The following is a 64,937-nucleotide window of genomic DNA, read 5'->3' on the forward strand; positions in this document are numbered from 1 at the left end:
CCATTGAAACGAACGATCATGCCAGCGGCGACAGTCCGCCGCTGCCGCGGTTGGTTCGACACGCTATCTCGTCGCCGCGATGACGTCGCCAAATCGCCATGCCTCGGTTATCATCCGCGCCGCCATTTCAAGCATCAAATTACTCGCGTGGCATCTCTCCGTCCATCCCGATAACGCGTCTATCATCGCGTCTGTCGCGCGTAAACAACTGCAATTTCGAAATGTTGTACGGTTAATCGAACACGCTCCTTTCTTTCTGTTTACAGAATGCAGCTTCGACTAAGGCGAAGGAACCTCCGTCGTCTCCAACGACGACGAGCGCCACGAATGGCAGTACCACCAACGGCAACAACGTCGGCAACGGGCACGCGCCTCTGAAACGCAGCTACACCTCCTTGATGACCACATTAATCGAGCAGCATCGAAAACTGGATCGTAGCGTGAGCGAACCGACGTCGCGCTACAAAACGGAGCTCTGCCGGCCGTATGAGGAGAGTGGCTCGTGTAAGTACGGCGATAAATGCCAATTCGCGCATGGCTACGGCGAGTTGCGCAACTTGGCGCGTCATCCAAAGTACAAGACCGAGTTGTGCCGCACCTTCCACACGATTGGCTTTTGCCCGTACGGACCACGCTGCCACTTCATCCACAATTTCGAGGAGGCGCGTATACACAATCAAAAGGTGAGCGCCCAGCTGGGCTCGACACAGCCCAACATCGTGGGCCTGAATCCGCTGATGAGCGCGGCCGCCGCCGCCGCGGTAGTGTCCGGCAATGGCACCGCCGCGAACAACAGTGCCACTGCGAATAACGTCAGCGTCAACGTCAGCTTGCTCGAGCAACTCGCCGCGTCGTCGCACGTGGCCGCGGCTGCGGTGGCCACCGCCACTACTACATCGAACCTCTTGCGAGCGAACTCGTTGAGCCTCGGCAGTACCACTGCAACCAGCGCGAACAACTTCAATCAGACGTTGCTGCGAGCGTCGTCGCTGAACCTGGGCACGAATCATCCCGCGATACATCATCATCAGATGAACACCGTGAATTTGGTAATCGGGGCGACGAAGCCGAAACCGCTCAATCTCAGCCCGACATTCTCGCTCGGCAGTTCTGCCGATTCAGTGTCGCCGTCGTCTAGCCTCAGTCAGTCGCCGACGAACTCGATGGCGAGCTTCTTCAGCGACGACCAGCAAACGGTTTCGTGCGCGAATCTGCAGACGACGCCGTTCAGTTTTGGTCAGGACTTCAGCCTGCTCGCCTGCTCAAGACAGAGCCCAAGCCCGCGCAATAATGGCGTATGCAGTCCCCTCGCCTCCGACGAGGTAACACCCCGAACCCCCTCCCCGTTGTCACCTAACACGGAATCCAGGTTGCCGGTCTTTAATAGGATCAGCAGCACCCTGGGCGACTTCGATAACCTCAAGATCTAGATCGGTCGCCGCGCGAACCGTAAAGAAGGGAGACGCGAATTCTCGACGAGTCTCGCGCTCGGAATTGAAAAAGAAGGAGTTTTCACGTGGACTGACTCGAGATTTGAGCGATAGCTTCTCCGCAGTGGATTCTGCCGGTGGAGAATTAACGTCTTTTTTCTTTTTTACGCATGCGGTAAAAAAAGTTTGCCGGTTACGTTACGCGGTTCTCCCTTATCCGTCATCGGCCGTATTCCTGAGAAGCATTTTAGGCACACGTCAGGTTTCATTACCCTTGAACTAGCATTTTCCTCTTCTTTTTTTTATATATTATGATAATCATAATCTTCATATATATCATCGTACTATTGTAATATATTATTATATTACTATATTATATTATCATATTATTATCGATACATATTTATCATCTTATATTCTTTCTTTTTCTTCTTTCTCATATTCTTAGAATTCGACGCATATCGTTAGACGCGAGTGACTTTTTTTTTAGCAGAAAAGTGAGATCAGCCCGGAAGTCTCAGTCCGCTCGTTTATGCCCGAATATGAAAATGGTTGGAGAATGGTATGAGAAAAGAGGGAGAGGGATCTGTAGATAGATCAGTAGGTGATTGAGGCTACCAAGCGCAAATTTATTCCGAAACGTGACTTTCCTCCGAGCAAGTTGTTCATTGATCTCACTTGGTAGATCCTCATTATCCGCCTTCCGGTCCCTACGAATCCACATTTATCGTCTTCTTCTGTTGGATTTTCGAGCTACAAACGCAGCGGCGTCGCTAAATCCGGGGCAGGTAAAATGTTGCAATATCCAAATAACATAGACGATTACGTTTTTTTTCTTCTCCAGAGGAGGAAGGGTGGGGAAAGTTGTCTCGAGAGTGAAAGGAGAGGTGAGAATAAGCACTCCAGCGAGCAAGTGAAAGAACGAATGGAAGAGGGTGTATCGCAGAGTGAATGGGTGAGTGAGAGTCAGTGGATGAGTGAATGAATGAACGAGAGAGAGAGAGAGACGCGTGAAGCCAATTAATGCACTGCAAACGGCGCCGTTCGCCGCAAAAGCGGTTATCATAAAATTACATTTCTGGATTAAACATTTTATCGTGACTATCGTTTTTATTGCAGTCGATCTCGTTGATCCCAGGACATATTTAGCGCATCGCGGATAAACGAGACCGATCGACAGCGTAAATTCATGACAATATGTTTCCAATTTCGCTTGTTTTATTATGTTTGCATAACGTGAGAATGCTTCCGTACTACGATTGTTACCCTGTTTTAAAACCAACATCTATACTCTTGCTAGAACAAAAGATTTTGTTTCTGACAATTTTCATAAATGGACTGTAAAGCAGAGACTGTAGAATAGTTTTAGGATTTTTTTTCTCTTTTATTTTATCAATCGTATGCGAAGCGACCAGATAATAGTTAGATTTTTTCTCTTTAGAAAACGCTTGAAAAAAATCACACAACGACGCTGTTTTCAGTGCAATAGCGACCGTCTGATCGCACAAGTGAGTGCCTTTTGTAAATTTTGATTGTCTTCCATAATTCACTAATAGGCTACACGGTATGAAAGATAAGAGAGAATGACAAGATGATGATACTGAGGAAAAGAGAGAATGAATGAATGAGTGAGAGAGAAAGTTGAAAAGAATCAACTGAACAATAATGAGAGAAAATAAGTGTGATTGAGTATGTGTTGCGTTTGGGCAAAATAAGTGTATGATAAAATAAGTATAGATATATTTTATATGTATATATTTTATAAAATATATACATAATACACGGGAGATCACACACATACACACACACACACACACACACACACACACCGAGAAGAAAAATATACATTTCGTGTGTTCGAATTGTCCGGAACTTACGTCGGTTTCTGACTGGCAGTTCCCTTTCTTCTTGAATAGAAGAAAACACTTCTTTCTCGTCGCGAGGCTCGTTGACTTCTGCCTTTCATTTTTTTTACACGTGTATATGTTACATATTTAATGATATATATGTTACACCCATGATCGCGACGAGGAGAGAGAGACAGACTCACTTCGGCGCGAACGACAGAGCTATAGTGATGCCGATTTATTTCGTATGTATTGCCCTTTCCCAACAAAAAAAATGTGATAACTGTAATACTACGTTAAAAAGTGTGGTAATTATTGCATATAGAAATATTTACTATTATTAAAAAATATGCTATAATAATAAAAATGCAAAGAATAAAAACGCGTGAGAGAGAAGAATGAATTGAATGATTAAATGAATGAACGAATGGAGAGAAAGAGAAAGAAAATAGCGTGAGAGGCGGAAGTCGAAACGCTCGCGCGGGCCGCGTGATTTCTCGGAGAGACATTTTTGACATTTTGTTTGTGACATTTCGTTCGAGAACACACGCCTGAAAATGGTTTAAACAATTGTAGAAGTCCGCGAATCTCGACGGGAAAACACCGACCCCGCGTCGCTTCGACGTAGATGTCGTAAATGAATAATTACAAAAAAGAATGCAAACGCCTACAAACTGACGTGGTTTTCGAAAATCGATATCATTCTGTATATAAGCGCTAAAAACTCTTTCTTATGCTTACACAAGAAATGTTTTCGTTTAATTTATACTTGGATGCAACTTTGTTATTATAGATTTACTTTATTATATTATTATTATTAATATAATTATTTTTATTATTATTAATTATTAATTATTATAATTATTGCTCTATCATCATTATTATTATTATTATTATTATTCACAAATAATGTCATTTCATAATCAATGCCCCCCGAGCAACGAACTATGAAAAGTAGGTTCTGCCGGTTGCCTCTTTACTTCTCCTCTTCTTTTCTTTTCTCCATACAAATAAACGCGAGTGCTTCCTGTCCCGCTACAAAATGCAGTATCAGACGATCGTCATCAACGCGTAAACGGTATCTCGACGACGTTCTAATGTATATTGCTACTACTGTAGCGTCACATTACTATATTATTATTATGATATATATCATTATCATTTTCATAGGTATATCTATTCTATTTAGCAGCAATAATTTCTCTTTACCAGTCGACTCCCATATACCTCTCATTGCCGTCGTCGCGAAACCAAGGAAACCCCGTGCTGTTTGTAATCAATTGTATATATGTAGTTCGCACTATATATAGAACGTCAAAATTATTAGCAGTACGTTTTATGACGCAAACATTCATTTAACGCTTTAACCATCAACTATGGAATTTAGTGGTGACTTTTGACTTGATCTTCAAACTGACATCCATTATCACATCTTGCCGCTTGCTTTTTGGCCGCGCGTAATTAAGGTTTAGTCTATTTTATAGAAACCGATTATATTGTGAATATGATGGGTTGGAACATACTATGAAATGTATATTTATACCTTCCTGATTCTATTATATTGAAATTTTTCTTAGTATTTTTTTTAGTTCTACCAAGATTTTTATTGCAATTTTTTTTCAAATGATTTTATTTATAACTATAATTTAAAAAAATTTAAAGAGAATCATATCAATCGATTCAGAGGAGTATGATTCTCTCTTTCTATCGTTTTTGTACAACGCTTCAGTAACAAAATATTACGCACCTAAGTTGCGCGCGTCTAGATGGCTCATCTTTAAGAGCGGCGAGAGATAGTGCAAGTCAATGAGAGTCAAAACTAAATCCTACTATTACTCTTAGGAACGAAACATGAGGACTGAATTTAATTGAAGGCATTATGAATAGTAGTTGCATTTTATCTTGTTTAGAAATATTAAAACACAAAAAAAAATTAGGGAAATACGCGTAATTCGATTTATTACAAGAGCTTGCAACGCATGCAAATGTGTCTTTGCAAATACAATAAATGCAATACCTCTGATATACATGACATAATGTCTAAAGTAAGACTTTTTTAAAATTCGAACTTTTAAGGAGATGTCTAAATATATATAATATAAAATCGAAAAGAAACAGAAAAGATAAAAAGCGATTAATTTTCAAGTAATAATTCTACAATCAGACAATTACACTTTGCACCAATTGCGCGCGACATACTTAATTGCGACGTGTGCAAGTTTTTTTTAACTCAAATGAGGGAAAATGCAATTGAAACGCTGCTAAAGTAACGCCTTCAATCCTCACCGTTGTGCCAGTCGTACAATTAGAAATCGAGGACGGAAACAGAGAGAGAAAGAGAAAGAGTGAGTGAGAGTGAGATGAGGACAGACAGAGACAGACGCGGAGAGTGAAAGTCTCTCCTTACGCAGAGACGAGTTACAAGACGCCCAGGCCTCGTAAGAGGACCAATGGGACCGGGAAAAAGTGCAGAGTAACTTCTTGCCGGTTAGTCTTTTATAGAGAAAAAAAAACGAAAAAAAAAAATTACGAATATTCGACGTTGTCCGTCGCGAGGTGGAGACGTATGCTTCGCGATCGACATCGTCGCCGGGCGCGTATGGAAGCGACGACGGCGTCCCAATCGAAGCACCGTGGCTGGATGATTGGAGTCCCGAAAATGCATCCCCCGAGATGCCGCGTTCGATTCTAATTGCTGAAACGAAACAGGGAATCGCCGATCTCTCGAGTCTTTTTGCTTATCTTTAATTTTAGCTGGACCTGCGAGATTCTTTTTTACAATGTTGAAATGAACTGAATGCATGCAAATATTTTGTTTATCCCCTTTTTTTTCTTTTTCGCAAAAAGCGGAAGCTTTTCTGTTTTCATCATTGAGAGAGATCGGCATAACCGAACTTAAAAAATTTTTTTTGTTTTAACAAATATCATTTTCAACATTTTCTTTTAATTAAATTATTTAAGTTAAATGTATATCGTTATTATCGAATTAAAATTATTTTCTAAGTTCGAGTGCTTCTTATTCTCATACGCTCTTGTGGAATAAGATTCGTTACGTCACTTAACGCGGAAGATAACGCCAAATTTTCAGCTTATTTTCGTTCGAAAAAAAAAATTACACAGTAAATTTCATTAAGTTAAAAATATTTCTATGTTTGATTTATTGGTATGTAATTCAATTTTTTCTTTAAAATTAAATCAATTATTAAATGCAACATATATACTCATCTTCCGTGAACTTTTGTTAAGTGGATTAACGTATTAATCCCTTAGTTGCCGTATACATAAGTATGCGTTCAGAATTAGAAAACTCCAACAAAAGCAAATCTATTTTTAAGATAAAGTAATCAGTTGAAGTTTTTCTCATTGTTAATTTATGAGATTATTATTTAATTTTAGCTAGAAACATAGTAAATTTGAGTAGAATGTCGTACCGGTGCATTTCTATTTCGTTTATTGCAAACAATTGAAAAGTGCCGTCTCATGTATCGCAACTAAAGGGTTAATACTCGAACTCGCATTCGTTGGACTCCTCCATATGTATCCAGCCAGCCTCGCGTTTATCCTCCTATAGACTTTGACCTGCATATCAAATATCTAATATTTTTCTGCGTATGAATATCTAAGAATAAAATAATTAAAATAACAAATAATCTATCTTACGTGTATGTCTCTTTTTTTAATTTAATATATTTATTTTTTCAATCAAGTATTTATATATTTATACAATATTTTATACTGCGCTCTTCACAGATTAGATACACGCTATATGTAATACGCGTTACGATGTAATGTGAAACAGGTCGATCTCTTGGCTCTCAGAGGAAACCGATATATCCCGCCTGTGCACACATATACACACACATACATACACACACACATGCATACATACGACACATACACATATATGTTACACATGAAACATATACACGTAGTGTGTGTATGTGTATGTATATATTGTAAATATGTGTACACACATATACGCATGCACACATACAATTATATGCGCGACAGACATCCCGCGTACGTTTTCGCGACCCGTTTTCTTCCTTTGTAACGCTTCCGAGTCCCTTTTCCGATTTCCTTTCGTCGGCCAGCGCAATTCGTTTTTTTCCCCCCCGGCCGAAGAAGATATTCGCCGGGAGGTATGGCGAGAGCGAAAAACAGAGAGGAAAGCGAAAGCTTTTCGCGTATACTTAACGCCTCAAATGTGATACACGGCCAATTATCCTCGCGCGCGGGAGAAAGGTATTCTCTCGCGCGCAAGATATTCAGCTGTGAAAAGAAAAGTGTCTTCGGTGATACATACTAAATATATATTATAGATTTGTGCGACAATCGAAATGAAACAACGGGAGCCAATTGATAGGCTGGCGGAAGTCGTTTGGGACCCACTCGTGGGGAGAGTTCCGCTTTTGTGGTGTCTCCGTTCTATATCTTATATACTAAATATGTATAACTATATATGTATTTATATTTATCGCGATCGCCATTTGTTTCTTCCTTATTTTAAACTTCATTTGAGTTTGATTTGTTTGAGTCGTGAATTCGTTTGACTTTATGTATTCTTCCGTGACAGGAAATTAATTTTATATGGACAAACGAAATTTTTGACAGTCAAGAATGATTGGCGATCGTCGAAACTTCTGCGAAAGATAGGATGGAGTCTCTAAACGGGTATTCTCGAACGGCTTCGGTCTAATCCACAATGGGACCATATAACCAATGATAACCGTGAAATGCGTTTAGATTTTCGTTGTCAGAGGACTCGCGGGCTTATAAAAAGAATTGTAACGGGAAGAGGAATCGGAGTGCCGTTTGTCTCGAACAGGGATCTCGAAAAAAGGAGAGGGTAGAACGTGTGTGTCGATTTTTTATTTGGATTTTTTTTTTCATTTTGTACTATTTCGGCTTTTCCACTTCGAGACCTTCAGCCGACGTTTCCTCTCCCCGATAATCTTTTTTCTTTTGTTTTGTTATGCAAAGTAACACGCTCGGTATACACGGAGTATACGGAGTCAAAGTCTCATGTAACACGAAAACGTAAAATGTAGTTTGATAAGTATTGCCAACACTATCTATTTAATACATTTTATTATTACAAAATAATGGGATCGGCGTTGTTATTTCGACTTCCTCCCCATTCTCCAAAAATAATAAGTATTCAGAATGATATGAATATACGTTTTTCATATTTCATCAAGACAATGACATTGTATTAATCATATATTAATAATATCAATATTTTATTTATATGTATCTTCATTTTTAGTTTAATTTGACATCTCAAAAATTTAAATTAGACAATATTTCAATATTTTTTATTTTATACATTTATTTCTTTTAAGATTAAATTTGATATTTTTTTGTATTTGATATTTATGATATTTTTTATATCAAATATGAAAGCTTTTTTTTATCGGATTACATTAGTTACAGAATAATTTCCAGTTACAGATATAACATAGTCTTCAGTTTTTCTCTGAGCTATTTATATGTTTATACTGCAGTGTACTATGTAAGTTCTTTTAGTTCGTAGCAATCTATAATTGCTAATGAATCTTCTACGATTGACAAACGACTATGGAAATTAATGATATTACTCGTCGCAGAACTTTTTTTGTTGTCGCATCGGACTGCGCTTCAAATTTACAACCAAGTTGGAACACGAGGTAAGTTAAATGACAGCCGCTAAGTAGCGTATTCCATATTTTCTACTTTTTTACATCCTAGTTTTTCTTTAGCGCGAGATTAATTGAGCACCATCTTTTATCACAATTTCTTAACAATTAATTTTAAATAAAATCCGCTTTTAAACAAATCAATGATAAGATTTTGCTACTTGCATTTCTGCAATCCTTGTGAAAATAAAGTATATATAAACTTTGAATTTTACTCATACATTATACTCATAGAATTTATATATTTATTGCAAAGAAAATTCTTATTTTCATATGAATATGTTAGATGAATTATTTTAGATTTACTTCTTTTTATATTTTGCGATCATAATAGTTATGTATAATATACGTTCAACCAATATATTCGCTCGAAAAATGACATGGTTGTCTGTATATAATTCCTGTGACAGACAGTAGTAATAGGAGTCAACAATGGAATATTGGCCCGATTATTAACTATCATATCGAAGAGAGAACGATTCGTCATTTTAGTACCCCATGGCGTGTTGATCACTTTGACATTGATTGGCTTCCGATTGATTTATCTGTTATCCCATGTACTATAGGCCTCGACGTCATTGGCGTAAGCTACGTCAGCTCATTTTCTCATTCCCCAGTAGAACGACGTCACAAGGTCAATCAGCGTAGCTTCCTAGTTCGCGACTCGCTAAACGGCCCTGACGTAAGTCCGCGACTGCGAAACGTCTAGGAATATTTTACATGCCGACAATATGCGCATCCAAATGATTCGATCGGACACGCGAGCGTGATGATACGCAAATCGTAGTTAAAATTGGCCGGTAAATCAGCCGTTGGCGGGATCGCTTTTATATTCGTACCGTCTCGTTGATCATTCATTAGCGTATTTATTGCTACGCGCCGCCCATTTGTGACAATAATGTCGGAATTAATTTAATGAGATTGTTGAACCTTGTTTAGAATAAGTTGATTGCGAGCTGCACAAACTGAAGTGGAATTTCTTTCATACTTGCAACGTATCTCTTCTATATTATATGTTTTCTGAGAGTATTCTAGCGACATGCATTTTGTATCCTTTTTACGAAAAATATAATACATTCCTTATTATTCTTTTCTACTTAAGTTTTAATATAACGATGAGAAATAATACTGTTAATTTTCGGGTCACTCCCATCGAGACCGAAGTAGCTCGTGCGGGTCCTGCGATAAGATTGCAAGTGAAATGGAAGTCGGAGGAAAGCGACGCGACTGGTCGCGTTCACCAGAGTCATGCACGGGGCTTTTGTAATGAACGGCATTCCGCGCGCACGCGTTTTTACGTTTGACAGCGCGAATGTGGTTGATGTAAAGCCGAGAAACGTCATGTCTTACGTCAAGACACTTTTACGAATCTTTATGTGTAACGTAGTAACATTTACCTAACTGAATTCGATCAGCAGCGAGTAGACAAGGCTGCGCGCTCGCAATCAAACGCATTCGTTTATTCGCATTCCACCTCTTCCCCCCTTTCCGCCTCTTGCGCGCACCTTTCTCTCTTCGGAGAGAAACGCGAGCGGCGTAAATTTATTATAATTAAAACCACGTGCAAATACATTGCGCGCGCGCTCTGTTACTTTTATTTTTATCATATTGCATTTTATAAATAATATGTGACTTGGAAAAAAAGATGCGTTTGAAGTGTTTATCCTCAGAATGCAGACTCATTCTTAACACGACACTTTATCGCGAAATTTAGAATTTAATCTTTCCAAAAAGGATTTGCACAGCATTGCTTAATGACTTTAATGATATGCCGAATTACATTCGTTTACGTGTATTTACACTGACGCTTTCCTAATGGCATAATTAAGCGAACAGCGATGGAACACAAAGGATATTTGTAATATATTCGTATCGCATTATTTTATATAATTGTTTTCATAATTTATACGTGTTGTGCTTTAGAAACATTCTTATAATTTCGTTTCGTTTTTTCTTCGTGTCTTTAACGATAATTATATTGATTAACATAGTTAATGAGTACTAGCGATATTTATGTGTTTGTAAATTTGGTTTTACTTACAAAAGCGTAATACCACGCGATGCGTCATTCGCCGGTGAATTAAGCATCATTATATACAACTGACCGAAACATAAACCACGTCGCGACTTATCACGTCAGTGATTATAAAGCAACGACGAGTTATCCTCGATCATATCAGGTCCTTGCTCGCCGGCCCTGACCGTTCCGGTCTCGTTGCTTCTACCGCCGACGATTATGCAGAAAAAGACCTAATTTGCGAGTTTATCACCTGGTGGTACTTAACTAATTTAAGACTGTCTTAATCAAATACTGTGCGTATACTTGTTTCCGCGGGTAATTATAATAAAACGCAGCGAACGCGAAAACTAGATGAAATCTACGCAGAACTGTCGTATAAAAAATTCTTGGTAGAGTACACTGCTTAGCTTTGTAAACACACTCACGCAACAATTTCATACAGTTGATATTTTAATTTAAAAATCAACGTCAGCGTATATAAATTTAAATTTTGTTAAAAAGAGAACAGATTCTCTTAGGTCTTAAAAATAATATAAATTAAATGTCAGGTGATTAAATATAATTTAGGAACAAAAAATCGAACGGACAATGCGAGGCAAGATTCCGAGTGCGAACGGTGAGTGACACGTGTGTTATTTTATTTAGGTATGCCAATACCAGCTGGAAGGATATATCTTTCGAAACGGTACTCGCGAAATTTCTGACATGTCGCGCGCGAGAGTCACGTTCCAAGGCTTGCTGGTACGGTTTGCACATCCGGTTACACTTAACGTGGGCGCAGTGCTCGGCCACGCCATGCGGTGCATTTAGCGTATAACGAATCTGAATCGTGTTAGGTTGATTTCTATTAGCGGATCCGTCTCTAAACGGTATCTAATTAGCGACGGTTACGACGCTACGTCGCTTCGAAATTGATTCGCGGATTTAACGATCTAGAAATCAACCCGGAGTTTCTCGAGAATCTTTAATTAAACATCGTACTTTCAAAGTAAAAAGGAAAGATAAAGATTGAGGCAAATTGGGACAAAGTATACGATGCCTGGTCTTTTTTATGACTTGATAGGGTACCGTGAAGATGCGTGATAAATAATTTTAAAACATGCCAGAAAAGCATATCTAATACATAATGGATGGTGTCCTTAATTACATTAGACAATCATTTTTGCTGGATAATGTTTTATTCAGCACGCTTATATTTTTCTGCTACTTTTAATTTTTAACTATCGTTAGATTAAAATTCCGGTAAAAATTAGTAGAGTAAAGAGCAAGATATATTCTTCGTGCCTTTAAAGTTTAATTATTGAAAAATATCCCTTTGCTTTCATCCCGCGTCCCTTCTTTCGTGTCTCCTGCGCAGGTTATCGACCTTTCCGATGTCCAATTGTCGACATTCAAGGAGTGGACAGCGAGCGAGATTGGTGAGGACGAGTGTGCGACCGACGAAAAAGAAAAAGATAACTCATCTCGCGTCTCTTCCTTTCCTTCGCGCCTCATCCCGCGAATAGGTGTCTTTGGAACAGGTACCTAAAATTATAGGCGGGGCATACCGCAATAAAATTTGGCATCTCTCACAATCTCGCGAGTTTTCGTACAATTCGCTTAATTTTTTTCCACTCAAATTTGCGGTTTGAAATGCTAATTTTTGGGTCTTTCGATTTTTTTTAAACATTTCTGAAAAAGTCCCTTGGACTTTTTTTATAAATGCAGTGATTTTTTCTGCCACGAAAGGGTGCGACATCTCGGTTGCATGGTGGATTACGTTGGTTCAAATTCCCTGCGGTTTCCGTTACTGCGTTACTCCCGTCTCTTTATCACGGCTGTGTTCCCGAGGCCATTAACCTCCTCCATCGCTCTTTTTCCTCGTGCTCCTCTTCTCGGGCTTCTGCCCGGCCCGTCCGCCGTCGCTGTTTCTTCTTCTTCTTCTTCTGCCCATGTCTCTTCTTATCCTTTGTAAGCCCTTCGTCTAAGGCTGGCGCTGTTTTCTTCCACGTTTCTCTCTATGCTCAACCGTCTCCTCTCTTATCTCTCGTTCTTCCCCTCGTCCATCCCGCGAGTCCGTAGTGCGTGGCCACTTGGTCGCTTGGTTACTTGGTTACTCGGTTACAGACCGTGGCGGTACCGCCGAGAAAAAAAGAATAGAAAGAATCTCAGACCCCGCTCAAGGTGTATTCGCGTAAGGTGCTAGGATATTTTGGTCCCGGAGAATATTAGAAATCAGGAAAAGAAGACAAATTGAGTGATAAATCAATATAATCTCTCATCAGTGTCAGTATCGTACGATGTTAAATAATAATTCTTGTCATCGGCGTAAAACGTAGATATAATCTCGTAATATCTGTTGCAAAATCTATTATATAAACCTGCGCCTCCGTAGAGCATAAACGGCACGGTGTATATTAACTTTTGAAGTGAGATGCCAATGATTTACGAGACCATCTTCATTTTTTCGCACTTACGCGAATGGTGCGTTTTTCTTAAAAATGACCTCGTTAAAGGATCTCCCGGTTTCTTCGGTTCTTTTTCCTCACATTTCTGACTGCTCAAAGTTAATGGAAGACGCACACGTACGCGCGTTTTTACGGCATAAAGTTAATAAGAATTTATAATTACGCCGCCGGAGCTGGCGAAGTCGGCGTAAGAAAACCGATTGCCGTCACCGTAGGAATTGCCCGTGGAGTAATAGTATCTTGTTTTTACTGTCCGTAAAAAAGTCGGGAACAGGTAATAAATTTACTCCCGTTTTCGGTATGTCCGGTTTCCGAAATGGAGCCGGCCCACCACGGACGGCTTTTAATCGATATTGCAAATTTTTGCGGACGCGTAACTCTTAAGCTCGCGTCAAAAGGATTACGAGCATCCTTCGGTTAAAAGGGTATAATCAGAAGGACAGCTATATTATTGCAGAAGCTTTAATTTGGGAGTCCGAAATTAACGTTTCGTTATTAAAAGCCGTTTCTCATTTCATACTATACGTGCGCTATAATTTTTTAGTTCCTGCAGCATGGCGAGTTGGGAGCGAGTTTCTGAGCTTATAAAGTGCGAATCTTACGAAGTCCTGCTAGGAAACCTCGTTGTTAAATTAGGATTACCGTTTACGGTGTACAATTGCACTCTCGAGAATTGCACGCTGCATTTACGCGCGCGGCGCGGTGAGCGATGTGCGCGGCGAGCGACGGTTACGTGTCGTAAACTACCGTTAATTTAAAAGGACTGGCGAGTTCGAATTCGAGTAATTTCCACGAAAGGCTAATTTCATACGGCGAACGAAACGTCCGCGCGTAAACAGCACGACGTGAAGCGAATTTTGCGGCGCCGCGCGCCGTCTATGCGCGGCCTTTTAACGTCCGGGTGTGCGCGCCTCGCCTTAACGGCAGAATTACATAAACCGCGCGTATCTTGATTGTCTGGACACGATTCGAATTACCCGAGATAATGATAACGGTCGTATCGGTACCAGAAATTGCAGCGATTCTTTTTTCTAAACGCGCCGGTGTTTTTACAGTCTCACTTACGCGTCAGTTTAATCGCCGCTCGATAGCGAGCTTTTCTCTACGCCACGCAGTAAAAGATTATATAGGGCTTCTCCTTATCACGCTACATGTAAAATTCTCCAGCTTGTTCAAGGAGAACTCTAAACTCGGTCTCGTGACCGCGGTATAGATAAAGGAGAATTCGACATTTTAGTTAATTAACCAATATAAGGAAATCAAGAAGGTTGCAAAATCTTGTTGTAACAGTAATGACACGTATCGATGAAATATATCATTATATGGTCGTGTAATTTATAACATTCAAGATAACTAACTCAACGTCGACATTTGAACAATGACTAGTAATTTCGAATACGTGTTTACGAGTGGGTGGAATTACTAGTATTATTTCATGCTTCAATGAATTAAAGCATTAGCCGCATGCCCCTTCGGTGTGTTGCTTCTAATACCTCTTTCAATCTCACGTTTAAGGCTGTGTTCTTTGTAAAATGAAGATTAATAATCGTACAGCGCACGCCGTATACTTGCCAGTGTCACTCATACAGACTCATACTTAACAGTATTTATAACGAGACGCGAATATTCCGTTCTTACTCATGATAAATAATTACATGTAAATCCCAATCATTTCAGTTATTTGCTTAGATTTTTCAATATGTGGAAAATTACTGATGTATGATTAAGGCATCAGAGATTAAATACGGAAATAAAATAAATATACGGAATTACGACCACATTTAAATCATTTTTCTACATACATGGGTATTTAACCAAGCACACGATTGTTTAAATTCTGAAAAAAGATATATCTACGAGACAATTATTTTTTTATGTAACATTTATTTATTTATTTTTATTATGTCTTTTCATATTTTTTTGTATTTAAAATTATAATAATGTAAATAAATGTAAATTTTATGCAAATATATATGATATTCTAAATAAATATTCTAAATAAATATAAATTTTATGCAAAAATATATGATATTCTAAATACAAAATATATGTATGGTGGAATATTATAGAGTGATACGCGCGCGCGGAATGCAGAGAAATTTTTTTCTGATAGGTAACTTTACGTAATGAAAAAATTGTCTTGAAAAACAAATTCTTTTTTCTCGAGTCACTCGGTGTGTTTGTAACAGAAGGTTATCGGAAAGGAATCGATAAAATTACTCGAATTACTCGAAAGATGTTGATAAACGGATCGCGTTTCCACAACGAAGAAGAATCGAGCGAGCGAACCGGCGACGCGCCGATCGCGAGTCGAAATATCGATTCACATACGTCGGTCGTGTACGTTCTTCTCTCAGGTTGACAGACACAACGAAGATACGCGCGAGCATCACATGTGGGCAAACAGACAGAGCAAACGATCGGACGTGTGTGCCCTGCACCCGCGCGGCGGATACGGACGACGATGTGAGAGCGGGCAGTCGGTTATTTCAATATTACGTCACGGGATGAACGAGTGATTTGTATTTGTACGAAAATTACAACGAGACACTCGATACTTCCAGATGCACATGCAAATGAGAATGGACATCTGCGATAGGCAAATACAGTAACGTTCGTTGGCGTCGCTGCTGGAGGATGTTGAACGTTATCGAGACATTTCACGCTAATGTTAATGTTAACTTTATAACTTTGTCGTAATAAACGAAAAGCTGCAGTGCCTTAATTTTTCAACAAAGTCGAAACATAAAAATTCGATGGAATATACCAAAATTATAAATTCAAGAATTTTTATTCCAATCTACATAGTCATGTTTAGTAAGAAATTAGACGGTTACTGCGAAGTCAGTATGTCTGAATTTTAAACAGGAAGTAAAAGATGTCCCTGTAAATTATTAGCAGCATAAATAAAAGGCTGAATAATACTAATATCCCCGATATCAATGTTAATCACGATAGTCGTAATTGCAGATCGATATGTTTCGCGCAACATTTCGCGGAGCATCCACGCTCCCGGTTGACAATATGGAACGCATATACGAACATGGGAAAGAAAAATCTCTCTGGCGTTCGCGACGGACGGGCTCATGTGCGCCGTCGACCGAACTGGTTGCGCGAAGTTTTTTGGCCTGCTCGAAAAATAGATAAAAATGTGCGAATAAACGCCGGTCGCGGGCTCAGGGACAACCGGTTGCCATCTTGCTTTCTTATATAAGTCCCTCCTTGGTCTTAAAGACGTTCCATCGCCGTGCACTCGCTAACATTTGACTCGCCTTCGCCTCTCTCGCTCTCTTCTCTCCTTATTTCTCCTTCTCCCCCATATTTCTGCTTCTCTCTCTCTCTCTCTCTCTCTCTCTCTCTCTCTCTCTCTTTTTCCGTCCTCTCCGTCTTTCTCATCCTTACCATCACTATAATCGTCCCTTTTGCGCTCGTGTGCGTCTGCACGTCCCTCACGCACGTTTTCCTCCTTCAACCACCACCTTTCTTTCCGTCTCTCCGTTCGCCGTTTCACTCCTTGACGCCACTATCTCCTCCCTTTCTGCCATCTCCTCCTCGCTCCTCCGGATCTCTCGACTCGGTCACATTTTCAAACATACTCATCTCACCGAGCCCCTCCGCCAGGGCCGGACGGTGTTGCGCAAACGTAACTAGATTGAACTTACCGATGCGAATATGAGCTTTTCGCTTTTTACGTTCCGCGTACATCTGAAGTGTATTAGCAGTCGGTTAACTTCCGCACTTTACTTGTAATAACTACCTACTATGACTAAAGCTATTAAGCTGCATATATAACACATAGATGAGATGGTTATCGTATCTGACATACATCGCGTGATAATCTTATATCACGAAACTTCGAAACTCATGTCACAGAGTCGCGAATTGTAGCTGTAGGAATTAAAATTAAAATTAATTAATTGAATAGCGTCACGTATTAACGTGTAGCAATACTAGAGAGAGCAACTGTAAAATTTAATTTTCTTTCCATTTCGAAGAAGTGAAGCTTAAACAGTTTTTGCAATCGCATCATTAGTTTTTAAAAAGGGACAGATAGGATCTGACCTGATCGATTTATCCTAGAACCTTTAACGCGATTACATCAGAGTTCGGTGATTTTTATAGCAAGTATAGATATCAGAGAAAAAAGTTTTAAGCAACTCGTCGTCGGGTTATCTGGCACAAAATACTCTACAGAGATGTCAGATAATAACGGAAAGAGGACAATGATACCCGGGGAAACGATGAATTAGAATTATCAATAGTACTGTTAAGAGCGAGCGAGAGGGAGAGGTCGAGAGATGGGGCGCGCGTGATAAGGAGATTGAGAGGGGTGAATGAACGCGTGATATAATAAAGCGTGTCTTGACGTTCACATCACTCGATGATTACATTTACATTGCGCGCAAGAGACCGATATTTTAGCCGAAAAAAACTTCTCTCAATATCTCTCTTTCTTTCTCTTTCTCTCTCTCTCTCGCTCTCATGGTCAATACGTTCTTTGAGAAGCCCTGTCTTTTTGTTAATAAGACACCGATTCATTATAATTGCAATGATAAAAAGTTGAAAAGCACTTCTTCTGTGCCAATGGCTTCGAAGAATCAATCGGTCGAAAGACTCACCATTATTTTTCCGGAACTCAATTATCAGTGTAGTTAATGCTGTAACATTTAAAGTAACCTATATTCAAAAATTTTAAACGATTTCGATTACTTCTTGTCCTATCTATCATCTCCAATCGTTAAAACTTTCTCCTCTGAACACACGTATATATACACACACTTTCACTTTTAATATTAGATATATTTATATTAGAAGGAACTGAGTTCTCTATAGGCCTCTCGTAACGATATAGAGAGTGAATTGAGAAAGCACATAAATAGTTAATAAGTAACCACTAAGTGCTTCGCCACATGCTTTTATTCTTTCTTCGCATGCGTACGCACGTGTCGTATTCTTTTCTGCGCTTATAGAGAAAATAATTGCGGCTATATTTATATAATCCAATTCCCGCGGGAGACATTGATAAGTCGTTACTGCCGATTCCGATTAGAGGATTATGTCTAAGGTACGTGTCGTAAACAATTACCGGATAATTATGAAATGATACGTTGTCTCCGAAGATTAATGATTATTGTCGCAGACGGCATAACGAGCCGCAGGGCCGCATACTGTTTTCTCTTCTGGGCTGACAACGATCGCTGTTGAATGTAATTATCAGAGCACAATGAGGCTAATTGTGACACCCTGAATCGCGATGCTTTCTAATGATGCCGTATTTTAGGCAGAATTTGCGACACGTACAGTGAAATTACAGGAAGTTTTAAAGATTTGAATCGCAATATAGGTAACAAGATTCTTAATGGTGTTGTAATTAAAATCAATAATTTTTTTGTACCATTTTTTTGTAATATAATATTATATGTATATATACTTTTGTAATTAGTATTATATGTATATGTATAATTTTATAATTCTTATAATATTTTTTATAATATGATAATTAAATCGAGAGTCGAAAGAAATATTCTGAAAGCCTCGGTGTTTTAGTCGTTCGGGGATCGATTTGCACATTGCGCAACCGAGGTCTGCGGTCATTCGCGGATTCCTGAGTAACGCCGTCTCTCGCAAGGACCAAATCATAGATCTTAGCGCGATTAAGACGCGTCAAGGTAAATTACACTGTTTAGCGCGTACACGCCGCTTGTCGACGGTATTTTTCGACGTTCTAGGTTACGAGGTAAGTTACCGCGGTTAGCAACACTTGATTCCACGGTGCAAGGTTACGGTAGACGGACTCTATCTCCTGTTTGAAGACGCAACCGTATATACGGTGGGATCTTCAAAAGAGCATTGCTATTGAAAGTCGTGATTGTCAGAGGCTCGGTTTGCTCATCACAAATCGCATTACGAACGCATAGAATTCGATTGCTATATTTTTGTAAATATATATTTTTATCGTGTATTATAAAATACACCTCCTAGTTTATAGTTTGACTGTAAATTAATTTATTAAATTATTAGCATAAATTGTTAGTATAACGTTCTGCAAAAATATTTACATATAGAATTAGTTTTAGTGTAATTGGAGCGCAATTTGATTTCTGACATTCTCTTAATGAATTAATAAACTTAATAATGAACCTTATTTCGCATTGCTTTTATATTGCATAATTATCTTTAAGCATTCTATTCAATATTACGTAAGAACATTACGAATATAAATAGCATAGCGTAAAGGCAGTATTATTCGTCTGGGATACTCGATTTCCTCACTTCTTTATTAACTGCCGGACGAACTTTATCTGAGAAGTAACTTCACTATCTCTTTTTATGTCATAACACACGCTGGAGAGCATGTTAGTTAATTTACTAAGTTACACATTACGATAAAGCCTTGTGCAAGCTGCGTTTAACACCAAATCAGAAACAAGTTTACGTAACATTTTTGTGCCACAATTATTAATGAGATGGCAAGTATCGCGCAGTTATCGCGTAGGTTAAAATGTTATAAAATCAACAGATCCGAAAGTTTTATCTTTGCCTGCCGCGAGTCAAGTTTGTTCACATGTGTGTCTTGAACGCGCACATTTTAAAGAGCGCCCAAAGAAACGAGTCTATTAGCTTTATTTCGTTCGACACTTTCACTTGCGCGAAGGTAAGTTGCGATAAGAGAAAAATACGAAAATACTTCGAGATAGTAGTGTCACCGTATATATAAGCCACCGTGTACATGGTACTTCGCCGTCATCGTGTGCGTTGCACGTAAGAAAACGGGAAGACGACGAGGATGGACGGACGTCTCCCGCGTGAAAGAAGAAGATGCGTGCGAGCGGTAGCGCGGTGGTGGAAGAGGAGGGAAGAAAAGGGAGGGCGGAAAGCGGGAGGAGAAGAAGAAAGGGAAAAGATCGACGGAGACGCAAAGACGAGACTCTCTATCGCTGCACACACGAGTGCATCGAATCGTGCGACACTTGCTGCGAGAATACGACGAGCTTATCAACGGTGCCGTAAAGAAGCGTCGGAGAAGAAGAGAACGCGATAGCAAAATGTACGCGGGCATCAGCCTGTTTTTCTTTCTTTCCAGATAAATTAATATTAAAACGCTCGCGCGCGCAATTTGCGTCACGTGCGGTACTCAATCGTGCGGCTACTTATCGTAACGCGATGGATGTATATGTTCGCTCGACATGCGTGCGCCGTGTATGATACAAGTTCCACACGAATTCCACACAAGTTTCCACGTGTTTGATTTTCCTATCGTGATCTTTCAGAAACAGGCCATTACGAAGTGAAAAATTGAAGAAATTACAACATATAAATATATAATTACAACGAATTCATTTACCGTTCTTGACCTTGACTGACGATTGAAATCATGCAACTTCCAACTTCAAAGATAATTATAAGAATTAATTTTTTTAGATACATTCTTTCGATATGTGTGTATTTTATTACAGTCACTATTTTAACAACGCTATTATTAACGACGATAATGGAAGCAATACCGAGTCATTAATTAAGTAAAATCTTATCACATTCTATCTAAAGTTAATTGCACTTGCGCACAATCAAAGAAGTAAGTATAATAGTTCAGTTTACGGATATTATTTATCGTCATAAAAAATACGTATAAATGGATTGCGGCGCGTAATTAACACGTTAATCGCGCTTAATTATTTGACTTTGTAAACAGTCGGTTGGTATAATCTAATTTGTAATCCGCGAGTAGAATAGAATTTTCCGACTAGCTAACTTAATTAGAATGTCTCGCGGCCGCAGGCCGTAAATGCGTAGCTATATAACACGCCTCGTATAATTGCGGGACATAGCGCAATTAATATAACGGATCCTCCTTAAATTCGCCAATAAATCTAACGAAAAGCCATTAAGATTCCAACGATCGTGGAGGACATGATTTTATGGAAAACGTGGGAAAATACATAGATATCATACACGACAAAAACGGCGATTAAATGTGATATGTGCTATATGTAATATATGTAAAATATAGAAAAAAATATTCAACATTAGTATTTAAGATCAATTAATATACTTTTTAATTAAAAATTTGACATTTACAAAGATTTCTGCGTGAAATCTTCGTTCGCCATTCGAAATTTCAAATCTTGTTGACCGTGACGAGAAATACTACCCAGTAAACCAATAGAGCACCAAATATCTTCGCGACCTCAAGATTTAAGTTGTAACAAGATGACAAATAATGGCACGTTGCGAACGCCAGATATGAATCGTTCCCAATGCGACGATATATTTCTTTCGACAATATACATATGTATATATATATATATATATATACATATATATATATATATACATATATATATATATATATCCGTGAGCATAACGTTGAAAACTAACATAAAATAATAAAGCTGTAAAGAAAAATTTTGCGGTGACCTGATCGCAAATTTTTTTACAAGAAATATTATAAAAATGCGTAAAGGATATTAATTGGATTATACAATATATTTTAGAACTGCAGAAATTACTGCTGCAAAATATCACTGTTTCTGAAAGTTCAAGTTTTCCGTGTTCTAAAAAAGCACCTCTAGCTCAATTTGTTCTGGAGACTCGGTACCAAACGCTCCTTGAGAACAAGGCTGCCTGCCATTTAACGCGCGGAGGGAGCGATGCACTCGACAAGGACGGCCTCATGTTTTCATAAACTCTATTAATGAAACGCACGCGAGTGAAATATTCCCTCCCTCTCTCTCTCTCTCTCTCTCTCTCTCTCTCTCTCTCTCTCTCTCTCTCGCGCGCGCGCGCGTCCCTCCCTTTCTGCCCGCGGCACGTCAGCGCGTTATTGAGAGAACAAGGGACACGTTCGTCGAATTCGCGCGCTATTTCCAGCAAACGGTGTCAGAACAATGCGTCGGTTTTCTTACCGCCGTTTGTGTTGGAACGCGCACAAGTGCGCTGCTTAGTGTGTGGATTGCGATATATACTCCTGCCAACAATAAATTAACCCCGGGAGACTCGCATGCGTCGCGGAGAGAAAAGAAACTGTTATTTTAATTTTATTTAATTCGTCATAGACTTATTTCGACACTTTCGTCAGGGAGAAATCGACCTACATTTATCAGAGACGGCAGTTAGAATTGCAATTTTGGGAATGGCACATGTATGTAAGTAAACACGCTCTACTGAAACAAAGGATAGTAGCGCGCGCGTTAGGGGTGTATAATGATACGATTTTACAACGGCGACTCCGTTAATGAGAGTCAACTCGCGGAATGCTTTTACGCTGACTCGCTCTTTACTGCGGGCGGAGCGCGGAATACGCTGCTGAAGTCGCTGGTCGTTTCGTGCGACAGAAACGTAGAACGAGAACAAATGTAGGCGTGCTCGATAGCCAGGTTGTTTTGGCGTGCAGGATATATATACGCTCGCCGTATATACAAGTACGGCGGCGTACGCGAGCGTACTACCGATTTCTTAATAGCGCCTTAACCTTTGCCTCAGTGTGCATTTTAATACAGCTTAGCTACATACATCGACAAGCGACTCGATAAACAGTCCGCGTTAAAGCTGTTGTGATCCCACAGTATACACAGGCGCTTTATCGTTACGTAAAGCGTGACAGACAAAACTCGCATAAATAATAATAAATCGATAACGTTGTGCAACTAAAAGACGGGTGATCAAAAAGGTGATACTCACGGTCGCTAAATCTCGATGCGATAAGTGGCTTTGCACAGCTAGCGTGATAACGCCATGGCTATGAAGAACGCTCTCTCGTAAAGCGATTTGAAGATAAATATCTGACGAAAATAAAATTGGCATTTCCTAACAATGCGCGCGCGTTAATTTATTCGGTAATTATTTGTGCACAATAGCAACCGGTCGGTCTTGAGTCAATCATGAGTCAGTGTCAATTAATGACAACGTCGTGAGGAACATTCCGTCTCATTGCCATGCCGGCTTGCGTTTGCATTCCGTTTAATTATAATAACAATAGCGCGCTAGGTTGACTAAAATAAAAGCGATAATAAGACTCGTGTCGACTTCATCGGCTCACTTCGCTGGCGGCATAATAACGAGATAATGAAGCTTACCATATTAAACAACACGCGATAAGGCACACAGGGCGATAAGACAACCGATAAGAGTGAATCTTTCAAACGAGTTCGCCGGGACAAGTCGCGACCGTAAAGTTGTATCCTGACAGCAGACTGTAGATGGAAAAGTAAAGTATTTCAATTGTATTCTATTGACTGTATTGTATTTCATTGACTTAATTAAAATTCCTTCAAGATTACGAAACAAATGTATATTAATGTATGTGGATATTAAAAAAAAAGATCTTGCATTCTGCGAAATTATCGCCATTCAAAACATATTATAAATAACAGCAATAAAAACTTGTCAGCCACATGTATAATAATCGATTTTTATGAAAAATATTAAATTTCTGACATGAGATTTTATGAGAGCCTGGTGTATTTTTCAATTTTTATATTTAATTTTATTTTATAATGTTAATTCATACATAAGATTACGTGTAAAAATAACATATCTTCTTAATTAAACACGATATTTCTTAATTAAATACAATCTTAACTAATCTCGTAAGCAGTTATATAAATAACTTTTTTTTATTTTTAACACACGTCAGCCGATTTCGGGTCAAACGAGCAAGGCCAGCCATGTAAATCCTTCTTAATTATACGTTATACATGTTACGAAAAATTTTACGTAACATTACACCATTGCCATACAGTTGCGAATTAAAATGTCAGCAAAATATGCGAGGATATATCATATTGAAATACGTCCTGGAATGTCCTTTTATATTTCGGATCTGCTCATTATATGAGCAGGTGTAATCGGATCGGATGAAAGTGTGTACAGGTGTAATCGTTAATGGCGACGAAATGTGACAAATTAAATTGGATGGAGTGTCTGCGACGAAATTGTTTTGTCGAGTCTTGTCATTTTAGGAACGTGCATATGTCTAGAGCCGAGAGCGCGGCCGCTCTTTATTTACTGAGCGTCGTAAGACACCGACTCTACAAACTTTTTGACGACCCTAAAAACATCTGAGAACTGTAGAATGGATTACCGAGAAGAAGAGTTCTAAAGTAATAAATAAGCTCTCTGCATAAACAAAATGCAATAGCAGTTAGCAAATAAAGATTCTCGATCGGATAAAGCCGATGTTTATGGACGTAAATAATTTTTAATCTTTGACCTGGAGCATAATTATAAAGCCATATTTATATATTTTTATTTAGCTATACTGCAGATTTTAATGTATTTAAAAATGCATTAAAATCTATATTTTAATATAAATTTATAAATTTTTTATGTATTTAAGATACGAACTTTGAGAATATTAATGCGACCTGATAATCTTTTGAAACTTATATACGCGACGCGATAGATTTTTCGCTCGTTATTGTAGGCGTTGTTGCAACGTTAAAATTTGACGACGTCAGATTTACTTCGAAAAATTGTAACGACAAGCTTTACAACTTTAAAAAATGAGTACGCCAATCGCGCGATTATAATATAAAATAAGCCGACGCTTATTTATTTTGTCCGCATAGAATGCGAACTCCAAGTGTCGATTGGAGAACGAGCTGGCGTGTCTAAGTACTAATTAGCCCTAATTGGCCGAGTGAGAGGAGGAGACAACTCATAAAAGTGTTGCAGCGGCTGCAACCGAGATAAAACGTTGCTCCACTCGAGAAGTTGCGTTCAACTCTTAAACATCATAGAAGTTTTACTCAACTTCATGATATATATACTACCGCGCGCCTAACGTATGTACTACACAGACCATTAAGAAACCAGTTCTCTATTACAAGTTTGGAAACGTTGAACTAAAAAAGAATACAATTTAAACGTTTTTTTTCTTTATGGAAACGAAGAGCGTAGAATATTTCGCGCATTGTAGGAGAGCTTGAGCTCTCAGGCGCGATCAAAGTGCAATTTCTAGTCGAGCTCGCAAACCGTGACGTGTCCGGTTTCGTCGGCAAAATTTTCAGCGCGTCGAGGCATATTTTTACAATCGCGTGTTTACAGAATAAATTTGCATAGAGTTAATGCCGAGAGAAAATTCCGCGCTTAGAGTGCAAGACGCGCCCGGGGAGTGGCGAGGCGCCTTTGTATCCGCGATATCATATTCGCGGTGTTGTTGGCTGTTAATTTACATACAACAAAAGAGAGCAAGGTATATTGGCGGGAGGCCTTGGTATACCGATGTGAGCCGCGTCGCAAACCGGGCCATTGTGTTTTGAGCCCGGCGCTGTTTGCACTGGAGAACGCATCACGCGGATAATAGCCTCTTTGTAATAAACTCGTGAAAATTAAACGATTTCGAGCCGTTAGTTCGTATCTCTTATTTCTTTCATTCTTTATATTTATTTTGCATTTTATTCCTGAATGACTTTACCGTAATAAATTATTTCGCCTTGGAGCGAAACGTAACCCGCTCGTATTACACTTGATCCGCGTGAATTCACGCGGTATGCGATTGAAAGAACGGTGGAAACTTAAGTCACAAATCGAACAGACAAGATTCATTACTTTCCGATTTTTTCGCTCGTTTCGAGCACAATGCAAGAATTTGCTTTTTTTTAATCACGTTTGCAGATATTTGATATATAGCGCTGCGTCACACAGCATAATTTTTCCACTAATCGATAATGCACGAGCGTTCACGGACGCGCTCCGGTAATCCATTATCCGCGCTATGTTATCACGATAAACTTTCACGTCACGGTTTCATAATCGCTCCGGGGGAGGAGGGGGCTCCGGATTATGGATGAATGACTTAATTTTATGTAACCGAAACGCAAAGAGCGTTTGTAATAAATATGAGAGATAAATGGCAAACGTTGTGTCGAAAGAGTCGCTTTTAAGAGGGAAACGAATCTCCTCGAGAAACATCTTTACAGCGTGGCGAGTCAATATGCCTGCAAAATTACAAAGATTGACTTTGCCATAATACTTTGCCATGTTATATTGATTCTGACATAAACAATCTGTGACATACCCGTAAAAACCACGTGTGGCAAAGAATCCGATTGCAGAGATTGAAAAATATGACGATAAAGGAGGAAAATCGTCAGTTTAAGATGATTCTCACAGATACTGTGCCGCGAGAAGTAATAAAACGATAATGCGATGATTATAAATTCTCGCGTACTTAATTCTACTTAATGATGCGTGCATAGTAAAAAGAAACATTACACAATCGGAGGAATCTTACCGTATGGTTATATATACAACGTATCCTCGTAAATGATAAAATTTCCTATTATGCAAAACGGTAGGTATATATCAACGGCGGGAAAATAAACGGAATAACTAAAATTACATTAACTTCGGTTTAATCAAGTGCAATAATATTGTCCAATGACTCTTCATTAATAATGCAGCTTCGAATTGTCATATTTTATTAGCACATCACAAATAAGTCCAGTATATCGATGTCTCTATTTGAGAGCAGATTAGATGTGAGATGTGGTAAAACAAATGTTATACAGGCGCACGCAGCGGCTATAGTCCTAATTATACTTTCAAATTTCATATATTAAATAGCGTATATTTGCTACTTTGCCAGTCACATGATTATTACACATGACATTTCGTCACAGATGAGACTTAGGATAACATTAGCATAATGCGTTTATCGCGAGTGGCCTCGTACCGCCGTGTCCGTTGCTTCGTGTTCAGGATTAAATATGAAAGGCTGATTTAATTTTCTGAAATTCCTGCAATTGACATGCAAATTACATTATTTTTGGAACTCATCAATTATCGACTTATGTTTTCGAGAGTCTCGCATTTCTTTTTGTAATTGATTATAAGCAAAGAAAGAAAAAAGTGATTTTTATTAATAAAGGATTGGATTTCGCACACACCAAGTATCACGTTGACTCTTACTAGTCCCTGTTTTCTTTACTTGTTTTTTAAAATTTGAGAATTAGATTTATTGTTTAAATTATTATTTGCGTTTATATTATATATATATATATGCATTGTATTTTAATTTAATAATGTAAATATTAGGATAATTTGTATGTAACATTTAATTATACTTTTAATTATACTTTTGTAATTGTCGGTAAAATTTTCCAAGTCTTTTCTTTTTTGATTTATATGAAACTGAAAGAAATCTCTTAAAATTCAGCAATATTTGCACACGACTGTGAATGCTTGAATTTTACAAAAATTACAGAACATCACAGGAGGCAATTACTTCCAGCAATGTACATAAAGCAGAATTCTCTGACTAAACATATTTTAAAGAAATATGATTCAAATTACGGCCTCTCGATTATTTCACTGGCTGCAGGTAAACGGAGAAAAATAAATAAAGATAGGATAGTCGCGTAAAATGCATCTGCGCAAAGGATGCATTTCCACATCGCAGCGTGGCTGCATCCCGGCAAAGCGGGCGTCGAATGAGACGCGCATACATTATAGTTGTTTTGCAGTTAAAAATTGCAATCCCGATGTTACGACAGCTTGGATTTTTTATAAACGTTTTGATGTCTCAGTGAATGCGAGCTCGTGGACAAATGATACATCAGAAAATCTTAAAAGCGATAGTAAAAGGTTCTTTAGGATCGAGTTAAGCTTTGCAGATGCATCGCGTATATAGGTATAGACTGAGCGAGACTGAAGCGATACGCGTCTGCGTCCCAAGACAAATATCGCCCAACAGGTTGCAGATACGTGCGTATGATTCATATCCGCGCCTGCGATTCGTTTAAATTCATTACAGTTTACTTGAATTAAACTTTTATTCAAAATCGTATAAATTTTTTTTGGATTTGCCTTGCACATCTGTCTCTCCTCAAAGGAAAATTGATTGCGACCTTTTGCTGGGGAATGTTCTTACAAGACCAGTGTGTCAGAGTTCCGAAAACCCGTTAGACGATTACTATTCGTCATGCAACAAATGTAGATAGGAGACGGCGCGAAGTACGGAGTAAATGAAAATGTTCGGTATACCTGCATTATGCCAGACCGCACGCGACGTGCCTTTTAATCACGTCGACGATTCTAATTGCTCCGCTTCGATTGCGTGGAAAGGAAGCGCGGCTAATGCACTTTCGATCGCCGCGAGTGTTTTTCCACCGGATAGCTCGCGATACGCGACGCACCCAACGTTAGCTCAGCCAATAACATCGATATCAATAAACGAGGCGGCTCCGCTTCCAGATAAAAAAAATGGAATACGCATGCGGATATCTTGCTCCGCCGGAAAATTGTTTTCCTGCTTTCTCGGCGTCGTCGCATATCATGGTACGCAGCACAAATACACGACCTATCGGGAGTCTATTCTGTTTGAAAGATTGCGTTTTATCGTTAACATATCGTTCGGTTTTCAAGGAATATTTTTATCGGCTCTTGGTATTTTTCGGCCTTCGACTTGGTATCCCATAATAATTTTTCTTACATCATTTATATCACTTAATTACAGGAGAAATACAAAAATAAACGAAGAAAAATCGACTGATTATTCCACTTTTTTAATCAATTAAAAGTCATATCAACTAAAATTTAAAATATTTATATTGTAAAATTACGATGCGCATAAAGTATATTTTATAAAATTAATAGAAGAATATTTAAAAAAAATTAATAAATTACAATTGAAATAATTTAATTTTCATTATTCAGTGACTTATAAATATAAATAACGCGAATTTATCTAAACTTAAGTCGTATTATTTATGATATGCGCAATAATTAAAATTTGACGTTATCGCGTTTCAATTTTCAAGAAAGATACGACTGTATTATGTAAAACGGCTGCAAAAGTAATAATGATAATTTACTGATGATTGCTCGAAGCATTTACTCTCGTCGTTTAAAAATAAAATGGGAGGAACTACGCGCCACATGAGCGTTATTTTCTTCGTCTTCGGTTATGTGCAGTCATTGTGTATATCTGATGTTTCCGGTGGATTTTCCCCTCGATGTTTGCATGACACTCGTACCCGGCATTTATGGCACCGCATCTAGACGCCTGTTTCTTGAAGGAGGACCGTTTAGCAGCGATTAGCAATGAAACGTACGTTTTCGAAAGCGAAAGTTAACGTGACACGTGATGTGTAATTGTCATAGATCTTGCCTCGCTTGCGCAATTTTCTCGTTCGCAGCTTGGAATTCAGGATGCATTTATTCGCTCGATCGTATTGTGTTTACATGCATCAGCTTATTTTACTTTATAATGTGAATGCAATAATTACAGTTCAACCATTCATGAATTAAAAGTTGAAACGTATGTATTGAATATCTCTCTATCTCGTCTAACAGACAAATAAATATTCGTAAAGTCCTGATTAAATAAAATACGCATTATTCGACATAAATAAAATCCCGCGAGATAATATTGAGAAAAAAAAGTGTGTTCCGTTATCAATGCCAGTTACGCGAGGGAAATGTAACTGCAATTTCTTGCAAAAAGGTCTTCTCTCCTCGCCATCCGGAAGACTCGTGAGCTCGCTTGGTTTACAGATGTAATGCAACATTCTGCGACAAAATCGAGAGTAGATCCTCAAGGAATTTTTACTTTTATGAGATAGACACGATGTTGCGCCATAGAGAGAAAGAGAGAAAGAGAGAGAGAAACATAAACTGCCTAACCAACGTATAAATACTTCAAAATATACATAAATACAAAAAGAGCGCTTCTATATCTGCTTCTCTTTACATCACTGGCAGTGAGATTTCCGCCAGGGGCCACCGTTCGGAAATCGAGCACGACAGGTCCGAGGCGCCTCTTCGTCGGAGGAGAAGAAGAAGAGAAGAAAGTTCGCCGATAAGTGGCGCAGCTTTCGAAAGCGAAAGTCTTCGCCGTGCGCTTTCTCGCGCACGTTTGCGCGACAAAAACATTGGGCAACCGGATGCTCCGTAGCCCTGGCCACGAAAATCCGCCGGGCTTCTTCTCTCCCTCGTTCTCTCGGCCTGCCGACCTTGACGAGTTTCGCGGCTCCCTGATTCTATTTTCAAATGTGCCCACATCGCCGTGCCCCGCGGAGCGGCGGCGGCGGCGGCGGCGGCGGCAGCGCGTCCAGCGAGGAAGAACGCATTCGCCATTTTCGCAATCTTTTTGCTCTTGCGAATTCTTTCATCGGAAAGTTAAAACACCCGAGCGGGAATCTTCCGGTTAATATATTCTTGATTTTTAATATCTGAAATCTTGTTTTATATGTATATAAGTATATAAATGATAATATTAACCTTGAAAAAAATGTTCCATTATAATCAGGCAAGTGATCTTCATTCTTGTGTTTGTTACACTCAAACAGAAAAGCAGAAATTGTTTATCTTAAATGCGAAAAGAATGGAAGAATTATTTTGTCGTTTTAATTTATTTAATAAAATATTATATATTATCTACTTCATTTTGACCGTCGTCATTTTGCACATCTATTACACATTTAGATGACTAGACAATTATTAGTGAAATAATTTTCAGCATCTGTTGTGTTTTTACGAAGTCTTTTTACGGATAAAAATTTCGCTTTTTGCTGATTTACTGCGGACATTATGTTTTGTACGAAAACGCGAGCGATGCATCTCGATGGAGGCGTGCACGTTAATTGTAAGAAGGATGAAAATTGGATGTCAAGGGCCGTTCTCGATTCAGTGTTTTGCACGCTAAATGCTATTGTCACTGACATTTACGAGCTCGTCTGCGCGCCGATGCTTTTTAGGCCTCGCGTTTACACGCTCCCGCACGATGGCGGGAATCGAGACGATTAAAGTTCGGTGGAGTTTAATTGGACGATATCGGAGCAAGTAGAAGCGCACAGTAACGAGAAGGTAATTAAGCAATTATCGTAGTACATTGGCACCAGGCACCCTGCTTCTGAACAACCGGCGCCGTCGCGCGATGCGGTCGGTTTATTATGTCGACTTGAACTTCCAGAAGAAGGGAAAGTCATGAGAAATTTGACAATTGCCACTTTCGCGATAGGAACACTCTTAGATGTATTTTCTGATATTCGATGCTTTATTTATCATCTAATAATACATTATACGCAACAAAGATGTTTTTTTTCCGAAAGAATCTCTCTGACGGTTGCGCAACATATATATATCGTCGAAAGATGTAAAAACACAAGTGTTCCAGAGTGGCCACCGTGTGTGCGGTTCAGTACGAGCGTGAAAGTTCGAAGAGATCGGCAAGAACTCTTCGAAGGAGAAGGTAATAATGCCTGGTGAAAAATGACGGGGCTGTGAAATATCGAGAGAGCGTGTACCCCCGGTAGTAGCGTCTTGAAAAGGAAACCGCGCGAGGGCAAAACCTCGGGTTCGCCCGAGTGTATAAGATTCGCCCAGGTACCCTCCTCGGTGTGTGCGCCGCGCGCAGGACGAGAGTTATACGTATATTGTGCATTACGGCGAGGAAAAACTCGCAACATGCGTGGGCAAGCAAACGGCAGCGCACCGCCGCTCACGTGCGTGCATACGTACGGGATTACGTACGCGCGATGGGGAAATTCATGGCGCGAAATCCACCGGGCGATACGTATAGATCGCATTTCGCGATGCACGGCATGGCACGGGGAGAAGAGTTCGCCAGCTTCGCCGCGGCTTTAGCCGCAAATTCGCAAAAACGGTTAACACTTTGCGGTAGCGGGCGCCTCTTGTTGATGTAAACTCGCTCTTACACCGTTAAAAAAAATCTTTGTGGTCTGTGCAATCCGTGGCGAATCGCATTTCAAGCCCTCGTGAACCAAATCCACGTGTGTGCGTGATATTAAAAGCTTACAGATTAATAATCATACTAATTAAATGTTTTAGAAATCGCTCTTCACTGTATAATACATTAGAACGTGCACGTGCTCTGGTAAAGTACAAACCCACACTTCCTTCATCTTTTCGGAGGGTAGGCATTCGCCCTTGAACGCCAGATAAAATATATCGCTCGTACGTGAGGCATCTGCCAAGATAAAATTTTATTTACAGTACGTATTTACGTTGGAGATAAAAATGAAATATCCCGGCGCCCTCGCGGAGGCCTGGTGCGTGTGCCGACGTTTCTTACCTGATCGGAATAGAAACATTACGACGTTCGGGAACGGTACGCGAGCGTGTGCGAATTTGTAGGCTCCCAGGAAGACTATAATTACGCTTCCTACCGCGTATAATGCGAATCGCGTGTAAATGAAGAATCAGGAATGAGTCACTTATGTAGTTTGCAGAAGTTGAAGCGACTTCGTTAGTAGGTTTTGCTCTTGCAACTCGTTATCTCTTGTGTTACATATGACCATAAGGCATTTACGTTGTATTAACAATATAAGCAGCTCAAGTACTTAACTTAAATGGAATAGTGATGTATATTCAGATCAACATTTGTAACACGAAATATTGATGTGCAATATCAATATTTCAATTATTAATTTGCAAATACTTATAACGATTGTATGATTTTTTATTTCACTAAAAACAAAATAAATCAAAACATATGAAAAAAAATATTTTTTTAGATATATTAAATAATTAACTTACTCTGACAAATTGATTTTTAAATCTGAAAATATTAATTTACATGTTTAAGAAGAATTCGTACAGCAGACTAACGTATTCTTTCATCGAAAAATATGTCAATTTTCTGTGATTCATGAGCTGCTTATATTTATAAATTAATAATTGAGGAAAAATTATAATTTTAAATATTAATAACACAGACTATATATACAAAAAATAATACACAACAACATAATAAAGATATTGTTTTTTGTACAGCTATTTGTGACTATCGAATACCAAAATATACATATTATTCAGAATTTTTTGCTGCAATATTTTTAATGCGAATTTTTCTTAAAATTCAATTCCAATTTTTCCTAAAACGGATTTCTCATTCGTGCAACAAAGCGCGTGAAGCCGAACGCGAGTATTTATCAGGCGAGGGACACGTGTGGGCGGTACGATAGTTGGAAAAATAGATCCGCATACGCACTCGTAGAAAGCTAAAAATACAATGAGGCTGCGAGCTAAACAACATCGATCCACGTGCGAAACTTCAGCCTCGCCCGTATGTTCTCGATTGAAGTGTAATTTCTTCCGCGTCCATATACGGCGTGTGCACAAAGTGGTTTAATCTCTTACAGAAGGCCGACTATTGAATTGATTTTTGACGCGCTTAACCACGCTTTGTAAAATTAATGGGCATGAGGTCTGATCCGCTCGAACGCGTCAAAATATAGCGGTCGATCACGCGGCTATTATAATTGTAAATACCTCGATTCTCCCGACACGCGTATACTGACGTTGATGATCCTATTCTCAGAGCGCAATTACAGGCATCTATTTACATGTTCCACATTCGCTCCTGTTAACCGCATGTGTAAATATATGGTTATTGAGAGAGGTCGGTCATCGTCGATATCAATAGGCGACATTTTCGTTTTAAGTATTGTGCTGTATTAATTGCGCAATGAATGTGCCGCATATCAATCTGCACGCTTCAATTAGTTTGAAACGCTCGGTAATTGGCACTCGGTAAATCGGCTTTGTGTGGCACACTTGGTACCGGAAGACTGTCTATGCGTTCATTGTTACCTCGTGATTTATAGCTAACAAGCATTCGCTATCGATATGTTTATTGCATCGTGCCACAATAATGCGCCGCGATAAATTTATATACGATACGAGTTTCATTTTTTTTTCCACTACACTTTCTATTCGAAAGTTACTTTAGTTTACGTACGTGTTCGTGTGCACGCATGAATTTGATTGTAATTACTTGATTTAAAAATTACATAAAAATTGTAATTACAATTTTCCGCGATTTTCCGTTTTTCCCAACGTACCTTTTTCCTGAACGTAAAATTTCGGAAAATATTTCACAGTAGCGAGACTGTATCGACAGCAATTAAAAGAGACTGGTTTCAACATATTTCACAGATGCCGGTAGATAGGCGGTGGTGTTTTCGCGTAATTAAATGGAAGATAAGATATACACGGAGATAAGATCGCGAATTCGTCTGCATAGCTCCCGCATCCGAGGCCGCATCCTCGCCTAACAGACAAAAAAGAAATATCCGAAAATGCAAAAATGTCGGCGCGAGCCGCTAGGCTAGCTCGTTGATTGCGACTGCTATAAATCGGCTGTGCGCGCCGGGGTCAACCGGACCCCGGAAGACGGTGCCTCGCCGAGTGGGGATTAAGGCGAGGCCGCGGTTGTGTGTAAGCGAACGTATAGGAAACATAATAAAAGTCAGTGACGGTGTTCGCTTGGGGATACCAGCCGGGGACGTTCCTTGATCGTTCTCCAAAAGGTGCCAGTCGCGCGTCACGGAGGTTGCGTTCCTCGCGCCGGGTTCGCCAGTCGTCGTAATGACCTTGAGGCCGGTTTCCCTGTTCCGCATTCTAAAAATATTTAGCAGCGCGGATAACTCGCCAGGATAAGTCGGCTGCCGCGTGTTTCAGGATCACAAATTGGAGAAATAATTACATTTCAATTTCTGCGTTTCTCTGTAATTACGTATCTCCAAGGTAATCTCGTCGAATCGGGATTAAGAGCCGAGCTATTTTAAAACTATTAAACTCTATGCGCTAAATTTAGCCGTCTAATGCGCATATAAATGCAAATACAATTTTATTTTAGAAATTTTATATTTAATTCAAGATGTCTGAGGTACAAGACGCAAAAGGAAGAATTTATATTTCTTCTAAATGAACAGAGATGAAGAAAGATATATTCTTTCCAAATGATCAAGACGTACTTCATTTTCTACAATAAAAATCTTCAAAGCAATAAATCATGTACTACATTAACAAATGAATTGCAAAGAGAGGGAGTATACTAATAATCTCTAATATAATTAATGTAATATAATCAATAATCTCTAGATTATTAGAATTTGATAACTATGGTTTTATATCAAGCGACTGAGGAAAATGAAAAAAAAAACGTTGGTACAACAAACAATGATTTAATAATACGTATAATATTTATAAAAATATTTATAATATTAATAAAAATTATACATACGATTCTGTATATTTTTAATTATTAACAATCTCATTACGTAATTAAATATAAATTTCGTTTGTGCAGAATTATCTATGCGACATTTCTAACAATTGATTGAATAATTACTCTCGTAATGACCTGAGGTAACCGAAGGCTCAGGTCAACGACGGCGACGAATTGAACTTGCAAATTTCTCGCCGCCAGCAGCACGCTCGCGAGAGAAAGAACTTTTAACTCTCATTGTGTTTGGACGATTGCCAAGAATCTCGAGAATCTTCCACGGACCGTGTAAACGTCGCGAACACGTTTCATACGTCACGGACCGGGCTCGTTGTTTTTCTACGTCACTAGCCTTACAAGATCATTAGATCGCTTCGCCGAGTTGCATATTAAAACTCGAATCGAATGCACGTACTTTCGATTTATATCCCAGCGTATTCGTGTATTTTCATTCGCGCGAGTACCGTTTTATTTCTCTTGAACGTCTGTAGCAGACGCGTTAAAAGCAGACCTCGAGATCACAAATCTGCTGAAACTCCCGCGCGGAAACTGGCACTTTTCGTACGACTGGCAGTAAAATCGAATGAAGCCGTTGCGACATCGAAATCGCTTTCTCGATCGAAGGAAACGAACGACGAACGGCATCGCCGGTATCGGTACGACATGGCACGACACGGCCGCGTCTCGGAAACGCACCTGCGGCGCGGGCGCATCGTGGCAGGCGTGCGTGTCGCAGCTTCTCGCACCACCAATTTCGAAACTGCTCGACGTCCTCGGGCCGGTGTCGTCTTATGGCATGTCGCGCACCTCACTCACGTGCGTTATTATCGAATTACCAGGTGTCTTGCAACGCCGGGTTTCGTAATCAGGCCGTTTCGTCGCGCTGAATATTAAAGCCGGTGTTACGCGAGAGCGACGCGAACCGTTTTCGTGTCCTGTCCGCGAACACGCGACGCAGGAGTCCTCCTACGTGCACGTGCACGTGTCCATTTGTGTATAATTAATATGTGCGCGGGACCGCAGAAAACTTCAGAGTGTTCCCACATATTAAGTTCTTTCGCCATTGTAGGAAAAGCTATGTTCTAAGAACGTTTGAAATCCGTCAAGAAAATAACATAAAGGGTGTGTTAAAATAATGCAAGATTGCGCATAAAACAGTTATAAAATGGACTGCTTCTTTTCCTTTTTTTTTTATTGTGACAGCTTTGAATAGAATATCATTATATTTTTCACATCGCTTTAGGAAGCAAAATTAAATGACCTCTATATTTTTAAATTTATGCGAAATAATGTATTATATTGTTTCACATTATTTCTCGAGCAAAATATTCCGATATACATTCTATTTATTTTACGAGTTACGATAGACCGAATATAACGGATGAACATGTGGTTGCGCATCATTTTTTCTTTCGCAATGCAAAGATTGGTTGAAAAAAAATATAGAGAAGACAGTTCTCATACGTTCAATAAGGTACCTGTTCTTAACTAAAAGAAGTGCGATTTGAAATGCAATCAACAGAAATAAGAAACGCTGCGTAGACAACATAACAACATCCTGCAGCCCGGCTCTTCGAAAGATTTCTCTGTGCGATCAGCATTATTCGAGTTATTTGCCCGTTGACAATCGGATCGCACGTGTACGTGGCGTGTCGGCGACCCACGTACACGTTATTCGATCGCACACGTGCGTACGTACGTGATTTCTAATCGGTGCGGCGAGAAATACGTCGATATGAATTATAAATACACGCACGTATGAACGTGTGGATAACCTGTGGATATAATGCATATACAAGTCATGAACTGGCGCGTACGTGAGGGTCCCTAACTGAAAAAGGGACGAAAGAACTTTCTACTTTGTCTAGGACAGGTGACGAACTTTCACGTCTGTCTCTTTATGGGATCCCCGTCCCAGAATCGAAACCTTCCTAAGCTCGAACCTTCCTTTATTACGTTCGTGAGATGTTTGCGCGGTCAGCAGTGTCTTAATCGAAAACGAGAATTGTAAGTTTCATCCGTTTCCCAATCGTGCGGTCGGCTGGAACAATGATACAATAAACGATGAGTAATAAGTAAAAATACATAAAAATAAGATTGCATATCGTATAGGTATTGCAATTTGTACAGGTTTTCTGGTATATTCAACATTTTCTATAAAATACATATAATTACGTTTTTCTAAATTTGTTAGATATTCTCTGCAGTTTTCCATTTCTTTCTCTTTAATTTCATGTGTAAAACTATATCTAAAATAGCTATGATATTATTTATAAAGTATTTTTATTCATTTTTCAATCGCTACTGCAATTCTACGTGCTATAATTTTATCATGAATACATTTGCATTAATAATTTAATTTACATTCTGGCGTTAATTACTGCACGTGTATGCTCGAGCGAAAAAGTAATGAGACGTTTACTGCAAGAAAATGCATATAAACAACTTTTATCAATTTTGCGAGAGAATAAGACTTATGAAACACGAACATTAATCTCGGAACTTTGCTTCGTTCGCCGATCTCGGTACACGATTTCACTCAAATCGGACACGTGACTCCGTTCCACAAGTATAGACGTAGGCGTATGTAAAGTAGCGGATACATGAGTCGAAGAGGAAATGCTATTTAGATGGCAACAGCGCCAGCCTTGCGTCGCACCAATTTATATTTCTGTTCGTTTCCCGTTACTAATTAACGCAATCCCTAGTTAATCCTTGCACGTTTTTATATAGCTTAAGAATATGTAATACTCTTAAGAAAACATGATTTCTATCTTAATATAAACGATTATATTTATCTCTCTGCTCTCCGTACGTTTATTTCAATCTTACTATAGAATTATTTAATATCGTATTATGTAATTTTTCATTATTTTTCTCATTATTATCTAAACAAATAGCATACACTTTTTACGAAAGCGTAATAACTTAATTATATAACAAGATGACCACATTTAATTTACTATTTTTAATTTTATTGCAAAGCAAAATTATTTTTTACTTATATACAAATAACATATTATACAAAAATTGATTCTTTTTACTACAGATTATTATACTATAAAAATGTTGATTATTATACTATGAAAATGTCTTAAATATTGTATACCTATAAGTGTAAAGAATATTTATTCTAACTTCGGCCTTCGTGCACATGAACGGCGATTCTGTTTCTTATAGATCAATATTTTTTTTTAATTTGCAAAACAGTAGTGACAATTCGAAGGCTGTTTAATTTGCAAAGTGGTCTGCGTTGTACGACTGACTTAATATTCAGCGTGTCGAACAGCGTGTTACAAAACAGCATTACGATATCCTTTGCCGATAACATAATCTTTACACAACTCAGCTCAGAAAACTCTTATAGGCAAGCAGGCAGAAGTAGATGCGTTAGCAACCATCGTGTTTTTTCAATGTGAATATGGATGTTCGTTAAAATATGTTTTATTTGCAAATACTTTTTGCTTAAAAGATTACTTGGCTTCGTATTCACTATCTTATTTCTTAGTGACACGAGAATTGTACAGAATGAAGTTATAAGCCTTCGTTGCGATGTCCGATAAAAACAATCAGTTTAATTTATTAATATCTCTTCTTATTTATCTCATGTAAGTAAAGTCTCATGATTTCAAGTATTGCACTCAAAAGACATCGATATAATTGCAAACGTATAAATTCATTTATCTACGTTGTCAGCATCATTATCATTAGAGATAACGATATAGATTTCTTAAAAGATCTTGTTCAAAGGAATCATTGTTTTCTGTTGTGCAGAGAATTAATGTAAAAATATTTTTTGCCAAAAAAAGCATAAAATTCACTGCAAAATGGAAATATTTTAAATTCATAAATCAATAGTACGTTCTGCGCGATGCATTATATGCCTTCATACGTCAGTCGCATTCATACAAAACTAAATCGTGGGAGCATCGCTAAGAAGATTAACGTGATACGTTAAATAAATTGTTACTCCGACAATATCCAATTTGATAAAGTAGCTTGATTAGAAGACTGTAATGGGTTCGGCATCATTCTCGGCAAAGCGAAACGCAATAACGACGCGTGGAAAACAACCGTGTATGTGCCGTTTCGCTCGCGGCGATCGGCGCCGAAGAGATTATCGTCGTCGTTATGTCACACGCGACCTGACAGACCGACTCCCGTTTACGAGAAACATATATTTCGCCAATGCTTTTCACTTTTTATTATTCCATCGACAGCTGACACTACGACGAACGGTGGCGTGCATTCGAAATCACCGTTTCAGAGTAGGAAGCATAGCAGTTCTAACTTTGTACACACGATTATCATCTTGTATTTGCGATCTACAAGTTACGGTGGTCAAGCATTTAGTGGCAATGTGTAATTCATTGCGAGTGGTCGTTCGTGCATAAAACAAGGCATTCGACTGCTTCAGAAAAACTATAAATTTTTCATTGAGGATTACAATTAACCCTCTTTGCGGCAACAGCGTTTAATGAGTAGTTAAACGTACAATTAAGGTTTCACACATTTTTTTTGTTTTTCTTTAACATTCTGTTTGAATGAAAGGATATAATAATAATAGATAATAACAGATATTTTATATTTTTTTTATACAATATAGCCTTACATAATCTGTTGCTGTTTAGAACTAATCTTTGCTATAATGTATATAATGCTAAATAATTTTTAATATTTTAATTTATTTATATATTAATTTATATATTTCTATACAATATTAAATTTTTATTTGTATAATTATATATATACATCTACAATCTATATTATAGTTTAACAATTAATGTATATAATTTTCTTTTCAAATATCTATGAAGTTTAAAATTAATATGAATCTTTGACAGATTATGACTTTAAATAAATTAAATATTATTTTAAATTAATTAGATAATCAACACACAATGAAAATTTTAAAATATGTTACTGTTAATAAATATTAAGTTCGAAGCTTTTATAAATAAACACGCAACTTTGATGATTATACGGAAGCTATAGAACTGCCAATAAACATTTCTACAGCGAATAGAATTAGAGAAGAGATCTAAAAAGGAAATTTAGAAAGTTGACATCACTGAATTCACAATATATTGTCGTCTGATTTATAATTTCTAATAACGAGTTATACTACTAAATTGTAATTATTGCTAATGAGAAGCGCACGGTTTGTTTGTGTTTGCGAGCTGGGTTTCCAGGGCATTTCACTTTCCTTGCACACCACACGTCGACGTGATCTAGAAATTGCGCGTAAATGTGTGCAAGTAGACAGTCGAGCGGACTGTCTACTTTAGCATAACGGGTAGGACTTCATTGCCTCCGATGATTGTCCGCCAATCAAGTCCCATATAATCACATGACGTGTACGACCGGCAATCGTTAGCTCAGCTTTTGCCTTCGATACTTCACGCACGCACTGTCGATCGCGGAATCTGAACGTGGACAAAAAAGTACTGTTTACAACATTTTTACTCTCAACTTAATCAGTCATCCTGACATACGGGGACCTCGAAGATATTCGCAAAAAATTACTTCTAGCAGAAGACGAAGTATCACGAGTATTTAAATCTTGTGAAGTTTATAAATTATTTTATTTCTAAAATCATTTTATAATATTATTTTTAAAGCTGTTTTAATAGTAAAGCGTCTTATCGCGCGTGAAAAAGACTTGTATAATTTATCGTGTATAATATTTTGTAATATATATATTGTATAATTTTTTTATTCAATATATAAATACAGTATACGACATATCGCTTGCATTCTAAAAACCAATTAATAATATAAATTAATTATTAGTATAAGTTTAATTATATACATGTATACTTGTGCTATTTCAGTATTTTGCAAGAAATTATATAAATATTAAATATAATTCTATGACGTATTATTTATATTATATTAACTATAATTCACAGTTAATATAATATAAAAAAATCTTCTCTTATAATAATATTTTAATAATAATAACTTATCCTTGTAAATACCTATATGAAATATTAAAATTGAATTATAATTGTGACTTTAGCTCAATTTTTAAATATGCGTCTGAATTATGAACAAATTAAAAAAGTATATTATAAAGTGTACAGCAAAATGAAATTATTCATTAGTAAAAGTTTATGCATTCATTAGCTGTCCAATGCAACATTGCAGCGACATCTGAAGCAGTGAATAAAAGTATGTCTACTTTGTGCAGACGTTTTCAAGTTTCCAACAGATGATCTTCATTAAGAATGTACCATTTTATCCAGTAAAGATAACACATAAATTAAATCATATTTAGATTTATAGTTATGTTAATTATTTTTTAATCGAATCAATTAAAATTATGTACAGAAAATTGGACTGTACATATATTTATTAACCATAACACGTTATAATAATATAAAGCCACTCTATGTAAACAAGTTTCTCATAACTAGAAAAATATTTTCCATAAATTTATTTATGAAAAAATATTGATCTTAATAATTGATTCTCTTCCTTTAGATTACTTTTTTTTCTTTTCAACATCAGTACTTTTGGACGCATTCAAATTTTATATATCGAACTACATTTTTAATATATATTTTAAAACAGAAGTAAATTTAGTTTCCAAGATGGCTGTTCTAATCTATCACATCTAATTGATATCTACAATAATAAAATAAGTATTTCCATACTCATAAATAAATTACTACCGATTTCTTATTAAATAAAAATCGATCGATGTAAGATCGTATTGCAAAATAATTATTCGATCAATCGAGATGTTTATTACGTCGATAGCTCTTAGCCATTTTTATTTCGTTGAACAATTAGAGTCGTTATGGTTCGACTTATCGCACCACAGAGACATCGATCGTGCAAGATGTTCTAAACAAATATGTACTATCTTGTTGGAAAACATCGTGCGCCACGTCGGTTAAATGTAAGGTCATTTTTTCGATATGAATCATTCAGTTCCAAGCTGCTCTGTCGAACGCGTTAACTGAAAGGCATGGCGCTCCTCGCGAGAATCGCAAAGTATGAGGTATGAATACTTATATATGTTGCCGTCGCGCTCGGTATGCTGACTGTCATTTCGCACGCTCTTCGAAAATTCGTTGCGTTGCAGCTGCAGCTGCAGACTGCATTTGAACATATTAGTGCAGGAAATCGGACCATCTAGTGGGTATCCGACGAACTGCTCCGAGAGGTCCACGTTAGCGCGAAAATCGATCTGCAAATTGTTTCGCGAATGTTTTGACAATTTTTCAGTGTATTTTTTTTTCAGTATATTTAAACGACTACTTTTGTATTCGCAACAGTGAATATCAAGTGTTTTCAACAGATTGACATGAGTATTTGAAGGAATTGTGATATTTGGCTTTATTTATTATTCCCTGCTTTGCCCCGTTGTGTTAATAATTATATTTTTTAAAATTATTTAAATAATATTTTTTAAAAACAATTAAAATCATTTTTGTACAAAGTATAAAAACATTTATTTAACATTTTATACTTTGTGCAAAGTTTTTAATTGTTGATTAATAAAATCCGAAAGTAGATATGAAGCAGATTGTGTGGGTTATTATGTACTAAGAATATATATTCGAGAAAACACCTTGGCCTCTATTACGCTTGCGAGCTTAGAATAAGAAATTAATCTGTATGTTAGATGCTAATTTATTAATGATATCCCAGATAGCACAGAGAATGAAAAAAAAACTCAGTTATATGTCACTAATTCTGAGTTCATTTTCAGATGCAAAAAGAATTCTTTTTCTAAAAGGGATTCTTTTTGCACCTGAAAATGAACTCAGAATTGGTGACATAAAACTGAATATACTAATGAATTCTTTTGCGCTCTGTGTGCTATCTGGGATGTCATAACGGTGTCATAATGTGTTTATTGACGCATACTCGTACTATAATTTTTGAAATAAAAATTATTATAGATATATTAAATTACATGTAAAACAATACATATAATACATATTTTATAATAATTTTAAATTAATTTATAGATCTACATGCTTTATTAAATATTCCGTTCTATAAAAAAAATCTTTTCGCGTTTGATGTAACTAAACTTCGCTGCTGCAAATGTTATCTAAATGAGTAAATGCGCTTATCAAGAACATATGACCATATGTAACAACTGAAATATCTGTAATCCGATAACCCAGGAAAACTTGTTTACTGTTATACAAATTTAACGTTATGTATTTATTATTATCATATGATATAATTTAAAATATATTTGAGTGTTGTTGAACTTATATCAATTTAGAGGTAATATTTTAAACAAAGAAAAATGCTTTAAAGAAATTTTAGTTTATTCAAAATTTTGATAATTATAATTTTTGTTTTCGAAAGATCATATATTTTCTCGCTAATTTCAAATATGTTGTATTTGGCAATTATAAAATTTAAACGAAATATATTATTCTTTCTTTTAATTATTTTGTTTAATTAAAATAAAATACATTGTTAGAATCAGTCTAAAAATGCAAAATGTTTTCGTTATTTTGATCGTCCGGGATATATCAATGTGTTGTAATAAAATGTATGAAGTACGATCGTCCGACCAATTGATCCTCAAGCGACTATGACGTCCGCAAGAGGAAAATAACATTACTAATTTCTGTCGCCATAGAGCTTCTTAACTTCGTGTAGTAAAATGACACAGTTGCCAACAAAAGTAAATCGTCATATATTTATTAACTTGAAAACATCGTTATCATGTAAATTTGCTTGCCACTTGAAGGTATTCAAATACCTCGGATGACGCAGCTTTACTGACTTATCAATGCATATTGATCGTATGATTGTGCAATTTTTAAATAAAATCGCAAAAGGCCCTTTGTGAAAGAAAACGCTCACATTTGAATAAAATGAAGGATATTTTATTGAAATGCAATAATAAATATTCATTTAATCGGCCCGCTTACTTATATTAACTTTTAAAATACTTTTATATTTTCATTAGCTTTCAAAGTATGTATATTCAATTAGGTATGATGCACGATAATTAACTTAAATTGCATTTAATTGAAGCAATATCATTTGCTTTAATACCTTTAAATTAAACAATATTTAGCTGTGTTAATCACACAAATTCCCAACAAACCATTATTGGTTTGTTAGATAAGGGGATTCTTCGAATAGCGTGCATGGTCGTTTATTATGAGCGTGCTTACATTACTCTAATTACGGTAGTCTAATATGAACCTTTGCGAATTGGAAGATAAGTCGTTTTTGTTATTTTAATTATTTAGAACTAACCACATAGAATTCAAATTAAATATTAGTTAAGAAAAAATTGTAATTATTAAAGTAGATTTTGGATACATGCAAACAATGAATGCAGTAAAAAACATTTTGTATTTGTGTTAGAAACAATCTACTCAAATCCTTGTTAAAATTTTGTGTTGAATTTTTAATATATTCGAGTGGTAATTTAACACAATATGATTATGTTATTTAAATATTTTGTGTTAAATTAATATTCAACATTTTTTATATCAAAATAACACAATTTATGAAGTGAATAAATCACATAAAAATAATGTAATGTATTTAACGCAACGTAAATTAATAAAATACCTGTTAATTTAAATATCATAAATGTCAATTTTAGTAAAAAAAATATGCTTTCAGAGTTTGTTTACAAATTGTGTTAGTGTTACATTTTTTTGTTAATTTTTATATAATATTTTATATATATTTTTGTTACTTTCTAACATATTCATTTTGTGTTAAATTAACACCAAAATTTAAATGGTCCGTTTAGGACACATAAAATGTGTTAAATTTAACATAAATTTTCCAACTGTGTATGCAGGTTTCCAACAGAATGTGCGGATATCGACAAAAAAGTCAAGGTTTACGTTTACAATTATTGTTAATAAGTCATTTTGTGATGCGAGGATAATTTTGAATTTTTGTTAAACTGTTTCTGGTACCTTTCAAGCAAGAAATTATTTTATTTTCTACTGAAATGTTAAATGTTTATTCTAAAATATTTTAAATATTATTTTTTATTTCTCTCATTCAATGTTTTTTTTTCTTTCAAGGTTTACGTTTGACCATTTCATGATGAGAAGATAATTACATTTTGAATGTTTATTTAGGTAGAATATTTTAATGTAAAATACTATTTTTCCAAAAAAATTTCCCTCGCTCGTATTACCCTTAGAAGTGCCCATATTACCTAGAGATTAATATGAGCACTACGTGGGTAACAGGAGCACCTCCCACCATTTCAACATTTGCAACATTCAAAAAATCAATTCCAATACCAAAATACATACGACATCAATAGACTTATCAAATGGTAGAACCAAAATTTTTTTATTCTTCATTGTGCAAGAAATATCAAAACATTTTCAGATACTCATAATACCCAATCCTATCTTAATTTTTTTGTACCAATTAGTATGAAAATATTCTAGACACGGTTGACCAGATCCTATAGCAATGCTGCTCCGGCGGTTAAAATGTACATTGATGGACAATTCGTAGGTAATTATTGTTATAAATACTTTAATTCTCTACACATTTATCAATTTATCACTTTGTATTTCTTTCGATTTATGTTATTCTTAGAAATTCTTCCGCGTAAAAAAGTATTTATTTTCACGTAACTATAAAATATTATTATAAAAGTTCCATACTTTTTTTGTGCAAAAATAATAAAATCTTTCCTTCAGTAATTTTAATCAGTGATTTAAACTTACATTTATATATATATCAATAGTATATTTCTATGTATTGATAGTATTGACATGTTCGGGATAAAATGCAGTTTAAATATTTATAATAAAATGTGTCAGACAGACAGCCGTATGAGAGAATATTCACCCTTCTGAAACGATAGGATCAATTGAAGTTGATATTTACATATATCTTCACGCAAAATGCACTTTGCGTTATTACAATGTGATGTTCACATCACTTACATGATATACATGTCAAAAATTGTATGAAGATTTATAAGAATATCAAGGAGTATAAATGTCAATAATTTTACATTAAGTAGATATTAATTCAATAACGCTGTTTTGTTAAATTAATAATAAATATGTACATTGGTGGAAAATCTAATTATCGCGCGATATCTGTTGCACAGAAATTTTATTAGACGTTAATTAATTATGTATTTTAAATTGTTCCAATGATATAATTAACGTATAAATTTATTTTTTTTAAATCGAATTTTTTTCAGAATCAAAGGCCACAGAGTTCACGGATGTCCGCGATCCAGCAACAAATCAATTGCTGAGCCGCGTTCCAAAATGCACGAGAGACGAGATGGAGAGTGCGGTACAGAATGCACGAAAGGCATACGAGAAGTGGCGGAACACCAGTGTGCTAACGAGACAAAATTTGATGCTGAAGTACCAGGCTCTCATTCGCGAGCACTCGGTCAGTTTGCATACATATCAATACATCCTAAGATCTAAGTTAAAATAAGTTTTTTCATAAATTAATATCACGTTGGAAAATTAGAGAAAAGTGAAAGAGAGATGATAATACGTCATATATTCGAATAAAAGATGATTAATGAGAGCGGCAAAGTTAAAAAATTCGGTAGCGTGACGGCAATAATAACGGTCAAAAATAATAACGAACAATAGTGGACGCCAACCACTGTGCGAACCTTCGTCACCAGTAATCGCAATAGGTGTTGCAAGAACTATTTTGTTACTGTTTTATCTTTATTTCTATTAATTTTTATCTTATTTTTATGTGCTATTCACCTGTCCACAGAAAGAACTAGTGACGAATATCGTAAAAGAAAATGGAAAGACTACAGCTGACGCGGAGGGAGATGTGCTTCGAGGTCTTCGTAAGTTTATTGTATTATAAGTTATTTAGATTTTATTATATAGATCGGGCAATGCTCTAATTTACTATTTAATTTATAATTTTTTTAATGATTTGATTAAAATTACTTGATAAAAATAAAGCATTAAATAAATATGGAAGAATTTTATCCCGATATGCTCAAATATTATTTTAATTCTAATTTAAAAGAAATAGGTAGATTAAAATGCAAAATGTATTTGTGATATTTAAAATTATAATCATGATTAATATTCAATATTACTGCGTGGATATCGATTGATTTTTAATTATACGGCGGCAGAGGTTATCGATGCGTGTGTGTCGATTCCGATGCTCCAAATGGGCGAATCCACGCCCAACGTCGCCACGGACATGGACATCATTTCGTACAAAGTACCCCTCGGTATTACCGCATCCATTTGTCCCTTCAACTTTCCCGCCATGATACCGCTTTGGTCGTTCCCGATATCGGTCGCATGCGGGAACGCCGCTATCCTGAAGCCATCGGAGCGGGTACCAGGTGCGTCCATGATCCTCGCTGATCTCTTCACGAAAGCCGGTGCACCAGCTGGCCTTTTAAATGTAATACACGGCCAACATGCAACCGTGGACTTCATCTGCGAGCATCCCGATATCAAGGCTGTCTCGTTCGTCGGTTCTGATCAAGCGGTAAGCGAAGATGAAAAACGAGATCAGGAATAAGAAATTGTTTGTGTTTTATTGTGCTACCACATAGATCGAACTTTTCCTTCTCTTTCGCCTTTATTAAAAATTTGTCCAAGATATTTATTGTTGTTAAAATGTATGTTTTTCGTAAAGTTTACGATAAAAATATTCCCAGTTAAAATAATATAAGATGTAATCAGACATGATAATAAAATCAATGAATTCGTCAATTTTCAGGGCAAGTATATTTACAAACAGAGCAGTGCGCATGGCAAAAGGGTACAGTGCAACATGGGCGCTAAAAATCATTGCGTCGTTATGCCAGACGCGAATAAGAACAAAACGTTGTCGCAAATCGTCGGGGCGGCTTTCGGTGCCGCCGGGCAGCGATGCATGGCGCTCTCAGTTGCCATCTTCGTGGGTAAAGCCAAGGAATGGATACCCGACCTAACAGAAGCGGCGAAAAGGTTAAAGGTAAACGCTGGCCATGTACCCGGCACAGATCTAGGACCTGTTATATCGCCGCAGTCGAAGCAGAGGATCCACGAACTGATCGAATCCGGTGTTAAAGAGGGCGCGAAATTGCCTCTCGACGGAAGAGGTATTGTTGTATCTGGTTATGAAAACGGAAACTTCGTTGGACCCACAGTGTTAACTGATGTTAAGGTATGATGTTATTAACTGATGTTAATTAAAATAACTATACTAATTTAAAAATTAATAAAGCTTAAGTTTTAACTTGTAAACTAAAAATTAACTAGAAATTTTCTGAAAGAGCGTTTTCTTAAGTAAAAAATTAATTTAATTAAATTCTTCATGGCTTATGAGTTTTTATCTATTGATAGAAATTTCTTTATTCATCAAGATTTATAAGATTTAAAGTCATGCTGTATTTTAGTTCACGTCATATTTTAACTCAACACTTCTCGTTATTCCATTTAATTTATATCACTGCTTGATATGTATGTTGCAGCCTACAATGAAGTGTTACACGGAAGAGATATTCGGGCCCGTTTTATCGTGCATATTCGCTGACACTCTTGACGAGGCTATCGACATCATCAATAAAAGTCCTTATGGCAATGGCACGTCAGTTTTCACGACAAATGGGGCGACAGCCAGGGCATTCGCGAACAGAATCGAAGCCGGCCAAGTTGGCGTTAATGTTCCTATACCCGTCCCCCTGCCGATGTTCAGTTTCACCGGCAACAAGGGTTCCTTCCTCGGTGATAATCACTTTTATGGAAAACACGTGAGTACCTATATGTAACTTTGCGTGCCTTTTTATTCTGCTAAGAATCAGTAGTCCATTTATCAAAATTTATCATATTTGTAACTCTTTATAATATTTTTTTAATTGTAATTAATAAAATAAAAATATCTCATTCTCACAAAATTGAAATTGTTCTGTTTAATTACTTTTTTTTGCTATTTTAATAATATAGTAATGCGTGCTTTTATTAATTTTATTTTAGGGTGTAAATTTCCACACGCAAACGAAGACAATAACACAGCTATGGAGATCTAGTGATGCCACCGATATCGCGTCGTCGACGGCGATGCCTACTATGCAATGAGACTGCAATTACGTGTGATTTTACGATATATCAGAATATTATTCAACTTTACTGTGTGTGTGTGTGTGTGTGTTCTTAAATTTAAGTAAAAATGTATAAAACTTAATTCTGCAGTTCATCTTACGCAGTTGTAAACAATGTCTTCCATTGTTACGTACAAATTTGTTACTATGAAATATTGAACATATTTTCATGATTTAGGTAGACTGCATATATTTTTATAGACTACAATAAAGTAAATGTATTCCAAATCAATCTTTTATTTATGCCTTAAAAATAAAAATTTGATTTCATTAATTACAAGAAGTTGTGTATAGTATAAAATTAAAAAATTCATGCCGATATATCTGCATAATATTTATGTTCAATTATACATATATCCTAATTATTATTTTAAAAACGTATTTCAGAAATGAAACTCCTTATAATACATTAATATTATCGCGAAATAATTATGAAGAATTCTAACGCGCATCCATTAAAAAATTCGTTTATGCTAATGAACATTTAATAAGATAGAAATGCAATAAGTCGTGATAAATTGCGAAGTTTTAATTGGAATTCCCTTAATGCATTAATGCAATGTATTAACTTAATCGGCAGAATTCGTACAATAGCAAACAGCAAACGCGCAACTTTTTTTTTCTATCGATCAGCCCTCGCATATTAACGATAATCGCGCGTGGGCGGCACCGGGCGAAAATACGTCTAAAATTTGATGGCATAACCGCCGAAAGAAGTTCACGGTCGACACTTTCCGATTCGTCCTTGAACCTTTAGTCCCACGAACCCGCGCGTGGACATCCGTCTCTCGGCGATATTCGAACCAACTTCCGGAGCAGTCCGGAGCGGTGTACGCGCCGACGCGCGCACCCTGTCACCGTCGTCGGGCCGCATCTGCGCATTTTCCAGCTGAGTTTCCCTCACAGGCGGAGGTTCTACCTGTCCCGGATTGTCGTGTAAGCGCCGACACAGCAGACCGGCAGGGAAATCAAGATTCTCGACTACCGTTCACATATCGTGAGTACATTGATACATCTGTGATCGCGATCCCGGCGGAGCTTCCTTCCTCCCCCCCTCGTTTTCGATTCCCTTACGGGGATCAGCTTTATTCGACAGATAGACAGACGCGTCGAGAATAATTTATCTGTCTTCCGAGAAAGGCTATATTGATGTTTTACCGAAGTTAAATATTCGACTCGCGCGGCGACATTAGTTAAGAACTATTAATTGTGCGAAAATGAGCGTTGACTGAACTCATCAGCACTCGATAATCCTTCGGTAATTTTTTTAAAGCCACCGTTGACACCGGTTAAACTGAGTGTAATTGACCGTTTTGCTTCTAATTTCCGGCGTGTCGTGTTTATTCACCAGATGTATACTTCATTGAGACATTAACAGCGTGAATATCGTGACTGCAAGTATATTTGTTTCTATGATTGTTACATGAAAAAGTAGAATATATATATGCATGTGGTATTAAAAGATTTTTAATAATAATATTTAGTTTTATATTTATCTTCTTACAAATTATTATTATTACATTATTATCTTTATATATATTTTTTTTAATACTGTGAATAATCGACAATTTTTGATAAAAGAATTATTTTATATAATATTTGTAAGAGAGAAATGCCAATCAAACATATGTGATGCTCATATTTTATTGCAGATTTATTTTCAATGGTGCGTGTCAAGCATTTGTTAAATCAAGCAAAAGTATTAATCGCGAATATTCCAGTTTTAATCTTTCGCATCTTCAAACTTGTTGATACACTTTGAACACAATGCGACTTTTAAATGTCAAATGCTTATTGTGTGCGATCTATGGTTCAAATGCTTTTCATTTCCATTTGCATTTTAATTAAACATTGTTTTATGATTAAAGTTCATAAGCGACCTGCCGACTTTATTGCAAATTCAAGATACGTAAAACTTTAACAACAAGTATTGCAGAATTGACAATATTAATTTTTTTTATAATAAAATTTATTATAAAATTTTAAAACTATGTCTACGTACAGAATAGTTCTTATTTCTAATATTATTTAATTTATTCCATTTGTGCTAACTATAAATTTTTATTATGCCAAAAACTGGCAGTTCTTGAAAAACGTTCAAGAGACATTTATAACTTATTACAATTCTTATAAAGCAATATAATTAAAGGAACATTGTTTGAAAATATTTCTCTGTCAATTATCCTCTTTCTTCATCTTTTTCTTCTTGTAAAATACATCTTTAATACGGCAGTTTGTTACGCAAGAAAATATCCATGTAGAAAAATATCGCCTTGATGTAGCGCCGATAATTAAAGTTTTTAATATATTCATTAACTCTTCACTGTGCTTTAAGAAAGTTGCAAACTGATACCGTCGACTAATTAAGCATTATTATTTTGCAAACAATTTTCTGGTGAAAAACATCATTTAATCACTGGTGACTTCAGCAACTCACGCGAACATGCCGACCACCTCATCGCTTATACTTCGCTTTGCAGTACGAGGTTTTTTCTGACAGTTCTATAATTATGTGAAATGGAAACTTAATGCTAGGGAACGGAGTACTAGACAACTCAATGTTAGAACAGTCACCTGAAAAGTTTTGGGTTCAACAACATCTAGGTTTGATTCTTGAACTTTCATTTTTGTTATCACGTATATATAATGATAAGAATTTCATACATAAAAATTTTGAATAAAAAAATATTTTATTCTAATACAAACAAGGTGCACAAGTATTTTTGACATGTATTTTTGTGGAAATATTTTTAAAACTGGAAAATTTTCTGTTATTTCTCTTTTTTTTCTTTCATTTTATCGATTTTTTCTTTAAGTTTATAAAAATCTTCTTTTCTATAAAATACTGTATTTAAAAATTGCATTTAGCGTTATAAAGTCGTTTAATGCAAGTGCATTTGGTGCATTTATACAATTATAAAATTTGCATTTAATATATATGAAACTTGTAGTGACGTTCAATTACGATTTAATTCTTATAGGTAACTGGGAATCAACAAATTCTGTTATTGAGTCGTCGCTTGGAGAATAGAAACTTTGAATTAATAACAATAGAGTTTTAATACCAAATGTGGTTCTTTCAAGTGGAGGTTAGATAAGAAGCTTGCAACTATTTCCTATAAAAATTGCTATTATGTATAATGAAAGTAGTTTGGTACAGGGCTGCACTGCCGTTTTTTCACCAACAGAATGTTTTGATCGCAATGATTTACCGAGAGATGAATTACTTTACGTTAATATATACTTTTATATCTTTTCTGTGAAAATTTCTATTTTTATTGTTATGTACTTTGTAGCTAATTCTTTATAACATAAATATCAAAATTATCAATCAATTAAAAAAAATTATATCAAATAGATTTTTAAGTCTGAATAAGTGTAAGAATAACTAAATAATATATAAATCTGTGCAGACAATCCGATCACCATGAAAAGAAATAATTATCGGCAACTTTATTATAATACTTTATTAATAATAATAAAATGTCATTGAATGTTATTAAATTGAGTTTTATGTGCTACAAAAATAAGTCAATAAATTGCAGTGCTTGATAATATATAAATAATTTAGTATGTATAATGCTATTATAATTTATAATATAGGAGATGTATACACAATCGGCAGTGACGGCAGTAAAGAGAGTTGTCAGAATTTATTTAGTCTTGCTATTTCGCACTAACCGGCAATATACTCAAAATTTTAAGAACACAAACAAAATCAGTTCTTTTATACAAAATTAATTTTACATAAATATTATTTAATGTTACCATTCATTTTATAAATGTTATCTAAGAGCTCATTAAATAAATTTTCTAGAAAAAATTTTCAAATATAATTCAATTTTAAGCAAGGTTTTAATGTTGCAATACTTTAATTTTGTAGTAAATTTCCTATATAAAATATGCATTTGATTTAATTTCCGTTTCCAGGATACAAATTTAATTTAAAAGCTATAAATTATCGACTAATTCCTCCCCCTCTTTATTCCTCAATGAAACTGAACATTCCGATTACAGTGCAGAATCCCGTACTGAATAGTCGTGCTCGAGAAAATAAATACGAGAGACCGTTCAGCTGACAGAACCATATATTTCCGGCCGACTGAGGGATCGCCGCTGTGTATCTCTAACAAGATCTCTATCCCGACAGGTTGAATAATTATGTACAAAACGGTGCGGAAAGGCGATACTAGTCTGCAGTACACGATACTGCCACAGACGGATCAGTTCTCGTCCGGCGGATTCCCGCAGGCTTCCGGCAAGCCCCGGTCGGGGATCATCAAGTACACGTTGTACATTGTAATGGCGTTGATCATACTGTCCTGCGTGGCCCCGCCGTTTCTGATGAATAACAAGTACGATCCTAAGCTCTTCGTCAGCAGAATGCGAGCAATGCTTAGCCGAGTGGAGTTGGAGAGAAATGTGTCGAGAAGCCAAATGAAGAACGTCAGTGAGAGTAAGAACAGAGGCAGAATTACGACTACGACGGTATCGACGACCGAGGTCACAAGAAGGAAAGATCTCGAAGACGGCACAACCTCCTTCAATGTAATTCTCCGAGGTGAGGAAGAGGAAGAAGAAGCTATGGTTGATGACGTCACAGCAGGTATTGTTTTGCTTAAATTCTCGAGCAGGGGCGATGCAGATAATTATCGTAATATGTTACAGAAATTATAACATTTCGATTGAAAATAATAGAAACATGGCGATATTTAATGCAAGAATGACCTGCTTTTATAAAGTAAATTTTTATTAGCTTTTATACAATAAATTTTTGTTATTTTGAACTAAAATATTATAATTAAAGTAATATTACGTTACAAAATAATATTTTTTTCTTTATCTAAAAATACTGTCTTTCCTGTGTTTATTTAAATTAAAATGGGCATTATGAGATTGAGCACAAAATTTAATTTCCTCTTGTAGAATACCTAGGTGTACCGAGATAAAATATGCAAATGACAGGCGTAAAATAAGATTCTAGTTTTACGTAATACGTAAATATTGAAGCCGTAATTTAATTCGTCGAAACGCTCTGTTACCCAGTTTTCCAATTAAGCTGACATTATCGACTACGTAGACAATTCTCTCTTTTCAGACACACCGGAAATCAGTACACAAGTAATATCGAGCATGGAAACGTCGACGAGGGACCGTCAAGCGGCAACAACTTCTTCCGCTCTACCGTCGACGATGCCGTCAATCTTTTCGGCATCGTCGACGACATCGAAGGCATCCTCGAGCGGTACAACGGAGGACACGAAGACGCTGCAGAGCACGCCCAAAAAGCCGAAAATGCCAAGAGTGACCCTGAAGCTGCGAGAGAACGAGACGATACCGCAGATGTACGTGAAAGCGGGGATAGCCTCCTACAAGAAGGGCAACATCACCACCAGCGTCCTCGCGCCTCGTCTGAGTCTTGAGGGGTTGATATTCAAAACGCCGGAAGGCACGATAAAACCCTGGCCCCAAAAGTGGTTCTTCGGCGAGCCCTCCGATTCCGACGTCAAGACGTGGAAAGTGTTCGTAAGTGCTCGTATTTTTCGATCGAGCGCCGTACGTTCTCAGGGAATTGCGTTCAAGGGGATCTGGAGTGTCCTGCATTTTGATAGGGTGCATCGATCACACGAATTACCTATGCAAAAATTGCTAACTCGTCGTTTTCTCGTGCGTCTTGCTTTTTCCTCTCTTATCCCGGAATCGCTTTCTGCATCTTTTTATACAAGCTTTTCTTCTCGCACGTTGTTGATTCTACAATTTTCGTAATTTTTATTTCATTTGATTGTGAGACCCCTTGAATCTTACTAATTCGACGTTTTCCTTTACTTTATATATATTTTTGCATGCATATTATATATACATATATATATATTACCATGTAGAATTTCTACTTATCTTCTGTTTAAAAATAAAAGCACTTTGAAAAGGCAGAAAAGAAAGAGAGAGAAAAAGAAATTTCAAGTTACTTTTTAAACAAGCTCTCAGGATTTTTTAAATTTGTCTCCATAAGTCTCCATTAAGAGAATCTACAATTTTCATTTTAAAGTGATTTATTAATCATAAACTCATTTCGTTGTCACTGTTATTACTTTAGTTATCACATTAAAGTAAAATTTTATAGAGTAATTTGTACTCTGGTTTTTGAATTGTAAAATATATTATATACTTGAACTCTGATTTTTGAATTGTAGGATATATTATATAATTTCTGCATGTACATTTTTCCTATATTTTTATATTTAGCGACCGTCAACTCAAAATTTTGCATCTTAAATATTGATCGCGTTGCACCAAAGACATCTAAAACTGAAGCACTCCGATCAATAGGCAGAGCATGTTCGTGAATCTAAAAGTGGACGAGGAATCGCACGGAGCCTTTATTTTTCCCGCATGTTTCCCATCGGGACAGCAGTCGTACTTTTACTTCCCTCTGAAGAATTGCAGGACGTGACGTTACGTGCAATAATTTCTGCGAAATGTCTCACGATATCGCACCCTATATATTTTTTTTCATTTATGTTTATACGTAGATGTTTATTTCTCTCTTATTACTTCCATTTTCTTTATCTCCCGCAAGAAGAGGATTTTTGCGCAAATAAAATTACGGGAGAGGAAAAAGTTGCTTTCTTAAAACATCGACCTCGCTGGCCAATCAATATAAAAGCCGCGTGTTCTCCCTTGAGCCGATAATGCTTACTCGTTGCCTGAGAATGCTTGCGCTGCACTTAAAGATTTTGTGCGGACTACACGTACGTCATTAGGAAAAAAAGCACAAAATATATTTATGGGAGAAACGGAAACGCGAAATGAAAGTTTCGTTCCAAATTCGTAAAAACAGTTTTACAAAAAAAGTGATAAAGTTTTCATTTTTATTAAGAGGACGCATTTTGCAACTAATAAAAATTCATCCACGGAAAAAATAACTTGTCCGTTAAAAAATTCACCGACGAGAAAAACAGTGTACTCGACATTTTTGCCGAAATATATTTGCCAAATATTTTCGCGCTCGCTCAACAGCTCTTGCTTGTTTCGAGTTTTTGCTTTTTCGTACTGTTATATATTTAAACGTACTTATCGAGCTAACAGCTGCTCGCCAAGCAAAATCCTTTATCCAATTTTCATAAATCGCGTACAATACGTAGTAATGCGCTCTATTTTACAACACACGCGCAGAATACCTTTTACGGGCGGAGTGCTTAATTTACCGTGGAATTGAAAATACCAGCGTCAGGGTGCGCAGGGGATTAATAAGATCTTGACTACCTACTAATTCATATATTTACCTGACTTAGTAGTTATATCGGATGCAGCAGCGTCTGCTGGTTTGTATTTTGCATATTAAGCGGTAACTGGGGTAACAGAGAATAGCAACAACATTTTCTGATGAATATTCATTTCTCGGTGGATAAGGAACAGTGTAGATTATATCGCGGTGTCATACAGGTGCTATTGATGAAGATCGCAAAATTGCATGCGAATTAATTTAATATATTTCTTAATTTAACAAGTGCAGTGTAAAACAGTCAATGTGTATATAATATAAAGTTTGCAATAACTTTGTGAAATAACAAAGCATTTTACTCTCAAAAGAGATAAAATTCATCGATAACGGAGTTATTTTTGCGTGCACTACGAATATCTACTTTAAAAAAAAAATGGAAAAAATTAGTATTTTACACGCACGGAAAGAACGATTTCGCTAGGTCTAAAAATTTTGTTGGATATAGAGATCTGAAAATAATTTTGTTATGCCATTAAAATTTTGTTTGAAATTTAAACTGGTGGTTAGAGTATCAAAATGTTTTATAGAGAGCAATGCTCATCATTTTTTTCCAATAAAATTATTTTCAGATCTGTATCCAGCAAAATTTTTAGACCTTCTAACAAAATTCTTTCCGTGTGCTTTCTTCACATATTTTCAATTTATTGAATCGATCGCAAGCATTTACATGTTAGTTGCATAACGCGTAATAGATTGCTACATCAATTCTATCTCGGTCGAAATATTAAATCAAATTCCGCGAACGACGGACGCAAATAGCTGTTCAGACAGAGGCTCAGTGGTATTAAACGGAACACTATCGTGAATTCCGTGCATTACGGGGTGCACAAATCAGAATTTCAAGCAGGTTATTGCGCCGATGGCTAACGGGAACCGGCGAAAACGTATTATCGTGCACGCAAAGCCGTAGGCCGATGTTTGACCTAATAGTAAATTAAAACGGTCGGTGAACAATCGATTTCAAAGAATGCTTATTTATTTAATAGTATTCGTCAACACCAAAATAGCCGTGATGTTTAAAAGCGCGATTTAATCATTCTAAAATAAGGTATGATTTTCTTTATTTACTGTCATGAAACTATGACCTAATTTACGTTTTTTAAATAATTTTTTTTAACATCTTATAAATTTAGTTTTGATTTGTATATAATATATATGATTTTCTTTATTCACTGTCATGAAACTGTGACCTAATTTGCGTTTTTTAAATAGTTTTTTTTAACATCTTATAAATTTAGTTCTGATTTATTTATATATATACATCTATTTTTGTATGAGCATATTTACACATTAATACATATTGTTGATTAAGCTAATATTAGCTTTTGAAATTAATTACATGTTAATTCGTTATGAAGAATAAAGTTAGTGTATAGAAGAAAAGAGAATTACATTTGATATACGGTATTTCATTTCAGTTGTATAAAAATATTTTACATAATAGAAATTAAGTATATGGAAAAGTAAATTAATACTCTGTAACTCATCACACAATAACGATGTTATGTATTATAGATATTGCCGTGCAAATAACATCACGTCATTGGATTTGCAGGCCATCAATCACATGCCGATGATAACGGTTTGTGCAATTTTTGGAGGAATGTGCGCAACGGCGTGCGGTCTAATTGCCCTGATGATTCACGTGCAACGTAAAGCGTTTAGACGTGCGGAGCAGAACATCGAGGAGCCGGAGATCGAGGAACACGAGTCGATCCTGCTGGGCGCGGAGAGCCAAGAGATCGAGGAAAAGGAGTAATCTCGGCGACGAGCACGACGCACCCGTACATAGCGCGCGTAAGACTTGCCTATTTTTACAAACACACGTTGGTTAGGCTTAGGCGTCTTCCACGTCAAAGGTTATAGAACGATAAACGCGGGCGAGATACGAGAAGGATTTTTTTACGATGTAGCCAGCTGTAGAGAATCGCGGTACGATAATGCACGAAACAACGTGATTGTCCAGCCTGAGATGAGGATCCGCTGCACGAGATTCGTTTGCTGCGAGACTGCTCACTACTGCGTTGCTGTTACGTTTATCTCTTTATGTCAGATTTTTCAAACAGACGGCTTTTTTGCAAATGCGGAAACAATCATATTTGTACAATCATTTTTAACGTCGCGTTTTTGTTTGAGTGTCCGATTATAACATGCTCGTCGAAATAAATTAGGACCAGTTATACGTTTGTTGCAACTGCAGTATAGTTCGACTAGCGATCGCTATACATATAATGATTACATAATGATGTTGATATGACATTAATCTTGCGATAATCGAACTGATCGTAAAGAAAGTTTTGTTGTTTACTATATAAGTTTGCGATGAGACACGGCAGGTTTTACAAACCCGTCATGACGGGCGCACAATTGTGTGTATGCTGACAAACTATATATATATACAGAGAAAAAAATACGTATCTCACACTGGCAAGTTAAGGAGACCAAAATTTATAAACTATTTAAAAAAAACAGAACTCTAGTATACTCTCTTTATAAATTCCTTTGAAAGTTCTTACGAAATTACAAATTTGCTAAAGATTAAAGAAGTATCCCAAAAAACATAAACGACATTTTCAAAATTCCAATTAGCAAATGAAATTTCCGACGCACGTTTCTCTGCAGGAAAAGTGTAGAAATTAAAAATAATATTAAATGATAATAAATTTGTATACTGCCGCAAGGTAGAATATTTATCTCTTGATAAAATTAATCAAGAAATTTAGGAGAAAAAAAATCTCTTCAATCATAGTACGCGCAATAGCATGAGAAAGTAAACGTTAAAAATGAACGTACCGCGAAGCCTTGTAGCGTCTTAAGCTTAAGATGCTACCAATAAACAATTTTTAGAGTCCGAAAGAGATGTCTCCTTAATTCGGCCACCTATATTTGCTAAACTTTCTATAATGTACACGATATACGTATATAAATACACGATATACGTATATAAATACACGATATACGATTATAAGATATTATGTATATGTGTGTCATCAACTTTTCTAGCGGATCTCGAAAAAGCAAAGAATGCTTTTTAACTTTCTGACGTCAGTCGAATTCTATCTGCGTACAAAAGTAGCCGCACTGCCAGCTACAATAAAGGGCCTCGCTTTCCAGCCCCGTTTAATTAAAAGTGATGTTTGACGAACGTGCTATCAGGTGTATCGTTTAATCGATATCCACATGCCGTATACTCGGCGATATCTGTCGCGCGGGGAAACGTTAATACCACATTTTGCAAAATATGACAAACGGATTGACGATATTGCATCGGAAGTACGTCAGAAATATTAAATTAATTCATCCTTGCGCGTTAACGGAAAATTTAATTATAGGCAGCTTCATCAATGTATTGTTTCGATAAAATGATAGTTATGTGAAAGCATACAAAGTCGGGACACGGAATTGTCTCTCTTTCTATTTCTTTTTTTCTCATGGAACTGATATATAAATTATATCTTTCACGAGAAAATTATATAAACAAATCATATTGTGTCAAAAATTGAGATTGATATGGGTATATATTATAATCGTTAACGTCGTTAAGAGAGAGAAAAAAGTACATCGCAAAGTATTACGTAACAATATAAAGTGTCTAAAATAAATGGACACATTAACATCTTTAAAGTGGAGCTTTAGGAGATGCAATCTGACTTGTATAATATTTTCCGATTCACTTTCTCTCTAAATCTGAACTAGTGGAAAAGTCAATAATTGAATCAGTAACGCCTTGCATCGTTAATGAATAAGTGAAACAGAGCTGAATCCGCTGTGCAATTATAAAACAGTGAAGTCCACTGATTTGTCAGCAATTGTAGGATTATTCACTTATTTCAGTTTTTCACGTTTTATTTATTTTCCAGTTGAATTTCACTGATTACCAGTGACATACTTGGAACTAATGCATTTAATAAATAATCATTGATTATCTACTGATTCAGATTTAGAGAGTTTACATAACATAATTTTATGAATTATCATAATTGTGATATAAAAATTAAGATATAAAGATTTCATATTTTTGTTGAATTATTTTTTTTTATTGAAAAAAAAACAAGTGCATTAATTTATCTGTACTATACTGCGTAAAATTGTTAACTGCGATTCTTCGTTTTAGTTAATGCCATTTGATATTTGACAATAATTACGCTTGACAAGTTTCAATAATTACTTTTACTTCTTTTAATGTAAAACTATAAATTTTTAGCTAACTGTCAAGCGATCTAGGACGATATGCAAATCGTGATTCAACTATTCGAGCTTCAGCCAAGCACATTCCGCAAAATTGATTCCAAGAATCAGTGTTGCTATTTTGTTTTATTCGAGACTAAACGCACAAGATAAAATCGTGACGATAGCTACTCGATGAAGAAAAACGCTTGTGCAAGCGAATTGAAAAAATCTAGTATGCATTTATTACGTAATCGCGATAACAAGTCAACTTGCAAGTTATTTACTGTTTGTAAGATCTGTTTCATCAGTAGATTTCTACTATGTGCAATACGATTCCTACTCTCTCTCTTTCCAACTTTTATATTCCATATTTTATAATATTTATTTTATAGTATTCTATTATTCTATTATTTCCAGCAACTTGCAGTAATATACAACTTACTTGCACTTAAGTTGCAACATTCTATTTTATATTTTTATATTTTATATTTTGTTGTAAGATTTAACATAGAATTAAATATTATTCTATAAATTAAAAAAATCAAATTGAATTGTTTTAACATCTGTGAAAGTTTCATGATACATTACGAAAAAACAGTTATTACGTCGATTAATAATTAAATTTAGGAAATATATTATATCCAAAAATTTTATTCATGCAAAATTTATACCTATTTATTTACAAAAATTATCAATAATACGAGAAAGAAACGAATATAATCATTTCTTAAAACTTAAGATTAAAAATCTGTGTGTGAATTGTCTTATCATTCAATTTAAAAAATACAATTTAATAAAAAATGCTGGAGAACAGTTTAATACTGAAAAAATAATTTCAATTATAGTCATTTTTATTTTTCTTCAACATTTTTGAGTCGAAAGAAGAATTGTAATTGTGGCTATATAATTTTACAACTAAATGATCTCACAGAATTCATTTTAATTCATGTATATCGCAAGCAGTTTCGCACAATTCAAGTCGAATTCACAATATCATTGTTACAAATCCACATAGGGACACTTATCAGAAACGCAAGTACAATAAAGTGTATTATCACGCTCATTTAGATTACATACACGTTTTGTAATACACAATAAATCACTCGTTACGCTATAATTAGCGAAAGAACATTGTAGCATAATGCGTATATTAAATTCTTACATTTAATTCAACATCACATAAGATTTTTGATCAAATTCTTTATATTGTTAAAGAGCGACTACAGTAATCTTCGATCTTTGATCAAATATATACCTCAAAATATATTTGTAATAATCTCTCAATATTCGATATAAATCTTATTTATTCGTATAAATATTAATTACAACAAATATTATGTTAATGCATGTAAATTGAAAATATTTATATTTATAAGTTATATTAATTTGTATTAATCTTTTATATTAGAATCCATTGTACAATTATGCTCATTAATTCTTTACTTTTAATTATTATTTTAATTATTTTAATTATTTCTTTAGCTTTGAAGTCTGTTACCACGTTTCGTTTAAAATACATATTTCAATGAATGCAATTAATACAATATTATTATTAATTACGTGACAAAACAAATATCACATATACATATATTATTTTTTGTTTTAAAATATCTTAAAACGAAAAAATTTATTTTTTTATTATTGAATAATCTTGAAAAATTTAAGAACATAGTTTAAAAAATATTAAAAGTAAATTTTTTGTAAATGATTAAATTTTAGTGATTTGAAAACGTAATTAATTTCAAATAATTGTGAAATTAGCATTGAATATCGAGAAATTATATTTAATTCGGCATGTTAAGCGACTCTACAGTAAAAATCATAAACACATAATTATTATATTGCGAATGAATAAGAGAGCAAAAAAAATTCAGTAATCATCTGTGTGGAATATTTAAGAAGTAGTTAAGAATATAAAATTTGAACCGTGTACTAATTGTCATTCGTGACTTTTCGTATATTAAACTCTTATAATATTTACTCAAATGGCGCGACTACGAAATTCGTTAGAGGCACTTTGGGATGCTCATAATTTGCGGAATTATTTATAAGGCACCTAATGGATAATTAAAAAGAAAAGATAAATACGATAAGTTCACAACAGGATAGAGGAAAGAACTTTTTCGTCACGTACTTTACTTGAATGTGATAGGTCGGTTTTTAGAAAAGTCCGAATTTATGAGAGATATAACGCTCAAATTAATAATTTTCTGAGACGTTCGCCGTTTCGTGAAAATTGCGTGAAACAAATGAAAGTGGAAAAGGAAAGGAAAAATCGGAAACCTTCTAAAATCGATTGCGCAATTTTCGAGAGACGGACGTCCCGAGGACTCCGTGTGGACAGCAGTATGCACTAGTAGAGCATATATACAAAAAAAAAGAATGATGTCGATGCGTTTTCGAAAGAATAGAGGGTTTCATAAGTGACACACACAATAGCGCTGTAGCTGAAGAGAAAGACGGTTATAGTTTCTATTTTGAAGATTATATTTTTTTAACTTTATTAATTTTTGACTTCCACGTATATATATATATATACATGTATAAATAAATATAAATATATATATAAATTATAAATATGATGGAACTGTAATGGACTACTGTATATATATACACGTATATTTAAAAAAAAAACCGTGTAGCGCACAAAATTGTGATATTAATTTGTCGATACTAATTAAAAGATTGGAAGAAACAATCGCAACATATTAAGTAATTCATAAATTATAAAAGCAAAATATTAAAATAATATTTTATAAATAAAGTAAGGGATTATGTATATCGCAACTTAAGAAGAGACAAATCATTTTCTGTGGAAGTATAAACATTTGCCCAATTTAATAGAGCTTTGCCTCGAAATACTATTTACTGTATGACGAGTCTGATTCGGAAATCAATACTTAATTACATCTATATTATATTGATAAAATATAATGTGCGTTTTCTAGGATATATAACTTTGATCATCAAATGATTATATGTATTTATTTGCGTACAAGATTATTTACAAGATTGCGAATATTATATTAAATTATTATTATAACGATCCATATTGGATCCGCGCTGCACGGCCTATTTGCATTAGCTAGCTTAGGTAGGCCAAAAAAAATTCCGTGTATATATATATATTAAACATTGTATGTGCGTAGATTTGAAGTGTCTGCTAAGGATAATGGCGGATAATATAACTATTTATCATTTAAATCTAAAATATACTCATAAATTTGAAACGATTATCTCGTGACAGTAGCAACTGAGGGTCCTATTTATTAGTAAAAGTAGGAAACTGATATACAGTGCCCGTGTTTTTGCACATTCCGAATATATTTCTATTGATAGCTATCAAGCGAAATGTGATTTTCCGTGAAGTGGATATAACAATCGATCCACTCAAGCCTCACATATGTGCTAATTCTCCGCCATAATCCTGTCGGATGCCTCGATCCTACACGTATGTCTCGACAATCACGATACGGGTTACCGATCGTGGTCCGTTTATTATTGAGAATTGAATTGTTAATTGAAATTGGAAATGGAAACTAGCTCACGCCTAATTAGGGCCTATAAATGTATACAAACAAATAAAATAATTGAGAAACAATTTGCACAGTGTTCATGTTAAATCGCAGTTTAAACGGCGATTAATTCACTATGAAAAAGAACAGAATTCATCTAAAATTTTTTAACTACTTTGCAATTTTGTTTTCAGATATCTATGTAATAGAATTATAACATCTCACAAGATATGTATCAATTAATTCATCCTTTTGCTAATACATTCAACAAAGGTCAAGACACAAAAATGAGGAGAGATACTTGTTAAATCATTGTTATTAAAGTATCGTTGCGCTCTCGTTTTATTCTTTTCAATCTTTTGCGATTGATTTGATAGAATAATATAATTAATTAATAATGTATATATATGTATATATATATATATATATATACACTGCTCAAAAAAATTATGGCATAGAAAAATTTTGAGCAAAAATTAGATCGGAAGAGCACAC

At 36.0% G+C, this 64,937-nt stretch overlaps 3 protein-coding genes across 6 annotated transcripts in view; all 3 read left to right on the plus strand.

The window, feature by feature from the left end:
• Positions 1-3,935, plus strand: part of LOC105455898 (putative E3 ubiquitin-protein ligase UNKL) — a 32,167-nt gene extending 28,232 nt beyond the window's left edge. Inside the window, exon 2 of the mRNA XM_011699599.1 lies at positions 267-3,935. Coding sequence (XP_011697901.1) covers positions 267-1,430 — 1,164 coding nt within the window. The 3' untranslated portion in view covers positions 1,431-3,935. The remainder of the gene's footprint in view (positions 1-266) is intronic.
• Positions 3,936-22,509: 18,574 nt separating this feature from the next.
• LOC105455899 (probable methylmalonate-semialdehyde dehydrogenase [acylating], mitochondrial) lies at positions 22,510-49,703 on the plus strand. Of its 4 annotated transcripts, XM_011699602.1 has the most exons (9): positions 42,330-42,407; positions 45,436-45,492; positions 45,814-45,883; positions 46,587-46,786; positions 47,132-47,210; positions 47,511-47,878; positions 48,113-48,541; positions 48,849-49,127; positions 49,351-49,703. In XM_011699602.1, the coding sequence occupies exons 3-9, from the start codon at positions 45,859-45,861 to the stop codon at positions 49,450-49,452; spliced, it is 1,482 nt and encodes a 493-aa protein (XP_011697904.1). In that variant the 5' UTR covers positions 42,330-42,407; positions 45,436-45,492; positions 45,814-45,858; the 3' UTR covers positions 49,453-49,703. The 4 variants fall into 4 exon arrangements, with proteins under 4 accessions (XP_011697903.1, XP_011697902.1, XP_011697904.1 ...); XM_011699601.1 differs by lacking the exons at positions 42,330-42,407; positions 45,436-45,492 and adding an exon at positions 22,510-22,568; XM_011699600.1 differs by lacking the exon at positions 45,436-45,492 and having other exon boundaries at positions 42,308-42,407.
• A 647-nt stretch (positions 49,704-50,350) lies between these two features.
• Positions 50,351-60,002, plus strand: LOC105455900. The gene is made up of 4 exons (XM_011699604.1): positions 50,351-50,472; positions 53,626-54,081; positions 54,574-55,001; positions 58,313-60,002. Exons 2-4 carry the CDS (start codon positions 53,637-53,639, stop codon positions 58,514-58,516), a joined length of 1,077 nt encoding a protein of 358 aa, XP_011697906.1. The 5' UTR covers positions 50,351-50,472; positions 53,626-53,636; the 3' UTR covers positions 58,517-60,002.
• The last annotated feature ends 4,935 nt before the right edge of the window (positions 60,003-64,937 follow it).

The sequence above is a fragment of the Wasmannia auropunctata genome, unplaced genomic scaffold (assembly GCF_000956235.1).
Source record: "Wasmannia auropunctata unplaced genomic scaffold, wasmannia.A_1.0 LD335828.1, whole genome shotgun sequence".
Taxonomy (NCBI): Eukaryota; Metazoa; Arthropoda; class Insecta; order Hymenoptera; family Formicidae; genus Wasmannia; species Wasmannia auropunctata.

Bases quoted from the DNA above. Each gene is read 5' to 3' on its own strand.
- LOC105455899 (XM_011699600.1), top strand. From the start codon at position 42,375: ATGGCGCTCCTCGCGAGAATCGCAAAGTATGAG. The intron at 45,884-46,586 runs GTAATTATTGTT...AATTTTTTTCAG, and splicing joins CATTGATGGACAATTCGTAG to AATCAAAGGCCACAGAGTTC. The intron at 47,879-48,112 runs GTAAGCGAAGAT...GTCAATTTTCAG, and splicing joins TCGTCGGTTCTGATCAAGCG to GGCAAGTATATTTACAAACA.
- LOC105455900 (XM_011699604.1), top strand. From the start codon at position 53,637: ATGTACAAAACGGTGCGGAAAGGCGATACTAGTCTGCAGTACACGATA. The intron at 54,082-54,573 runs GTATTGTTTTGC...CTCTCTTTTCAG, and splicing joins GGTTGATGACGTCACAGCAG to ACACACCGGAAATCAGTACA. The intron at 55,002-58,312 runs GTAAGTGCTCGT...TTGGATTTGCAG, and splicing joins TCAAGACGTGGAAAGTGTTC to GCCATCAATCACATGCCGAT.